This window comes from Populus nigra, chromosome 6, assembly GCF_951802175.1.
Source record: "Populus nigra chromosome 6, ddPopNigr1.1, whole genome shotgun sequence".
Classification (NCBI taxonomy): Eukaryota; Viridiplantae; Streptophyta; class Magnoliopsida; order Malpighiales; family Salicaceae; genus Populus; species Populus nigra.
Window position 1 is genome coordinate 16,212,006 of NC_084857.1, and position 51,707 is coordinate 16,263,712.

A 51,707-nucleotide genomic window follows, 5' to 3' on the forward strand; every position below is an offset into this window, starting at 1 on the left:
AAAATCGAGGGAATACCAAGTCAATTTAATGTTGAATGATGAAAAAAAATAATTTGATCTAATTAAAAAAATTTCTTTTAAAAAAGGTAGATCTAATAAAGACAAAAAAATCAAGGTAACTCATGTTACTTTAAAAAAGTATGAAACATCCCATCGGAAGCGGAAACAAATACCGGATGATGAAACCAAAAAAATGATATTAAAAAAAAGAAAATAAAAAACTAAGCAAACCCGAGCGAACCTCGAATTAATATCTCAAACTCACAACTCGTTAAGCTCTAAACCTAGGCTCAATCAAGAAAGTCAATACCCGACAAATTTAATGTTGAAAGATGAAATCACAAAATAAAATCAAACTAAAAAATTTAAAGGGTAAAAAAAATAACAATAAAAAATTTAAGGATCAAAATTGATAGGAAAAAAAAACCAAAATTTAAATGCTTGTCTAAATAATGTGGTGGGGGACATTGAGAAAATCTAAGAGTAAAAATAGATAATAGGAGTTGACAAACAATAAGTTATATACATTAATTTTTTTGAAAATAAAAGGGGATGAATGACATGTCATTCGCCTTTCATTGCAGAAAAAATATAAGTTGAGGTGCACGGATTTGGGTTTACAGGCTCAAATATGCTTGGGCCATGTGTGCGGGACTGACATTCCATGCTTAGTAGCACTGGGCCTTTCTCATTTTTCTTAATTATTTTTTGCAAATATTTTTAATTAATCTTCTCTCTCTTTTGTATGTAATTTTTTAGTTTATATTATTATTTTTATTTCAATATAAATAATACCCTTTTTATTTTTAAATTGTTTTGTCCACATTTTTTAAATAGAGTTATGTTTTTAATTATTGTATTTTTAAAATACTTTAAAGAGATTGTTGTAATTTATATGTGTGTTTTTCTTTTATATTTGATATAAATAAACTATATTTGTATGTTGTATTTTAAAAAAGTTGTGTTGTTCTTGGTGAAAAAAATAACTTTTAAGATAAAAAAATAAAAATAAAAACACATAAATTCAAAAGAAAAGTGTGCCAAATATTTGAATACTCGTCTAAATAGTGTGATACGAGACACTGAGGAAAACTAAGGGTAAAAATAGAAAATAGAAGTTGTCATCTAGTTTTGTGATAACTAATAACCTTAACTAGTCTTTAGAGTTCTAGGTAAAGGGGTTAGTTATGCTAAATAAGAAAAAATCATCTTAAAGTATCATACCTAAAGTAAATTGCATTGTGGTTGCTTCTAATAATAAAAATATTTATTATGCTCCTGCTAAAATTGGTCTAAACTGGTATGTGTATTCTCATGAAGATGATCACTAAGTCTAAGATAATGATTTGAGATCTAATCCTAACAATAAGGTTAAGTCCTAGTTTTTAAAACACGAATGTTGAACTTAATTGATAAAATATTAATTTATTGTACAAAAGAAAAGTAAATAAAAAATAAACCTTTGAACTCACGAATCAAACTTATATTTTTTATTTATTTTAAATGATAAGTTGGTATAACTTTGAAAACAAGTTATTTTTTTCAACTTTTAAAAAACAATGCCCGTTTATTAATCTTGCTATCTTGGGTTAAGCCTAAATCACATAAATATATATATATATATATATATATATATATATATTATTTTATTACCACAAAATAAAAAGTTCTATATCTAATTTACAAGATTAAACTCTTTGAGTGACTATAATGCTAATGGATTGATCATTTGATAAAAACCATTGACAAAAGCTAAACTCGTTGAGCGACTATAGTGTCAATGGACTGATCATTTGATAAAAACCATTGACAAAAGCTTTTACATATTTAGGTACATATTTGAAAAACATTCTCACAACCTTTAAAAACCTCATTAATTAGCATATTAACATCCACATAATTGAAAAATCAATGAAGCATCAGAAATCATTCCAATTAGTATGTCAGGCTCAAAATCAAACTTTATGAGTTTGGCTAGAATATACTAGAATCTAACTTAGCAATAGCAGTGCGTGATTTCAACGCGCTGGAATAATTGATAGTGCTAAGCTGGGTTGCACTTGCTCTTCACGTGTAGAGCTAAACTTGTAAAAAACAAACAAAAGAAGAATCTTTAGGCTATGATTTGTATAGAATTTTATGGTTATTTAAGGTGAGTTTGAGTTTGATTTTTTTGGGTGGATAGACACTATGATGAGATAAAGATCATGGTTGTTACCGGGTTGAAATCGAGTTTGTTAGATCTGGGTTGAAGGACTGGGTTCTCTAAGTTGAAGGGATGGATTTTTTGGGTGGCTTGGTCTGCAAGTTTTCTAGATCAAAGGGAAATGATATTTGTCATTGTTATGGTTGTTGGATCGGTGGAAGATGACTGGTGATGGGGGGTTGATTCGTGTGGAAAAGATGGATTATGGATTGTGTCACTATAGCAAGAGTAAGGGTTATAGCTTTGAGGGTTGACAAAGATTTGGTTGCAGCTTAGTTTTTTGGCTTTGAGGGCTGACAAAGATTTTGTAAATCCAGTTTTATTTTATTTTATCTTGAATTTTTTCTTTTTAAATATAGGTTTTAAAAATCGATTATGATAGATATCATCTCTTTATAATATTTACAGCACAAAATTATTGAAAAATTATTTTTTTACTTTGTATAATGAATTTGTAGAGACAAGAAAATATTTGAAAAGAGACATATTGTTTTGAGAATACTTAAAAAGATAAACTTAAGAGGTGACTAATCTCGACTGGAAAATTAACAATGAGTTAACTTAAAAGATAATCAACCTCAACAAAAAAATCTAAAAGAGATAGACACAAAAGGCGACTAACCTCAACAAGAAAACTAAAATGGTCAATTTAAGAGACGACCAACCTCAAAAAAAAAAAAAGTCAACTTGAAAGGTGACCAACCTCAGCAAAAAATGTAAAATAGGTCATCTCGAGAGGCGACCAGCTTTAATTGAAAAATCTAAAATGATTAACTTGAGAGGCGACCAACCTTAAATGAAAAATCTAAAATGGTCAACTTGATAAGCGATTGACCTCAATATAAGATCTAAAATTGGTCATCTCGAGAGATAACCAACCTCAAGTAAAGAATCTAAAATGGTCAACTTAAAAGGACACCAACCTCAACAAAGAAAATCTAAAGTGTGTCAACTTGAAAGGCATCCAAACTCAATTGGAAAACATAAAATTTGACCAACCTTAACAAGAAATCTAAAATAGATCAATTCGAAAGGTGATCAACCTCAATTGAAAAATCTAAAACGAACAACCTAAAAGACGACTAACTTTAATAGAAAAACTAAAATAGTTGACTTGAGAGACAATCAACCTTGACTACTTAAGAGTTCTTTGCTACGGGATTCAACCAAAGGTGTCTTGATTATAGACTCAACATGAAGTTTTTATCTATATTTTCCATCATGAATTGACCCTTGAACTAGAATTTATATATGAAACGAATACATTTAAGATACAATAATACCATGATAGCTATACAAATCAAATAAATCAAGCAAAATATCAAGAAACCATTGCTTACATTATTAACATATGTGAGATGTTGTTAAGCAACTGCAACAAGGAAAGATTATGGTGTGTGTGTGGAGTGAGATGGTGATATAACAAGATATGAGGTTATATGGGCTAGTAGATAGAAACATAGTACTAAATAATTAATTAAAAAGAAAACCATTCAAAGTCCCAAAAACCAAAAAAAACATGTTAATTAAAACCTCAAAACATTACGATTAAAACCCGATAAAAAAAATCCAACCTTGAACATAAAAAGAACACAATTTAGCACAACAAATGAGGAAACATAACAATAAGAGATTTAAGAGTAGAGACCAAAGACTAAAAAGTCGCTAGTGAGAGAGATCGAGAGAGTATATGAGTAGGGGTAGGAGTGAGGGGGGGTGAGGAGGCATGCAACTGCGTTAGTGAGGTACTAGTTTAGAGTTTGAGAAATTTTTTCATTTTATACTTATTTTTAGCTTTTATACTGTATTTGGTTTTGATTGAATAAGTTTGATTTTGTTCGATTCAGTTTGGTTTGTTTTATATTTTTGAAACCAAATTGACTCGAATTTCTTTGGATTTTTAATCGTTTTTTTTGTTTTGTTTCTTTGGCTTAGTTTTTTCAATTATTTTCTCGATTGGTTGATTTTTTTAACACCCCTATTCCAAATACATATTTGTGTTCTTATGAACATAGTTATGAACCTTGGCCTAACTCAGAGAGTTTTGCTGATTCAGAACTTGGCTCAAACCGAATTTCATTTTGAACCAGATTATTTTTACCAAACCGACATCATTTCATTAAAAACATATGAAACAATGTTGTTATAGTTAAAAAAAAAATTGACTAATAAAAAAATGAGTTGACTAGTCGACCACTAGTTAACTCGACCAATCCATAACTTGGGTTTTGGGCCGCTTTATAACTATATTTATGAGAATCATGTAACGAGGAAAGGGTGGCCCTTCAATTCTTATTATTGGTTTGGGCATCATTGAAAGGAGACTTTAAAAAAATCATCACTTAATTCTTACATAAAAAAAGAAAAAAAATTCTTTGAAGAAAAATCCATTCTTTCATAGGCTGTTTGAAACGAATTCTTTACCGTAATTGAATTTAATCATAGTGTTCAATTTTAATTCAATTTATAAATAAGTAGGATTCATATACTTGGAAAAGATAGATTCAATTTATTTATTTTCTATATTACCCTCATCATGTTTATTTTATTCATTTAAAGGTCTCTAAAAAAAAGGTATTTTAGAAAAGATATTTTCTTTTTAGAGATTGTATTTTCTTTGAAAATCAAAGAAGTTGGCTTTTGATTTACTTTTATATAATTTTTAGAGATTGAATTCCTTTTAAAATTCAATTATTAACATTAAAAATAATTTCAGATATAAAATATTAAAACCACTTAATTTTACTCCATTTAGAAAATTTCAATCATGAATAAACTTTATTTTGTAAAAATAAGGAAACTAATCTCTCACACTAAGATAAATATTTAACATGAAGATATATTTTTATATAACGTTAAGGCATAAAAGTTTTACATGATTCATTTATTAAAAACATTAATTATTAGATTCATGTGATTTATTAACGATATCCACTAATTTAATGCATGAGATACTTTTATATATATATATATATTATAAGTGAATTATATAAGAGATTAACTTTATTCATTTTTTTATTAATGAAATAAAATATATAGAAATAAAAAGAAAACAAAAATAATTTTCCAAAAAAGAGAATCTTCCCCTCCATTTATATATTCAAACTTGCACATCTGGACCGAAGTGCGTCTTACGCAACCTACAACTGGCGCGTGTTCAAAAACATGCGGAACTTTCACTCACAAGCCATAAAGGGTGAATCGCTCAACAAGATTGCAGTTTATTGAAAAGAGTATCCAATTCTTGAAAATTGTTATTCTGTCCTTGTAGTTGTGTAAAAATAGTTAATTAATCCATTGAATTTAGAAAATCCAATATCATATCCTTGTTTGTCTGTATCTTAGTTTAGTTTTTTTTTTTTTTTTATAATTGAGATAGACTCAAGATTAATTTAATAAAGACCAAATTTAATAAGCTTGAGCTATCTACTAATTGGTTTGGAATATTAATGAGCATATTTTCAAATATTTCTTAAGAAAATATCATTAAAATAACTAAATAATCCTTATATTTAAATTGAGGCTAATACATATTTATGAGAATTATTTCTCTTAACTATTATTATGTTAAAAATATTTATGTTTTTTCATGTTCATAATGCTCATTAGAAAAATCAACAAACCAAGCATGAATATTATTCTAAAGCTTGTTATAATACTCAATTTCAGCAATTAAAGCCCTGTCTGTTTTTGTATTTTAAAAATGCTTTTAAAAAATTTTAATTTTAATTTTTAATTTTTTCTTTACTTTAAATTAATATTTTTTTGGTATTTTTAGATCATTTTAACTAGCTGATATAAAAAATAATATTTAAAAAATTAAAAAATATTAATTTAATCTACATGAATCAACTGGATAATTTAATTATTCTTTATTTATAAAAAAACCATTCGACATAGACAAATAAAGAGACTATAACTTACAGAATTTCAAAACTACGAGGACTAACTTATAAACGTAAAAACAAATCCGGAAAGATTACTTCTGAGTCACTAACCCTTTATCCCTAGATTTTCCCCTCCAAATTTTCTTGGTGGTTTGTCTCTATCGCGGTCGCTCTCTCTCTCTCTCTAAGCTCCAGCTCAGGGGAGGTCCCATCCCATGGAGTCCTTCTCTTTCTAGGGTTTCTTTACTTCCTCCACCAAACACAAAATTGAGAGAGAGAGAGAGAGAGGAATGTTGGAAAACATTTGGCTATCTCCTTCCTTGCTGCAGTGATTTATTTTAGGGTTTTGTTAGTTATTGTTGTATATAAATAGAATAGCGTAATGCCAGCTCATCGATCGAAGCAGGATGAAGCAGCAAGGCAGGTGCGGCGAGACCCATACGAAGTCCTTGGCGTCTCCAGGAACTCCTCTGACCAGGAAATTAAGTCCGCCTACCGTAAAATGGCTCTCAAGTATGTTTTTTTTAATTATTATTTTAAATTGGTTGAAGATTTATTTTTAATTTTACAGTCTTTTTTGTTAATTTGGACAGCTTTTGTGATTGAATCTTCATTTAATTCTAAGAGTGCATCAACGAAATAATTTAATAGGGTTTTACAGGATGAGTAATTATTGTTTAAGCAAAAAATAGAGGTAAATAAAGGTTTTTTGTGACATTATTGGGGTTACTGTAATTATTTCCTAGTGCAAGTGCAATGTATGACTTGTTTGGAAAGCAAGATTTGATTTATTAAAGATATGATGGAAAACAGAATAAAGAGCCGAACTTGGAGTAGTTAAGTAGCACAATTGGGTGGCAATGGAACTTTGAATCACTACTAGTTCTTATAAGATACCCACATACATTGAGGTTGAAAACGCCCTCCATTTTTCTTTTCCCTTGTTTCATCCATTGCTAATCAAGGTTGGAAAATTCTCTTTCGCCTACTATTTCAGGTACCATCCTGACAAAAATGCAAATGATCCTGAAGCAGCTGATATATTTAAAGAGGTTACATTTTCCTATAATATATTGGCTGATCCAGACAAGAGACGCCAATATGACTCTGCTGGTTTTGAGGTGAGGAATTTTGGCAGTGGATGAATAATGTTTTGAATTCAAATGTTAACATAGATTATTTTCCTCTCTTTGAAATAATGTGGTTCATTCTGCAGTTTTTGGGGCTATCCAGATACCAGCCATTTCAATTTCTTGTAGAATTGTAATAATTTAGTTTTATACGTGTTTTATATGATTATGTAATGCGAAGCATGATCTTGCTGTCATATGATCAGGCTGTCGAATCAGAAAGTCAAGAACTTGAACTGGATCTTTCAAGTTTGGGAGCTGTGAATACTATGTTTGCGGCACTCTTTAGGCAAGTTTATAATGAATTTATGCGATGTTAATCATCAAAATAATTTTTTTAAAAAAATTATTTTGGAATAATTCTCATGAGTTATGATGATTGTGATGGTTTGTATTGATTTTTATTTGTACTGTTTCTTTCATGATAGTAAACTTGGAGTACCAATTAAGACCACTATATCAGCAACTGTTTTGGAGGAGGCGCTTAATGGTGCGGTTGATATTCGTCCACTTTCACTTGGGGAACCTATTTCTAGGAAGGTGAGGTATTTGTTCTGGTTTGTGTGTCAGTTTTTGTTATTGTGCTAGGTCTCATTGGAAAAACCTAAATTTTTAAACAGGTTGAAAAGCAGTGTGCTCACTTCTATTCTGTCACGATAACAGAAGAGGAGGCAAGGGCTGGATTTGTTTGTCGAGTGCAATCGTCTGACAAAAGCAAGTTCAAGGTTAGAATAATCATAAACCTTTGGCACAAATCCTTAATGATTTAAGTCCGATGGTGTATTTTTCTCCTACTTTTTATTTTGTATGCCCAACTGTATTCTTGCTGAGCAAAGGATTTTAGCATCTTTGACTGAGGTAATGAGGTTAATGTTTGAGTGAGAAAGGAACATATCGCTTATTGGAGTAAACTTGGCAGTCATTGAATGTATTTTATGTCACCCTTTCCTTTTAAGTTTGTGTGAGATTTGAATGGAATCAAGGAGTAATAATCACTTTCTGTTTGCAAGACACACAGAGGACAACTTCTGATGAAGGGCTTGTCTAGTGTTACTTTCAGTCACTGAGCAAAGGATATTGTTGGAAAAATCATTCCTCTCTTTATTTTCTTTAGAAAATAGTCTTTTTTTCCCCTTTTGAGATTAAATGATGTTTTCTTCAAAAAGCTGACTCATGGTGGAACGCTTTGTAGAGGCCCAAAAGCTGCCATGCAGCCACTGTATATCAATACTAAACCAATTGTAAGAATGAGCCTTTTCAAAGAAATGGCTTTAGAGATTTCTTGTTCAATTCATTTAGTGTGCAAATTACAGATTATGATATTGCAAAGCTGCCTGATAGGGTCAAAAGAGCATACTGAATGTTTGTTTTTAATTGGAGTTCTGAAAATGCCATTTGTGATTGAATGTTCCTTAGTATGGACGCTCATGTTTTTTACTCAAAAGCAACAGAAGTTGGTTCAAGGATTGTGTGCTCTTAGTTTGGGATTGTGGTGCATTTAAGCTTGTATGATAGCTAGTCAATTGTGAATTGCACCATATAATGGCAAGTTTCTAGGGAAAAGTTGCAAAAAGCTATCATGTGGTTGGCGCATTTGCAGTTATTGAACAAGTTTCAAATTTTTAAACTTCAGATGCCCATGTTTTCATATTTTGCATTTGCCATTTCCCATTAGTTAAGTTTGCTAAAATAAGTCCAACTTTTTTCTTCTTCTAATTGCTATAATTTCTATCAATTGATAAAATTTTTGTTATCAACCTCAATCTTGATTATTTATCAATACTCGTGGTTTCATTTGTTGCATTTGCCCTTTTCCATTAGTTATGTACAGAGCACTGTATTCCTTGGATGGTTTTCTTGGTATTATAAAAAGTAGTGTATTTCTTTCTTTTTTCTATGAATGTATTTCATGTTTTTTTGTTGTCCAAGGTAGTTGGATCATAAAATATAAATAGTGACACATTTCATGTACAGGAAGTGTCTGTTACAGTGTTGAATTAAATGTTCAATTGTATGAAATTAAAAATGTAAAAAGTTTGAGGATTTATATCTAGCAACTTAAATGAAAAAAAAGGCAGATGCTATCAGAGAAAATCACAAGTCACTGAAGTGCCAAATTCTCAGTCTCCGAAGTGCACATGTGCCAATCCACAGGGTACTATTTGCATTTTCCCAAATTTTCTTCGGAACAAATGACACACATTGCAATATGTGACAGTGTGTAGAGAGGTATATTTTTGGTAGATTGGTATTCTGTAGTTTTTAATGAATAATAGAGAGCTTTTTTTACTCAAGGTTGCCTTTCATTGCTTCCTCAATGTTAGTGGTACTTTTCATTGGTTGGAAGCCCATGTAAAAATCTGTGGCCAATTCAACAAAATCAGCATAGTTGACTGGGCGTGATAGGGGTTAAAGCTTTGAATTTAATTGATTGTGAATTTATTGATAAGCGGGAGCTGTCTGATTTAATATTTCCTATAGGAAAATATTGGGTTCTTGACTGCTTGGTCTGTTCGGGCATTATGACTCTCTTCAAGAGAGGAGTTTACTGGTCTCCTATGTTGGTGCTGAATAAGTGCTGCAATGGAGATGACAACCCCAATTGTAGAGAGTCTCCTTTTTTCATAGTTAATAAGGAATGAAAGAAGATATTTGGCTTCCTAAGTTGATGCTGAAAGAGTTTCCTGTAAACAGTCTTTTGACTCATATGGCCTTGCATTTTCCTTAATCATCATAATTGATTTTCTTTAGCTCTGTTGGAAACATTTATTTTTTGCATTTGTTTTTCTCTTCACCTTTCTGTAGTGATGGAGAATCTGATGGACCTTCTCTTTTGGAAGCAATGAATTTAGATTATTTTTGGTTATGTTCTGGGACATGGAAATCTGTTCCTTGATACTACTTGATAAAAAGAATCAGGGAGTAGAGAAGTATCAGAAATGGGTATGGGAGAAACCAAGAAAATTAATTGTTTTTTTTCTTTGCGGGGGCGGGTTGAATGGGATGGAGAGTGATCAATCTCAAAATTGAACTTTCATTCATCAATGACTATCTCTGAACTATAATTCTTGCTCTTATGTGAGTAATGAAAACCCTAAACCCAGAATGATAGGATAATGATTGGAAGTAAAAAACCAAAAGACAATTACTAGTAGTACAAAATAAGTAGTCAACACTAACTGGAAGATATAACTCTCTAAAATAACTAGATACGTAAGAAAATCTTCAATCATTCTCCATCAGTTCTTTCCTTCCAGGAAAAAGAAGACTTCCTGGCCTTTATGGGATACAGATTATAAGCCAAATAGTCCATCTTTGCCTTTCAATGACTTTGTGCTGTGGGAGCAGATTTATGAGCTTATGTAACTTGAAACTGTTTCTTATGGGCATTTTGTTGGAAAACTTGGCAAAAAGAAAAAGAAAAAAACCGATTAAAATGTCTATATGAAAAATGTCTCTTCCTGGATTGTTTTAGTTTTCTGACAACCAGTCCAAAAGTTTCTCACACCATAATTATTAGACCAGAGTTGAGGGTCGACCCAGCCTAAGGCCTAGGTCAACCCAAGATTGTTTTATAAAAACCCTTAAAAGACATCATTTTGGTAAAAAAAGACTGGGTTTTTCCACTAACCTGACCAGACCTGACAGGCTGGGTCTTATAACCATGTCTTGCACCCCCCTCATTGCTGTCAAACAAATTTCAGATTCCCACAATTGTTATTTCATTTTTAGCAGTTTCGTGTAGTGAGTTCTCAAGTGATATCGAGTACGTAATTTTCTCCATCTATAACTTATGCGTGAAAAATGATCATTAGGCATACTGATTGAGTGTCTTTTGTACAGTTATTGTATTTTGATCAGGAAGAAAGTGGTGGAGGATTAAGCCTTGCTCTACAGGTATGATGCACTTTCCCCCGTCTTTTTCCTTTTCTTGTTGGTTGATCATCTTAAATCAAAGCCAACAGTTCCATATTCTTACTTTGATTCTAGTCTTGGATGGATCTTAAAGAACATTATGACTTCATTTATCATATTACGACTAGCAGATTGGAGATCTTCCCACAAAAGAGATTTTAGATCTCTCTCTAGTGAAGTATAACTGACTAGATCCCTAATTATGATGGACACTACTTGGTCAAAAGGGGAGCTACCGTTGACGAAGTTCTTTCTGGAATTGATCTGCCTTTGCATGTTTGCCATGTTTTTAGCTCAATAGACTCTAGTTTAATATTCTTGACTAAACACATTCAATATCATTACATTTCACCCATTTTTACTGGTTTGCTTTTTGGTGTAGGAAGACAGTGCTAAAACAGGAAAGGTTACATCTGCTGGAATGTACTTTCTATGTTTTCCTGTATACCGGCTGGATCACACTGTCAACTCTGTAAGCTGATGATTTAAGAGACCAGTGTCAAGTGTCATCTTTGATATTTGTCTTTTATTTGATTCATTCATCCTCATTTTGGCTGTGGAATTGTTGTGGTTTCAGATTGCAGCTGCAAAAGATGCTGATGCTGCTTTCTTCAAAAAATTGGATGGGTTTCAGCCATGTGAAATATCTGAACTGAAGGCTGGAACCCATGTTTTTGGTGTCTATGGTCAGTTCTAAGATTTTTCTTGTTGTTTAGGGTAGTATACTTTGATAATATATGTGCGGATTGGCTGACAGCATCCTTCTGGTCCTGGCTCTTTCTTTCAGGTGACAATTTTTTTAAAAGTGCAAGTTACTCAATAGAAGCTCTTTGTGCCGCACCTTTTATGGAAGAAAAAGCTAATCTCAGAGCTGTTGAAGCTGAGATTCTTGGAAAGAGGGTAGAAATATCCAAGTTTGAAACTGAATATCGAGAGGTTTGCACTTGACTTCAGCAGTCTATATTTGTCTGCTCTTGCCTCTCTTTGTTAGTAATTTTTGTGGCCTTTCGACAGGTATTGGCACAATTTACCGAGATGACCAGTAGATATGCACAAGAGATGCAAGCAGTGAGTTTAACTTGTCAAAATTTGTTGCTGATATCTACATGAAGATGAGGTATGAATAGATTGATGTTTTCTGAATTTTCACTGTTGATATTGGTTTTGCAGATTGATGAGCTTCTTAGACAAAGGAATGAAATTCATGCCTCCTACACCATTGCTCTGCCAATGAAGCGGAGTTCAAGTAAAAGCAGGAATAAGGGTCCCTTCAGGGAGACCAAAGAAGATGCACAAGTGAGAGATAAGAAACCTACAAGGGATAGATCTAAGAAGAAGAAATGGTTCAACATCCACTTAAAAGTTGACAAAAGAAAGCCTTGCTAAATATGGTAAGATCTGCGACATTTGCTTTTTCTTATTGCATGTTGTGTCTTTGCCTTGGACAGTAGTTTAATTGTACTCCTGCTGTGAATGCAAAATCTTAGCTGGATACGGGAAGTTGAATCTGATGCACTAGGGTTAATGGATTAACTGTCTGCACACATTAATTTGCTTGTGTTCTGGCGCTAGTGCTAGTAAAGTATGAGGTTAAGCAATTTCTCGACCATGAGTGGTCATTCTATTGTTCTGCCATGTGAAGTGCAGATGGTGGTTTTGTCTTGAGGTCATGTTCTGCCAGGTTGTAAGAATGACAGCATCTCGTTGATATTGTAAAATTCCTTCCTTTGTGCGCTCCTTTTGGTCATTCTATTGTTCTTTCCCCCAGATTGTAGGAACACGTACTTGTAAATTGCATTAATTATTCATAACCGCATCATGCACATGTTCTGTACTGCCCAAGTGGGACAATAATTGGTTGGTAGTTAGGTCACTTCGATTTCAACTTTTCCGTCGTGAAATTCCGTTGTTACTGATAGCGCAACCATAGGCAGTGGCATCTTTCTTTCATTGTTCTGGTTCTGTTACTCAACTATCCAAGTAAATTTAATGTAATTAAGAAAAAACCGACTTCTAGAGGTTCTCTCCCTCTCCCAGCCAGTGTGTTCAATGATTTGTCAATGGTTTTTTTCATCGAGAAACGAAACCTAGCAGTCAGTGTTTTCCATGGGCATCCTGTGGAACTCTCGTGCAAGTTGAAGGAAGGTGGTGATATAGAAATCGCGTCTATAAACTAATGGCATGCGTCGTAATCATGATCACATTAAATTCTTAACTCCATTAGATGATTCTTAATCACACTATCTTACATTACATTGTTTTGTACCAAATATATGGACAGTGAGAACTTTTTCCCCTCCTTGCTTTGATGATGCTTTGAAGGTTACTAGTACGTACATCTTGGATATGTCAGCTTCTGCATTCGTAATATACGGATCACAAACAGTGCTGCTTTGGAAGTGTATTATCCATAGTTTTGAAACCGGACTGGCCCGGCGGGTCGATTTGGGACCCGGCCGACCCGGGCCCAGCCCCGGGTCGGGTTGAAGAAAAAATAGGAAAAGTCATGATCCGGCAAAACCCGGTTGCAACCTGTTGGTTTTTTTTTTTTATTAAAATGATGTTTTGATTTTTTTAAAAAATAAGGATTGACTTCGGCAGCCTGTTCAAAACCTGGTGACTCGGTCAAAACCTGGAACCTGAATCTTGGACTGGATCGGGTTTAAAAACTATAGGATTATAATTCAACAAGTGTGCGTGCTTGATGTATATTATGTTGAAGGATGCATCTGTTTCGCCCAAGAGAAATAATACAAACAACAGTAAGACTTCCCTATTCACAATCATGGACCCTTCTCTTCCAACTAAAGCTGCAAATGATTACCATTTCTAATTAATCTTGGCAGCGTTGAACTGATCGCACCTATGCCTAACCTCTCCCTTCGTCCCTGTCTTGATCTTATAAATGCTAACTTTCTCCATTCCATGTGCAAAAGCTTCAAAGAATGCAGTCTCATTAGCAGCATACAAGTCTACGAAGGGCTTGGTCCTCCTATCCACGGAAAGGGCTTGATCTGTTGACAGCAACCCTAACCCCCTCTGCAGATTTTTATAGTACATATTGTCAAATTTCCCTGGTGTCATCACGTCATTATAAGCACTCATAGTTGGGTCCTTCGTGTAATTTGCGCACAATTTCCTTAGCCCTTCTGCATATTTGGGGTTGTATGCAGGGTCAGTCTCTGAAGTCTTGCTGAAGTTAAAAAGCCTGTGACTAAATTCTTTGCAATGGGAAAACCCTATCGTATGAGCGCCGACCAAAGCCACCATTTCTTGCACTGAAAACCCTTTGGAATAAAAAAGGGAGATGATATCTGACAATGGCATTGTTGGTTGAGCAATATTGCCTTGGACAAGAGAGGCGTTGGATACCAGGCCATCTTTGCGTCCTAGACGCACATGGTAGTAAGGACCTCCCACCATTGTGACAAGGTTGCGTGCAGCGGTGGCTAGAATGTCAGCACAAGAGACAATGCCGGGGCACTGGAGCTCAAGGGCAGTCTTCGCACGAGTGACAAGGTCATATGCATCTCCAGGGATGGACTGGTCGATGTCAGCATCACGTTCAGCTTTGTTGAAGGATGTGGAGGTGATGAGCAAGGAGCCATCACAGCCTTCCACCATGCAGTCGTGGAAGAAGAGGCGAAGAACGCCGGCAGCAGTGGTGGGGCTAGCAATTTGCTTGTCCGAGACGATCTGTTCCATGATAGAAGCGAATTGTGGGCATGTTTGGTTGTAATAGTCGACGGAGAGTCTGGACTCTGAACATGGAAAGGAGATGAAGAAAAGAAGTAATATGAGGAGATTATGGCCAGGAGATGCCATGGTGCAAGGTTTCTGAAAGATATGATGGAGTTAACGATGGGAAATTGTTAAATCATGTGAAGGATGATGGATTATGGGAAATTAACAAGGTAGAGGATCAGTGAAGGATGTACGTTTTGGTTAATTGTGGAAGAGAGGCTTTGGAGGAAAAAGAATGGACAAGTTTGGACGACAGAGTTTTGACGACTTCAAGGGATTATTATATTAATTAATTACCGCAGGAATTTTCATAATATACATGAGAAGTTATTATAGCTTTTGTCTAGGTGGCACCACCGTGGCACGCCCTTTTTCGCGGGCTGACCAACTTTTTAGCAATGTAAAAAAACAAATTTCAGCGAAAGAAAATTTTCTTATGACTCAAGTGATAGATTATAAATCATTCTGAATCTAATAAGATAGTAATGAAAGTAAATGAATCGACTAAGAAAAAATTACTCTTGTTAAAAGAAAAATAAAATTATAAAGTTTTTTTTTAATCAATCCAAGCTAACATGACAAACTCCTAATTCAGATTGTGAAGACAAACCAATATAAAAAGCAAATTGAAAAAAATAAAGATAATCAATTCTTAACTATCTAAATATAAAATGATAAAACTAAAAGAAAAAAATAGTCAATAAAAATGAGTCTAAAAAAATAAAACACATGCAAACCTATGTAAGGCCACCAAACTTAACAAGTTAGATTATGCAAACGAGATAACCTAATAGAAGAAAAAACTAAAAGAATAACGAAGCTTAATTTTAAAAATAACATAATTTTGAAGGACGATACAAAAAAAATATAAAAAAAACCGACCTTAAAAAAATACTTAAGTTAACTAGTCAAACCTGCTATCTAAGTCATGAGATTAAGATAATCTGATTAAAAGCATAGTTATCAAACTCGGCCCGGGGGTTGACCCTGCCAAGGGGTCAGGTCCTGGGTTTTATGAGTCAACCCAAATCAACCCGGAAAAATTTTAAAAAAATATTCAAAGTTTTAATATTTCATATAAAAAAATTAAGAAAAAATCCATGTGAATATAGACTATACATGTTGTAAATAATGAAGTTTAAAAGAATATTTTAAAAAGTTTTTTAATCATATATTAAAAAGATACTATGTTATCCTTTTAAGTTGAAGTATTTAAATAAAAAATATTTTTTTATCCCACATTGAAAAAATATAACTTTTTTCTTGTGAACATAGTATATATACTAAAGGGCTTCAAATCTTACATTGAAAAAATAACTTTTTTTTTGTGAACATAAAGTATATATATATTAAAGAGTTTCAAATCTCACATTGAAAAAACGTAACTTTTTTCTTGTGAACATAGAGTATATACACGAAAGGACTTCAAATTCCACATTGAAAAAATAACTTTTTTCTTGGGAACATAGAGTATATATACTAAAGGGTTTCAAATTCCACATTGAAAAAACATAACTTTTTTCTCGTGAACATAGAGTATATTTAAATCCCACATTGAAAAAACATAATTATTTTTTGGAAAAATAGAGTATATATACTAAAGGGTTTCAAATCCTACATTGAAAAAACATAATTTTTTTTTGGAAAAATAGAGTATATATACTAAAGGGTTTCAAATCCCACATTGAAAAAATAAAATATTTTTCTAATATTTATATAATGAACTTTAAAAAGTATTAATAACCAACTAAAAAAGATGAAAAAAGAGGGGTACAGGAGAAAAACCACATTTGAAAAGAGAGAAAAAAAACATCGGGTCTCGTCCAGGTTCGCCCGGGTCATGGGTCGACCCATCAGGTTGACCGGGTTTTCCCGGGCTGTTGCACTGCCTGATGTTTTAACAAACCCGAACCAGTCAAGCCACCAGGTCCTGGGTTGACCCGCCGGTCTGAGTTTAATAACAATGATTAAAAGGAAATTAATTGAAGAAAATCACGAAACCTATTTTTCAAAAAAATAAACGTCAAAGGATGAAATTGAAAAAAAATAAATGAAAAAAAAAGATGTTAACTTTTCAAATCTGTGACTTAAGTTACTAAACCGGAAGCACCTCATCTAGAAAAATCACAAAATCCAATTCATAACAATTCAAATGTCGAAGGATAAAATTGAAAAAAAAAAATCAATTATACAAAAGGATCTAAAACAAAAAATAACAATTAAAAGAATGATGATCAAATTCAAAATAAAAAAAAAATAAATAAGAGGACAACCTAAAATTTTGAATTAAAGGGAAAAATTAAAAAGAAAAATTAAATTCACAACAAGATCCTAAAAAAAAAATAATCAAAACCAAAAGAATGAGAGTCATAAAGGAAAAAATACAATATGTATTTCTTTAGCAACTTATAAAAACAATTGCTTCATTTCATAAAGGAAAAAATACAATATGTATCAATCTCAATAATTCTAATTAATATTCAGTCTTAATAAAGTATCGACTAGGAACATATAAGAATAATACTTTGATACAATAAGAATCTTATAATTATAATCATTTTATAATTTCATTTGAAAAATAATTTTGTTCTAATAACTTTATCTTTACTCTAGATTTATTAATCAAATATAAATGAATATCAAAGATAAATTTTTTTTACTAATAATAAATATGTTTTTACATGAACAAAGTTAGTGTTAATTATAACCAAGTGTTTGGGTATGAGACAAATATAATGATAATATTGATTTTATAATGCTTTTATAAGATTCCTATAAGTGAATTTGTATTTCTACAATATTCTCATTATATTTCTAATTGAAACACAATACAATTAAAAATTATTTTAATCAAAGTTTATCTAAAATATTAAAATTCTTAAACTTGAAAAATGTTTGGATAAAACAGTAAATTGTTTATTTGTAAATAATTTAAAATTATTTTTTATACATAAAATGTATTAAATAATTTATTAATACACATGTGGAACATAAGTCACAAAGTCTATTTTATATAAAATATTTGTTAGAATTTGAAAAATAAGATTGTATCACTAATTACTATCAATTATTATTTTTACTATTAGGCCTAATATTTTTTATCCTACCTTTCATGCATTAAACTAAGAACGATCTTCATGAGATATAGTAAAAAATCAGAATTAAAAACCCTAAGGGATGTAGTTTAACTGATCAGGCTCTATGTTTGCTTTCTAGAAGCCACTGCTTCGAGTCTCACCAAAACCACTTGAGGCTTATATGATCGTTAACTTTAGGGTTTGTGGGATTAGTCAAGGTGTGCGCAAGTTGACCCGAACACCTACATTAATAATAATAATAAAAATCAAAATTGAGAGATTTATTAATTTTTTTATATTTGATTTAATATTTAAGGTAAATTATAAAAAATCCGTTTAAAGTGTCATAAAATTATAGTGACCATCCAAAGATTTTAAAATATTATAAGAACCCCTTAAAATTTAAGTAAATATTACAAAAACCTCATTTTTATCTAGAATACTCCTCATGTTTTTGCATTATCCCCTTAGTATTAAAGATGTTTTGGATATAAAAGAGAGATTTTATAATATGTCAAACTTTTAAATGATTATTGTAATTTTACTCATTATAATTTACCTTAAGATTTAAATCCTAAAATTAAAGAAATAGGACTTTCTCAAAGTCTTCCAATGACCCTGCAAATGGTGGTAGGTGCACCAAAGTTTTCTCAGCTATCAATTCCCACGTGACGCGCGAGGCATAATTGCTTTAGGGCATTGATATTTTCTCAAACTCTATTCTTCCTCTTGTTTGCTAGAACAATGTAATAGGTTTTCGACCCCACTCAAAAATCTTAAATCAGACTTTTAAGAGTATTGAGATATTTTCTTTGTTGTTCGCATTTTAATTTTAATTTTTTTTATTTTTTATTTTTTATTTTAGTTTTTTTTTTTTATAAAAGTTTGATTTATTTTTAATTTTATTCTTCAATTTAAATTGATAGTATTATATTTTGTGATTCGGTTTTTTTATTTTGATTTTTAATTTTCTTCTTTGTCTTTTTGTAAAGGTTATTATTCTTTTTAATTTCATCATTTAATTATAATATTTGTTTTTGTTAATTTTGATCCTCATTATTCTCTAATTTTTTTTCTTTTACTAATTTTTTTTTCAATTTCACCCTTTAATTAAATATAAGATTTATTTTGGATTTTAATTTTGATTTTCATTCTTTTAATTGCTATTTTTTTTAAAATCTTTTTGTATAATTAAAACTCATTCTCAATTTCATCCTCTAACATGTGATTGATTGAGAATTGAACTTTATAGTTTTTTTCCAGATTAGGTGTTTCAGGTCTAATTTTTTTTTTTAAAAAAGACTTTATAATTCTTTTTATTTTTTATGGGTTTATTTGAGTCTTATTATTTGGGCTATTGATTTGACGGGATATCCCAAATTACCTTGACATTAATTACCTAGATTATAATATTTTTGGTCATTTGATTACTTTATTTTGATACCTAAACATCATTTTTGATAAAACAATAATTCAGCCCCAAGGCTAGTATGTTTGTATGTATTACAACAACTATACTACCATTTATTCTATTTTCTCACCAAATCTAAATTATTTGAATTCAAAATTATATAAGACATTGTTGTTAAACCTGATTTGAGGTTAATCTGGTATAAGATTCAAGTCACAATGAAATGATTTAATCTAAATTATTTATTTTTTTTAAATATTAAAATAATATTATTTTAATTTTTTTAATAAATCAAACCATATTTTTATCATATCAACCGAATCATGAATTGATCCATCCAGTTGATCAAGTTAAATTAACTTTTTTTTGAGTCATCTAACCCAAATTAAAAAATAAGGTGGTTAGATCTTGAATTGACCCACCAGAGCAGCCGGGTTAAAACAGCAATGTAACATCACCATCCAATAACAGGAAAATCAAGGGTAGAATCCAAACCTTATCCTGCCAGAATGCACCGATGAAATGGACACGCATAAGTAATGTCATAAAAAGAAATGAAGGAAATGATCACGTGATAAAACTGCACCACCGCACAAATTGAAATAGTCAAATAGCAGATTACATACATGTAAATAATTTTTAAAAGAGAACCAAACGAAAACCATGAGCAACGCACTGACAGTGGCAGGCAAAGGCAAATTGGCCATGGACAAATGGGTGGTGCAGAGTAGCATTTTCCTTCTCTTCATTGCCATGTCCTTAGCCTTTCGATTCTCTCTAAACCCAAATGGGAAACACTTTGATTCTCTTCTAACATGCCAAAATAATAATAATAATAATATCTCTTCTTCTTCATATTTGAAAGAGCGGATAGTTGAGTTGGCTAATGATCCACACACGGTTGACTGGATGAAGAAGATTAGGAGACAAATACATGAGAACCCTGAACTTGCTTTTGAAGAGTTTGAGACAAGCAAGTTGATTAGGCAACAACTTGATCAAATGGGTATTGCTTATCGGTGGCCTGTGGCAAGAACTGGTGTAGTGGCCACACTCGGGTCTGGTTCTTCACCCTTTGTTGCTTTGAGAGCTGATATGGATGCTTTGCCTATTCAGGTATTATGTTTTCTTCCTGTCAGAAACAAATACACACACACACACGCACATACATATTGGTTGATTTAATGGTATTTCTTTAGCAGAATTCTATAAACCATGCTTTTTATTCAGACATGGTAGGATTTGATTCTGTCCTAAATATAGATTTAGACATCGCTTGATTTTTCCATGATATGTACATGTTTTTCTGTGCTGTCCAAGCATAACTTAGGCATTTTAACAGAATTTGCTCACTTGGGACTAGGAAAAGAAATTTATATCTTGGACTATATATATATGCTGTCTCTCAATAGGAAATGGTCGAGTGGGAGCACAAGAGTAAAGTAGATGGCAAAATGCATGCCTGCGGCCACGATGCGCATGCTGCAATGCTCCTCGGTGCTGCAAGGATCTTGAAACAATTGCAAGATACGTTGCAGGTAAAGTGTGATTTTGTGGAAAACTTGTTGATTTATATTGATGTTACTGTCAACCGCGGAATTAAGAACTACAAATGCAGGGAACTGTCGTGCTTATATTTCAACCAGCTGAAGAACAAGGGCAAGGTGGTAAAGACATGATTGCAGAAGGGGTTCTTGACAATGTAGATGCCATTTTTGGGTTGCACACTGTGCATAGGTATCCTACTGGAGTGGTTGCTTCTCGGCCTGGAGAATTCCTTGCAGGATGTGGGAGTTTCAAAGCAAAGATAATTGGAAAAGGTGGTCATGCTGCAATTCCCCAAGACTCTATTGATCCAATTTTGGCAGCATCAACAGCAGTGATTAGTTTGCAGAATATAGTTTCTAGAGAGATTGACCCTTTAGATTCCCAGGTACTATAACCATGCCTGGGAGCAAGCTACATTTCTTCAGTTTAGTTTTATGATTCTAAGGTGCAGAAGATTCTAATTCCTTGTCGAAACTTGGATATTACAGGTGGTTTCTGTAGCTATGATCCATGGAGGTACTGCATTTAATGTCATACCAGACTCTGCTACAATAGAAGGAACGTTCAGGGCTTTCAGCAAGAAGAGCTTCAATGCACTCAGGGAAAGAATAAAAGAGGTAACTTTAACTGCTGACCTTAGAAATGAAACCTCTTCACGATTTTTAGATAAAGGCCACATACGAGTTGTGTGATATCTAGAACAACAAGTATTGTAAGGTTTTCGTAATGATACCCAAGAAAACAAACAAGGGTCTGAGTTCTGGCCACAGCAAGCCTCTTGATAAATCAACAGATCTGTTGTAGTCATACTGAAAGTGTTAAAACTGGACAAGGAAAAGGAGCAAGCATTTCATAGAATCCTCTTATTGAAGAAACTTGCACTTCATCTCTCTTTTTTTAACCGCGTTAATGTCTTGTGCCAGGTTATTGAAGGGCAGGCAGCTGTACATAGGTGCACTTGTGAGGTAAATTTCACAGGCACAGAACATCCCATAATCCCTCCAACAGTAAATGATGCCAGAATTTACGAACTTGTTCGGCGTGTTTCCATTGATATCGTAGGAGAAGGAAACGTTGAGCTAGCTCCTATCTTCATGGGGAGTGAAGATTTTGCTTTCTACCTTGATGAAGTACCTGGATCCTTTTTATTTCTAGGCATGAGAAATGAGAAGATTGGGAGTATATATCATCCACATAGCCCATACTATACCATTGATGAGGATGTGTTCCCTATTGGAGCATCAATATATGCGGTCTTTGCACATTCATACCTTTCAAATGCAACAAGAAACTTGAATTCTTATGACTAAAATTATTTTCTTTTTCTCTTGTAATCGTCTGTCTATGATTTTTTAAGGAGTGAAAATAGAGTTTACCCAATATAGTGACTTTAAAAGGGGAGACGCTAGAATAAACCTCATGTTCAGTGCAAAACTCGAGCATCCAAATCTTTGTATGCTGTAAACTTGATTATTAAATATAGTAAATAATGTATTCTTGTTTTTCGAAACTAAAACTTGATGAATAAAAACTTAAAATCATTCAGCTAGCTAGAAACTTGCAGTTTGTGAATTTGCCGAAGTACAGAAACAAGTATCTTTTCAGAATTGGTGATGGGAAAAAAATTGTTTGAAAATTATTAGACCAATTAGATTAGTGAGTGTGTCTTGTTCATTATAAGTGCATGCTATTCAAATTAGTTGTCCACACACGAAAAGAATAGTGTTTATACATGATAAAACTATAAACATGCAATATTAAATATTAAATGTCAAGGTAAACTTGCAATTAAAATTAAAAATTATTGAGTATTCTAAGCACGTATCTAAATTTATAATTAATATTAAAACAAAGTCTTGGTATGTATTTTAAAAATATAAAATATTAAAAATTTAATTGAAACAAAGTAAAGTGACTGTTAAAACTTTTAGAATCTGATTAAGTTGAATATAGTTTTTGTCCTCGATTGATCTTTTATTTTTAAAGCTTTATTGTTTCTCACTTAATGCAAACAAAATATTTGCAAAAAGTCATTCAAGATTCCAACAACACTATCTTGTTTAGATATACTTCTAAACAAGATCCACAAACACAAAAAAATTAACTCGAGTATTTATTTATAAAAACCGTATTTAAGTTGTCGATTGAAAAGAAAAACATAGCTTAAAAAAATAAGTTGAAAATGAAGGTGAAGAAGAATCTAAAAAATCTAAAAAAACAGTGCAGAAAACTCTTCATTTAGTTTATTTTTGTAATGAATTTTGGAATTAAAATTGATAAAGAGATTATTATGATAATTATCAGAATTAATTCCTTTCATTGTAAGCTTTGATTACCCCTAAAAAAAATCAAAATTAAACTTGAGAGCTGTGGCCCTAAAATATAATATTTTTTAGTTGAAAAAATTGTCAAGAAATTCTTCATGTTAGTGAAGAAAATGATCGAACTTTGTTCATGGATTCTGATAATTATCAAAAATCAGTTTCCTCGGAGAATAAAGTTACACTTTTTAGGTGAAAAAACTGTTTAGAAATTTTTTAGGTTACACTTTACACTCGGAGAATAAATTTGGAGGAGGTTTTAAACTGTGTATAGAACTTCGTCTCTCAATCTCTCCCAAGTGCATAACATGTGGAATCTGGATTGTTTATTGTATATGAGCTGATAATGGTTTGTGCTGAAAGCTGAAAGCTCATGTGGTATAATTTTCAAGAGCCCGTGACAGAGTGAGGCAGCTGCTATTTGAATCCATTCCCGCTGCTGTCGTCAACGTCTGTTTTTGTTTTCCTTCTCCCTAGCCATAGCTTCCCCAAAATGTGCTTGAGTATTTTCTACATTAGGATATGCATATGTTCTTTGAATTTAGCTGAGCATATTCCTAAATTTATCCAAGATCTTAAGCAAAAGGGCGTCATAGAGAGACTACTAGTGGCATCTTAGATGTATATATAGGTTATGTTTGGAGTGTGTACGATAAAAAAAATAAAAAATAAAATAGAAAAACATAAACGTATTTGATATAAAATAAATATATTTCTATAATACTTTCCCAATATCTATCTCTTTCGTTCTTTCCATAAGAAACCCTGAGCTGTAGTAGAGTTATTGGAATGCAACACTGAGAGCTCCTAAATTCTCTTTCCATACAAGTTACAGCAATGAATGGATAGAAATTTTTCCATAAAAAAAACGACTTTTCAATCCTTAAAATCCATATCCTAACAGGAGCTGCATAAAAAATGATCGGCCATATCCCAATGTAGATGATACAGTCTACAAAAACGAGGAAAATCATCTAGGTTATTTCCTCAACTTTTCATTTTAGCTTGATGAAGTTTGAGTCTCGTACACCAACACTCCATTTGCTTAGTTCATAGAGTACATTGGGAACAATAAAACTTGGTTCCGAGATGGCTTAAGACGCAATACAACAGTCTTGGCAACAAGAACAAAGAAGAAGAAGAGGAAGAAGGCCGATTGACATTCGTATCTTGCTAAGGAACCTCTTTAAAAAATATTCAACATCATCCAGTACAAAAGCAGTTCGAAGCATCAATAGTGTTTGAATTGATTTGGATTAAAGGCAACAACTTTGCAGTAAGTTCACTGACCTGACCTTTGATTATGAATTCCTAATACAGATTTTGGCACTTAAACGTAAATCATATACAATAAGTTAACATGATACCCCGTAAAATGTTGTACGTTTTAGCTGTCATTTAACCCTTTGAAATTGAAGATGCATCATTTCTTGAAACGAAGGTACGTACGTAGCATGCATCTATAGAAAATTGAAGTTACTTTCGTGATATAGGTCACAATGGAATATATGAATTTGGATGGACACAAGCTATTAAGCATCTTGATAGCTTTCAGTACGTGAATGGTTGCTTCTACGTAAACGATAATATATATATATATTCTCTTGAATTAAGCTTTTGATCACTGCCTGATTGGTTGTTAGAATGTGATTGACATGGGCTGGTAGAATTCAATGGGTTAGTATTAGGAATAAGCGTGTTTTTATCAAAGTTAAGTAGAGCTAGCTCACTTCGAAATAATCCAATGAGCTCATTATTATAGTTTCTCAAGCAACATCTAGCCCCTAATTAACGAACATCAAACAAAGCTCTCTGAACAAGAAACTTTATAATACTTCGAGAGTGATTCTAATACTTAATCAACAAGATATATATATATATATATATATATATATATATATATATATATATATATATATATGAGAGAGAGGATTGAAATATATGTATTGGTGTCTAAATAGAGATTTTGGTGCGGAATATAATATTTTCTTTATCTTTGTAAATGTGAATTTATTGAATAAGTATACTCATCGAATGTTTTAAGATTTATCCTCTCTGAACTCAACCATGATTTACTAAAATAAGTCTTCTTTTCCAAATTTTTTAGGTGCACTTCTCAATTGTATACCCTGAATATTGAATCTTATCTAATTAATTAAATCACATTTAAAAATATGTCTTTACAGTCATAAGAAAGGAGGAACTATTTGTCTTGGAACATCCTTTTTTGCCAAGCGAAGAAACTTTAAGAATTGCAAACTTTAATCATAAATCTTATTGATGGAATTATACAAGTATATATGACCTAGAATCGGCACCTACATAGCAACTAATGATTTGATATTGTCCTTGAATCAAGGAGGAATATATAGTACTTACAAGATCATCTAAACTAGATAATAAATAGCATATCTTAGATAATATAATAACTATATATAAAGATCTTGAATATATTGGCCCTTGATTTGCAACATTAATCTGCAGGATCTGCAATCTCTCTACAATTTTCAAGACTCCCCCTCGAGCTGGATTAAGTGGATTAATTGATCCAAGCTTGCTTAACAACTAATGAAACTAACCAGAAGGTCGAATTTTGGTAAACAAATCAACTAGTTGATCATAAGTGCGCACATATGAAGTTTGAATAAGTTTAGCTTGAACTAGCTGACGAATATAACGACAAATCCACTTCAAGGTGTTTTGTGCGTTCATGAAACACTTGATTAGTTGTAATAAGCATGACAACTTGATTGTCACAAAACAAAGTCATTGATGTATGATTGTGGAATCGAGATTTGTAAGTAAATTCTTGAGCCAAATTAATTCACATGAAGCAGATGCCATTACATGGTATTCAGCTTCAGCACTTGAGCGTGCGACTACATGTTTTTTTTTCTATTCCAAGACACTAAATTACCTCTAACAAGCATGCAGCATCCAGTGGTAGATCGTCTACCTAATGCATTCTCTACCCATTAAAAATCTGTGTGACCTATAATGTCCGTGTGCCATTTGCATGACATAACAATGTCGCGATCAATAGTCCCTTCTAAATATTGTAAAATGCATTTCATCATGCCAAGATGTTGGACTGTGAGAGTATGCATGTATTGGCTTAATAAACTGATAACAAAGGTAATGTTTGGTCTAGTGATTGTTAAGTAAATTAACTTGTCAACAATCCTTTGATAAGTGGTGAATGATGTGAGAGGTTTGCTTGAGGAGTCAAGTTTGAGCTTACTGTCCAGAGGGTAATGACAGGGTTGGGATGTAGCAGCTCAACATCTTGTAATAAGTCTAGAATATACTTCTGTTGATTTAGAAAGAACCATTTGCTGGAAATTGCAATTTCAATCCCCAAAAAGTACTTTAGTTTCCCAAGATATTTAATTGAGAATTGTTGTTGTAGATCATTCTTTAATTTATAACAGACTTTCCATTATTCCTAGTGATGATTAAATCATCCATATATACAAGTACAACAAGCTTGTTTGCAGACTTCTGTTGGACAAATAGAGAATAATCAACATTGCTTCTTGTAAAACCAAGAGCCTTTAATGCAATACTTAACTTGGCATGCCATATTCGTGGACTCGGCTTCAATCCATAAATAGATTTATGAAGTTTGCAAACCAGATTAGGAGAATTACTCTATGGATATCCTAAAGGTAGTTTCATGAACACTTCCTCTTCAAGGTCTCCATGTAAGAATGTATTTTTTACATCCATTTGATAAATGACCAGTCATGATTGATTGCAATAGATAATAAGACTTGGATAGTAGTCATTTTTTTCACAGGGGCAAATATTTCCTTATAATCCACTCTAAATTTCTAAGAGAAACCTTGAGCTACAAGCCGAGCTTTGTCTCATTTAATTATTCCATTTGAGATGAATTTAGTCTTGAAAATCCAATGACAACCTACTGCTTGTTTACCTGTAGGAAGAGGTATGATGTTCCATGTATGATTGTTAGCAAGTGCAGTCAAGTCTTCCTTCATAGCCTGCTACCACACAGCTTGAGATTGAGCTTCTTGAAATGTCTTAGGCTTATGATCCTCTGATATGGAAATGAGGAATGCTATGTGATATAGAGATAATTGATCATATGACATAAATTTAAAAATGAGATGCTTGACATTATAAGTTACATACTCTTGTAATCTTGAATGAGGTTGATGTTTTTTGTAGGATGTTCTTCTTGAGGTTGAGTGATCATTGTGAATACTGAGAGTTTTTTGTGCACTTAATTCTAACACTTGGTCAAAGTTGAACACTATGCTAGGGGTTTTATTAGACGGATTTTCATTAGATGCTAGGCAAACACCCTAAATATCAGTAGTAAAACTAGACTTTGATGGAGGATGATTAGAACTGAAATTGAACCCGACACCAGGGAACCGTCGTGGTAGAGAGCATGAACTCTGATAATGAAAACTTGGACTATGCAGTGTAAATAATTCAAATCGATCCTCCCCCTGACCAGTTGCAGAGAAATAAAGAACGTCTTCAATGAATCTAACATCTCTTGATACATACATCTTCATTAGTAAGGGATCATAACACTTGTACCCCTTTTGTATTTGAGAGTATCCTATGAAAATGCATTTAGTGGCTTTAAAATCAAGCTTATCACATTGTGATGATGGTAAATGCACAAAACATGAGCATCCAAACACCTTGAGGTGTGCCACATCAGGACTTGTAACTTGCAAAACTTTAAGAGGAGATTTAAAATCCAGTATATGGCTAGGTAAGCGATTTACAAGATAGGTAGCCATGAGAACGCCATATGACCAAAAACTTTTTGGAACATTCATTTGTAACATTATAGCACGAGTTTTTTCAAGTAGATCGTAATTTTTTTTGTTCAGAGACCCCATTTTGTTGGTGTATCCCAACACAACTAATTTGATGCAATATGTCATTAGAGCATAAATAATATGCCATGTCTTTGGACATATATTCATTGCCATTATCTGATAAAAAAGTTTTAAGATGAGTTGAGAATAGATTAGTAATCAACATATAAAAGTTTTTAAAACATGCAAATACTTCACTCTTAGCTTTCAGCAAATACATCCACGTGACTCTATAAAAATCATCAATAAAGGTCACAAAGTATTTAAAACCATCGAGTGAAGTATAAAATGGTCCTCATACATTTGAATGTATAAGTTCAAATATATAAGTTACATTTGATGTGAAAGAATTAAAAGGAAGTTTAAAAGAATTGAAAAAATGACAAATCTCACATTCAAGGGGTTTCTTGGTACGTACTGAATTTACTTTGCTAATATATAATTTAACGAATGTCTTAGACGAGGATGCCATAAGAGTGTTATATACGATGTTAGGAAACTAGCTTGAAATCCTCTAGAAACTTGATTATCATGAGAGAAATAGTAGAGACCATATAGATAAAAAAACCTTCACCAATTGTATTCTTAGTTAATTGATCCTGAAATATAACCTTATGATGAGTGAAAATTACATCACAATTGAATGTAGAGATCAACTTACTAACTAAGAGTAATTGAAAAGGAAAGAGGGAACATATAGAACATCAGATATGATTGTTTCATAAACTAATTTGATTTTCCCTTACCCTTCATAAAAGAGCCCTTCCCATTAGCTACCGAAACAAAGGTAGGAGAAGCAAATTATTCAAAAGTAAAAATATTTCTTAACTTGTTAGACATATGATCTATGACACCAGAATCAACAATCCAAAGATCATGCAAATTATCAAGTTCTAATGTAGTCATAAAGGCAGTCAAAATACTTTAGCTGACATTTGTGTCTACTTTAGCTAGAAAGTCAGTGAGGTGACTACAAAATGTTGTTGGTTGGTTTTGCTCTTGTCTAGTAGGTCCATTTTGCATCTTCCTATGGCTATGTTTATCTTCCAAAGAATTAACAAAGTCTTGTATCAAGGCAATAGGATTTACAATGAAGTTTTCAGTGGAATGATTTGCTAGATTTGATTTATAGTTTGATGGTCACCTCTGGTATCCTCGTTGTTTCTTAGCAAATCTGGGTTTAATTTCTGGCTGAAGTTGCCAACAACGATTTGTCAGGTATCTAGTGTTATGACAATATCTACACTTCAAATCTGAACGTTTCTCTTTGAATGTTCTTTCATCAATTGCTTATCGTGGTGGAGAGAGATAATTAGACATACCAAAATTCAAGTTCTCACTGCGAGGCATTGCTTTGATATGGTAAACACGTGTTGTAGTTTCTCCAGAATTAGTATCACGACTCATCACCTTCTTGCGAATATCTTCATGTTGGATCGTTGCACATATAATTTCAAACATGGTAGTTCTGAATTCATTAAGATATGGCTCCACGGGTCTTTAAAATTAGGATGAAGGCTTGCTAGAAGTTGAAAAATTCGGTCTTCTTCTATTCTTTTTCATAGGATAGCAACATCTATAGTGTGAGGATGATACATCTCTAGTTCATTCCATAAGATTTTCAAATTTCCCAATAGTTGAACAAATGATCTGTTATCCTGATGAAGATTTGTAATTACACGACGAATCTGAAATATCTTAGCAATGATGTTTTGGTTACCATAAATGTCATAAATAGCATTCCAAAGATCATATAAAGATTCTGAATAGCTGAAAATTTCAGCAAGGTTGTCCATGGAATTGAGGATCCAAGACATTATTAATTGATCTTTGGATATCCATGCCTCATATTCTAGGACATCCACATCTGGGGAAGGTATTGAACCATTGATAAATCCCAGCTTTGATCTTCCACCAAGCGCAATAGTAACAACTCTTAATCAAGAAAGATAATTGAATTCATTTTGCAATACTAAATTCAACCTTTAAGAAGGATTGATATCATTGGTATTGTTGTTCAGAAAAGGAGTTACCTTGGAGCTTTATTCCAAAATTGTTTTGGAAAGATCTTCCATAACAAGGGAGAGAAATCAATGTAGATTCAGACAATTATTTGCTCTGATACCATGAAGAAACTTTGAGAATTACAATCTCTAATCATAAATCTTATTGATGAAATTGCACAAGTATATATAGACTAGAATCGACACCTAACATAACAACTAATGATTTAATTCTGCCCTTGAATCTAGGAGGAATATATAGTAATTACAAGATCATCTAAACTAAGTAATAGATATCATATCTTAGGTAATATAATAACTACAAAGATCTTGAATATATTGGCTCTTAATCTGCAATATCTGCAGTATTAATCTGCAGGATCTGTAATCTCTTTGTAATCTTCAAGACCAAGGAAGGGTTATTTTGGATAATGTATGATATAAGAGAAGGGGGGGTTTCCTTTTAGGAATGTTAATTTATATTGAAACCCAATAGATAGTTGAAGGACAAATATGTCTATCATAGTCTAACATATACATATTTTGATATTATTGTCTTACAAGTGGTATCCATCATATCCTCAAAAAAGTACATATAACAATATTAAATCAAATTCATTGATTTTATTAAGGACAAACCACTTTAAACTAAAAAATTCATAAAAATATATTTATTTTAGAGGAGGGACTTATTTACATGTGTAAAACTAAGAGGGGAAAATGTGAATAAGTTCACTTTTGAAAAGTAAATTACCATTACTTAAATATATCTAAAAGAGCTGGGGTTACAACTTATCTCAATTGTTTTTCTCAATTCGACCATTCAATATTTTCTTAACTTTAAATTTGTCTTCATAAATTATTTTGGTTTGTTTTTTATAAGGTTATCATAGTCTTAAACAAACATTCTGATATTTAGTTTGTTCTTGATTTTAAAAGTGTCTATTTTTTTATTGTATAATTAAGTAAAAAACAATTTTTTTAAAAAAAAAACAGCGTTTTTAAATCCAATAAAGTCCATAACATGGATTACAGATTTGACGGATTAAGCTGTGAATCCCAGGTGTTCAATATATCATTGTCTCAATATTAAAAAAGGTCATCTTAAATCTTTTTTTTTTAAAGCAAATCATGTTTTTATCAGTCATCTAAGTTGTTTTGAGATCCGTCAAGTCGACTAGGTCACATTGAGACAACTCTCATACGATTTAATTTTAAATCCGAGCTACATATGGATTCTGGTTAGAAGGTTTTAAGACTGATACACTAAATCAGGTTTAATAATAATACTAAATAGTTCCTTACAACTTGTATATTTTTTTTTATTTGAGCCGCATTGTTTCACACCTGGTAACTAGTTAAAATCTATACTTTTAAGATTCACTTTTATAAATTATCTTTTAAGAATAATTTTTTTAATTTTTATTTTCCTTTTTTCTGTTTGCTTAAAAAATATAAGTTTTTTTAAATATTGTTTTTCACTTGTAAGATAGTTTATTATTGCAATATTGTTTTATATTACTATTATTCTAAACTTTTTTAAAATATTCGAAGGTGATTACGATTATGAAAGTGAAAAAATATTAATTTTCACTTTTGTAAATCTTAATTTCATAAAGAAAAAAAGAGTTATGATAATCTTATTTTAAAAAACAAAAATATAAAATTTTTTATATATTGTGTAGGTATTATAGGGAATATAACAAAATGTGAACTTATTTGAAAGAAAACTTAAATTTTATATTACTTTTTAAAAGTAAACTTATTGATACTTTGGTGAAAGACTAAAGACTTTACACATCTTCTCTACCATTGATAGCTTTGAATCCAAAAGTTAATATTTATAGATACTTTCTATTTAATAACACTCTCTTTTCTAATTATTTTTCCATAATACTCTTTTATTTAAGAAAAACTAAAAAGGATGAGATATTTCTTGTGCATTGTGAGTGAAAATATTGTAGATTTGCATAACATTTATTTTTTTTCAATCATTTTATTTTTTATGACTTAATTTTCTTTTTAATTTGATCATTTTACATTATATTAATTTGGAATTGGACTTTGTTATTTGTTTTGTTTGACTATTTACAGTGTTGAGAAACAAAACCAACTCTCGATTGTTGTTTGATTTGGAAAACTTAGATTAAATTAAAACAACTAAAGTCACAAGGACCAAATTTGAACACTAGACAAGAACTAAGACCCTTTTTCTTGCAAATATTAGGGACACAAGCAAGGGAGAGATTCAACCATTTTTTGTCCCTCAATTTTTTTTTTCAATTTCATCCTTTCACATCAAGAATTTTTTTTTTGGATTGGACTTGATAGTTTTTGGTTTTCTAAATATGGAAATTCTATGATGTCAAGGAAGAATTTTGACATGCATTTGATGGTCGATTTTGTAAAATAAAATCTAATTCTATTGATCTAAAACAATTAAGGCTTAAGGGATCAAATTTAAAACTAAAAAACTTTCAGGGACTGAAAATGATAAGCATGACAATTTGGATGATGTGTGTAACACACACACCAACATGTAGGGTGAAGCCATTGCACTCTGGAACAGTATGTGGATTCCTCTAGTGATGGAACACATCCATCCATGATTGCGTTAGAAGTGATACGATGACCTCTTGCCAATGGTGCAGAGAGTGTCAATGGTGGAGCGGCGATGAGGCTTTGATGGTCTTTTCTTTCTTCTTCTCCCTCTTTTCTCTTCTTAAGATTCATGCTAGCTAGCCAAAATTGAAAGGTGTGTTATTTTGTTTTTGTGTCAAATTTATCCACATTCTTTTAATTGTTATTTTTGGTTTTGGATTCTTTTTAAAATTGATTTTTTTTTCAATTTCATTCTTATTGAGTTGGTTAGGAATTAAAATAAATGATTTTTTTAGATCGAATGATCTCGTTCTTATAATCCAGGTCATGAGTTTGAAAAGTTAACTCAGGTTGATATCCACTACTAGAAAATTAGACAATGTTGTTAGAATATTCCGTTGTTATTTATAGTAAATTTCATAGGTATTATAAATTGTCGACGAAATACCATCATTGAAAAGTTGCTTATTAAGGTTTTTATTCCATCAATCATTTATAATATTGATAGAATCATTAATGAAATATTTTTTCAGCATTCAAAAGAATATTGTGTTGGCATTTCTATTAGTGTTTTCATTATTTTTTTGTTTTATTTGTTGTGATCCCTAAACCAATAATTTCTCACAATAAACCCATAACCACAAAAAAAAAGTATATCAAAAAATTAAAAAACCAACAAAGATTCTTTGAACATCTAATGTCACCGTTACTAATATTCTTTGGACATCTAATATAATTCTGTTATTATTGTTACAATAATTTTTCAATCAAACTTCATATCCTGCTCAACTGAAAATGTATTGTCAAAACAAAGTTTAATATATAGAATATGATTATAGTGGTTAACAAAAGTAACTTTCCATCCTGAAATAAAAATGAAACACTTATGAGAAGACTTTTGTTAACCACTATAATCATATTGGGAGGCTAACGATAACTATATGAAATAAAAATAAAATAACATATAGAATATGATTATAGTGGCTAACGATAACTAACAGACCAAACAAGCTTATGAGAAGACTTTCCATCCTGAAATAAAAATGAAACACTTTTACTATATAAGCCAAAGCTTATTTCTGTCTCAACCGAGGTTTTGGTTGCTTTATCTTTCAACAGTCTCTCTGTACTGGCCATGGCCAAGTTGGTTATTAAGAATTAAACCAGAAATATTAAAATGACTACCACTTTTCCATTGTTTATAGCATACATGATTTCTTCTGAGGCTTCAATCTCATAACCATTCTCATCCTCTTTCTGCGATGGTATAAGCTGATATACTTCATCCACAAAAAGAATTTCTCCCTCTACTTCTGCAATCTACAACAGGTTTTGTAAATTTGTTTGGTAAAAGAAAGCATTACATTCTTTGCCAAGGAAAGATGACATTCAATTTCAGAAACCTTTCTTCTAGCCTGGGGTCTTATTGACCACCAAATTCGCCAATCAAATCTATATTATATTGGTAAACCTGAAAATTAATTTAAAAAAATTATTTTTATATAATTATAAAATTTAAAATAGCTTAATAAAAATAAACAACACCATGAGACAAAATTATTACATAGAAATATCGCCTTTTTATTATGCTATTAATTTTTCTGAAATTGAAACATATTATCAAATAATGAACAAATTCCAAAATTGAAATATACTATCAAACACAAATTCAATTATTTATTAAAAATAAATCACAATTAACCTACACAAACTAACTAATAACTTAATAACCCATCATTTCTTTAATTCCAAAGTAATATTATTCCTTCAATTTAGAAAAATATAATTCATAATCCAATAATCATCAAACACTTCATAAGTTGAAACATACTTAACCTCTTTATTATTATCAATTCCACACAATTTTAATTTTCCCCAAATTTTCAACTAAACCATAAAATTAACAAAAAATAATTGATACTCAACTAATTACCTATTATTTACTCATTTTTAGGATAAATAACATCAGTTAATACCCTAATTAATATAAATTACACATTAATTTATTTTTTCCTAAATCTTCAACAAAATCTATAATTGACTAAAATTAATTAGGACCCAACTAATCATCCATCATTTCTTCAATTCAAACTTATTCAATCTAAATTAATACATTTAATTATTATCAATTCCACACAAAATCAATTTTCTTTAAATTTGCAACTTAACCATATTAACACAAAATAACTGGTACCTATAACATCTTTTATAATTATATGTAATCACTACTTAGTTTCTCAAGAACATTATAATGTTTAGAGTGATTCTTTTTTTTTTTTTTAATGTTAGATTTGAAAATCTACTAAAATTTTAACAAAATCTCTTCTTTACCGGGAGGTTTTAAGTTATTAATTAAAGCATGTTACACTTTAATATTCAACGAAATCACATTTCATATATTATTCAATCATTATAAACTCATCACATCACATCACAACTCAACACATCACATCCATCACATTTCATTATGGTTCACTACATACATATACTTATCAATATAAAATTCTTACTTGGAAATTTTCCAATTTAATCATCCATACAAATAATTGAAACATGACAACATATAAATAAAATTAAGAATCATTTAACTACTACATTAGGAATTTAATACATATATTATCAAATTAAAATCTACATTAGATAATTATGGATTTAATTAATATTTAAGTCCAAAATATCATAAAATCCTAGCATAATTGTTACAATAAAATATTTACTTTCATATTATCATTCCAAAAAATTACACATAGCATGTAACATCATTAATATTCTTGTAAAATATAGAAGGCAAGAATTCTATCATCTGTTAATTTCAATGAAGTAACGAGGATTCTTAAATTATTTTATACCATAAAATAATTAATTAATATGACATAAGGTTTTCCAATACAATTTAATGGATTTATTGAGTAAACTAAGGTGTACACATCTATTAGGAATTTAATTAATAATTAACCTAATCCCTCCATCTTTTCTTTATATCTTTTATAACAATCCCTTGAACATCCAAAAGATTTGTCCTTTAACCCGGACTTAGTAATTGACCCTCATTCAGAGTAACATTCTCATTGTCTATAAACAGGGCAATAATCCTAATTAGGATATCTAATTTCACAACCTAGAAAGGCACTGGTCCTAAACCAGGGAACAAGCCATCTAGCCTAAAACAAGTCACTAACTTTTAAACAAAAGAACTAGTCATCTAGCCCAGAACAGGGCAACAATATCATATAAGATAATGATTCAATTGAAAAGTAAAGAATCTAACTACAATGTTTTAACAATTCTAAATAGAATGGAATTAATGGACATTTTTTTTTTCCATAAACTCTTCTTCTTTTATCCTCTTAATTCCTTTTTTTTCTTTTTCTTATTTAATTGCATTACACCTTAATTTTTATTATACTATTATTTTTAATTTATTTCGGGGTTTACAATACTTATTAAATTATCCATCATTTCTTTAATTCTTATACATCTTAAGTTACAAAATCACACATAATTTCATCAAATGACAAATTAAATAGAACCAAGGGAGGAAAGATTAGGCTTTTAGATATTACGTCGATGGTGACGGGTTATGATAGATGGATTTGTGAGGGCCTGTTGTGATTTTTAAAGGAGAGAGAAGGTTGATGTAATTTGAATCACTACAAGATTTCACAGTTTTACCGACGAAAATATTCCATCGGTGTGTGATTAGAGGTTCGTCGGTGATTCCCCATTACGTCGTTATATTGGTCGGAAAAACAAAAAAACCATTTGCCGATGGTTTTATAGATGGAATTTGTACGCCAAAACAAAGATTCCCGCTTGAAATACACCGATAGATTTTTATTCCGTCAGTGATATCGTGATTTACCGATGGCTACTTACCATCGGTAAAGTTGTCGGTGAGTGTATGAAATACCGACCGAATATATCCGTCTATAAATTCGTCGATAAGTGTGGCAGTTACTGTCAAATGTCGACGGATTAAGTCCGTTGGTAAGGCTGTTGGTGAGTGTTTAAAATACCGACCGAATATATCTGTTTGTAAATGCGTCGGTGAATGCTACTGTTAGATGCCGACGGATTTATTCCGTTGGTAAAACCTTTGGTAAAAGTTTTTTCTAAATTTGTTTTAAAAAAATTATTTAGAATATATAATATAAAAATATATAAATTAATGGAAATAAAAACCAATTATGAAAATAAAATTTATATCAAACATAAAAAAAATCAAAGTTAAATAATATTCATTACAAACTGAATATGTTTTTTTAAAAAATATTAAATGAAGTTTTAAAGGTAAATAATGTTTATTACAAATTAATATAAAGGTGGAGCTGGAGGAGGAGGAGGAGATCCTGGAGGAGGAGGCTGGTGGTTATACGGCCAAAAAGGATTAGACGCACATGTTCCACTATGTGTTGCCATGTTTATGACCATTTTGCGAAGCTGTTCATAAGCCGCTTTTTGTTGTTCATAAGCCACTTCTTGTTGTTTATACTCCACCTTTTGTTGTGCTTGAGACGATTTGATTTGTTCAGACTCCACTCTTTGTTGTGCATGAGACGCTTTGAGTTGTGCGTACTCTGCTGATAGGTGGTCGTATTTGTCGGTGAGCTAAGCCATGTGTTGCTGCAAGGCCATGAACTCCTTAGATTGGAAGCTCGATATTGATTGGGAGCTCCCAACGGTTGAAACACTACGGGTCGACCGCAAGTTATCGACCGTAGTGTTGGAGAGCCCATAAACCCGATTTTTATCGGGTCCACCTGACTATCCAACCTCCATCCATAAATCCAGATCGAATTCTGGATGGGTCAAAATATCATCCCCGTATCTCTCCCTCAACTGATTATTATAGGTCTCCTGAAAAAAAAAAGTAATCATTATATTCAATTCAATAAACATAATAACTTACAAAATAAAATGGTTGAACAAACATACCATGAAAATGTTGAGCACGGTTATCAACGAACTGTTGTGCCCCCTTTTGACGGTCTTGACTCTGCACGTACGTCTCCACAAACAGCTCCATTGGGCTCGGCTCACGTCCAAGAGACGCAACCTATAATGAAAAAAGATACATTAATAACAACTTAATTTAACGATATATTTCATTTAAATTAATCTTACCATCCGTTTCGTATGTGCAGCAAACAAAACAGAGCCGCCAGTGTGCGTTGTCACCAAGCCATGAATTAGCCATTTCCGGTTGCCATCACCGGACTGTGAGCGTTGTGTGAACTGCTCAGACGTCACGTGCTCAAGATAGTGCGGCCATATATCTTCCGGGATGTATATCGGTTTGAAATCCCTCTAAACCGCAACATCATTCCAACCTTGAAAACCCCTATCCCTCGCGGTTTTTTTCCCTTTTATACCAAAAATCACGCAACCTACTTTATGCAACAAAAAATTACATTTCGAAACATAAATTTTTGTCTAAAAAAATCTTATATTGTTTTCAATCTTACCTAGTTGCCGATAATTTTCCCACACCCTCCTTACAACAGTGTTATGCTCATTGTCTCAGCAGAATTTGTGTTGTGTATAAATAAACAAGTTTAAATAAAAATAATAATTTATTTACAATTATATTAATAATTTATTAGAAATAAGCTAAAAATTATAAATTAACACTAACCTGAAATCTATCAAACCATGCATTAATTTGAGGCATCCATTCAGGATGATTGGATATATGACTCCATTGAAATAATTGAATCTCCATCGACGATTTAAACGCCAATGATTTTACTTGGGCGGCCTTAAGGTTTGTGAACCTGAAAATATATGAAATAAATTAAATAGTGATTACTTCATAAATTATATTGTAATTTTTTTTTAAAAAAATTAAAACCTTAACAAACTTACATTGAAAGGTCGTCCTTCCACTGCGCCTCGTACTTGCGGGTAAATTGATTCCGCTGTGAAGGCATCCCGCCTCTGCGCTGTGAAGTAGTGCTGGAAGAGGCAGCATCGGTTGAAGGCGCAGGTGGTGTAGGTGCCTCTTCTTGAGAGGCATCTAAGGAAATATCATCATCGCTGCTAGACAAACTAGCTGCGACCGTACGTGAACGACTAGCTCTGGTTTTCATTCTATGCATCTACACAATTTTATACAAATAATTATATAATTAAATTCAAATGTTAAAAAAAAATTCGACAGCACCTCCCCTATACTGGATACTACCCAAATCCACAAACCTGCACATATTAACAAAAGCCACAACCAAGTGACCCAATCTATACTAATTATTCCAACATATTCAATTACTAATCCTAAGGTAAATTCAACATTAAGAATTACAATTTAACAAATTATTCAATAATTATGCCAATACAACAATAAAATATATTCAATAAATAAAAAAAACTGTAGACTAACAATTAAAATTAATGGAAAAAATTAAACATAAATTATGCAATAATAGAGTAAAATTAATAATTATTCCAAAATATTCAATTACTAATGGTAAATTCAACACTAACAATTACAATTCAAAAAATTATTCAATAATTATGCCAATACAACAAAACAATAAATTTTTAAAAAAACTCTAGAATAACAATCAAAATAAATGCAAAACATTAAACACAGATCATGCAATAATAGAGTAAAATTAATAATTATTCCAACATATTCAATTACTAATTCTAAGGTAAATTCAACACTAACAATAAATATTCAACAAATTAACTAATAATAATTATGCCAATACAACAATAAAAAATATTCAATAAATTAAAAAAAAAACTATAGACTTTAGGAATGAAATATGCTTACTTTAATAATGTGTTGAATTCAATACTTTATCTACATTACAAAAAATACACCAAAACAAAAAGCATAACAAAAAAAAATAGCAAAAAAAACCCTTAAAGTAAAATGAAATAGAAGAAACACATAACTTTTAAACTGATAAAGATTCACAAGAAAACTTGCTAGAGATTGCAGGTGAAAACTTTGAAGAACGGAGAGGAAAAGAATCGAAATTTAAGGTGAAAAACTGAGGAGAAGAAAAAATAAACTGAAGGGGCGGTCGCTGGAACTTATATGGCAGTTTTACCGATAGATTCACTGATGGATATAAAATTAATTATTATTTTAATTTATTCCGTTGGTGAAGTGTCAAAAATTCATCGGTAAGTTTTCAATTTCGCACCAAAATGTTTAATGACCCTCCATATTTTTCGTGGTGCGTCGGTAATTCCGTCAGCAAGATGACGCGGTCAGAGGTGCATTTAATGCACAACCCTTTGGAATTTGCGCAGTTCGTCGGTAATTTTATCGGTAAAATTGACCCGCCGACAACGTACCGACGGATGTATATCTGTTGGTATTGACGTCGGTGATTGTGGCATTTCAAGTAATTATTTTCAAACTCTCTGTGAAATGTCGACGGACTTAATCCGTCGGTATTAGGGTCGGTGATTGTGGCATTTCAAGTAATTATTTTTGAACTCTCTGTGAAATACCGATGGACTTAATCCGTCGGTATTAGGGTCAGTGATTGTGGCATTTCAAGTAATTATTTTCAAACTCTCTGTGAAATGCCGACGGACTTATATCCGTCGGTATGGACGTCGGTGATTATGGCATTTCAAGTAATTATTTTGTGTTACAAAATATATCATCCATGATCTATAATTATTTCAAGTAATTATTTTGTGATTGTGACATTTCAAGTAATAAATATTTCGTGTTACAAAATATATCATCCATAATCTAAATTACATGAAAAAAGGGTTTTACACAGGGCTTCATTTTGGTAGTTAGTCAGAATTTTCTTCTTCTTCGTCATCAATTGAATTGTCATAACCTTCATCGCAATCTTTAATATGGATATCATCTTTTTCATCGACATTTGCTTGTTCGCTAGAGCTCAAAAAAAATTCAACTCCTTTGCGTCAACATCAACAAGACTATCATTGAAAACATGAAAATTTGAATTTTCATCCATTTCAATTGAAAGAGCAACTCGATATGGTTCAACCAACTCACTAACTTGAAAGACTTCATCTTGCACACTTGTGTCTTCGTTCTCATCCTGGACAACCTCGACACGAACCCGGTGTTTCGTTTTTAAAACGGACAACCAATCCACTCTTGATCGATCCTTTCTAAATAAAGGGGTGTATATGTAATAAACTTGTTGACATTGCTTTGCAAAAACAAAGACATCGTTTATGTTGCGGAGTCTAGCTTTTGAGTTGATTTCGACCAGACCATAGTGCGGATCAACTCTGATTCCTCTATCAGTCGTGTCATACCAATAGCATTTGAATAAAAACACTTTATTCTGCTCGTTATGATATTGCAGTTCAACGACCTCTTCTAATCTACCATAGTAGTCAACTTCTAACTCACCACTAGTGGATCCCTTAACACAAACATCGTTGTTGTATGTCTTTCTTCCTTGCCCGTATTCTTCAGTATGGAAAACATATCCATTGACAAAATACCCGTTGTAGCACTTACATTTTCTTTTAGGCCCTAGGCTTCGTGAAGACCAAGGTTGTCAAAAACACATTTTTGACACGGCACGGAAAATGCAAACTAAACTCAGATCGTAAAAACAGATCGTAAAATTGTAAAATCATAAGGAATTTTTTATATATATATATTTCAAACTTCAAACACCTTAAAATACATGGTTCAAATAAAAATTCATACATAATTCAAGTATTTTAAAATACATGATTCAAATAAAAATTTATACATAATTCAAGCATAAAATAAAAAAATGAATTGCAATCATAACAGAAAAATAAGGAAGAAAACACACGTTTTATTTTGGGCCACTTTTTTTTTTCCTGGTTTAGATGCTTTGCGGTCAAATTCCGAATTTCAAATATGATCAGCAAGTTCTATATATGCCCTTAAAGATGTCAAGGAAGGAGTTCACTTTTTATGATAATTTGATCGAAGAGATAACCTAGAAACTACATAAAGAAACAACTAAAATGAAAAATAGCAATTGATAAGATCCATTTGTTATTTGTTTATTTATCAACCAGTTAAAAGAAATTAATAGGACGTGGAATTTTAAAAGAAAAAAAAATTAACATGAAATTCTTGGTTCCATTTTAATCACCTGTAGGTCAACCCTAATCAATATAGAGGGAGAGACTACTTTTTTCCACTATAATATCCCGAACGGACAGCATAGCAGTACGTAATCATTGACATGTTAGGATATACGAGTACAATTTTCAACATTGAACGACTATATTTTTTTGCAGATCTCGATATCAAAACGAAAGTGGCCCAAAATTTATTCTTGTGTTGAAATCATAAAATCGGTATTAAAATCATGATTTTATCCGATTTTACCCGATTTCAACTCGATTTCATCTCATTCTGATTTTTTCAAACGATTTAGCACGTAAAGCATGTTTTGACTCGTAAAATCGTACGATGACTTAGGCGCACTCCTTCCCATTTGATAAACCTTGTATGTAATGTACATCAATAAACAGTAAATGAACGAGAATCTCATAATGACATGCATATGTATAGTAATTTTGCAAGTTAGAATGAGTTTGTGATAGTGCTTACATGTGTTCTGAACCACGTGGCAAATTGTTCATCTTGTAATTGAAAGATCTGGGATTCAGTTAGCTGTGAGTTATTGGAGATCAAATATTATTGATGTTGCCTACAAGTGATAATGAGTGTATGATATTATAATATATAATTAACAGTAAATTACTCACAAAGTTTAATTAGTATTACACATATATAAACTTACTGAATAAAAGGTCTCAGCTCATCACAATTAAATAGAACATAGTTGTGTGCTTGTTTGAACTAAATAGAACATAGTTGTGTGCTTGTTTGAACTAAATAGAACATAGTTGTGTGCTTGTTTGCACTCTATTTCCGACAAATATCTTCCTCTTACAACATTTTTAGGTGTGAGTCGTCCAGTATTGAAGAATATTGACAAGTTCCCACTGGAAGGCACTTCACCGCCATCATCATGCTGAGGAACGCGATTGATTCTCGTTCTCAGATGAGGTTCGAAATAGTACGAGATAAATGTTGAGATCTCAACAATATAGGCCTTACATATCAAAGCCTCAACATGCGCCTTGTTCTTAACCTTTTTCTTGAGATTAAACAAGTAACTGGATTGAATTAATCAAGTATTTTCAATTAAGAAAAACATAGAAAATACTTTTATATATGAATTACATTGCAACTGTAATATCTAACCGTTCGAATGGGTACATCCATCTATATTGGACCGGTCCTCCAGCTTTTGCCTCGAACGGTAGATGTATAGGGAGATGCTCCATTGAGTAAAAAAATAATGGAGGGAATATCATCTCAAGTTTGCATAGTGTCTCGACGATATTCATTTGAAGCCTCTCAATGTGATCAACATTCAACTTGCTGGAGCATATATCTCTGAAGAAATGACTAATCTTCGTGAGTGCATCCCATATTCCCTTTGGCAACAAATCACAAAAAGCTAATGGGATGAGTGTTTGCATAAACACGTGGCAGTCATGACTTATGATATAACGTGAATGCCTTATTGTTTTCCATGTAGTATGTATATGCGAGTTTCCCATGCGTGCTCCAACCAGAAAGCATTCTATAAGCTGGAAAATCATTGATAGTCCACATCAAAGCCGCCCTCATAAGGAAACTTTGTTTCCTCGATATATCATAAGTCAGAGCTCCGGAGGACCACAACTGTGCCAACTCATCAATTAACGGTCGAAGACAAACATCTATATTTCACCCCGGGCTGCTTGGACCGGGTATGACAGTAGATAAAAACATGAACTCTGGCCTCATACACATTCCTGGTGGCAAGTTATAAACTATGAGTATGACCGGCCAACAAGAATAAGGAGCAGCAAATGACCCAAATGGGTTGAATCCGTCTGTACATAACCCAAGATGCACATTCCTTAATTCAGCTGAAAAGTAAGGATGCACACTGTTAAAGATTTTCCACGCTTCGCCGTTAAAAGGATGTACCATCACTCCATCAACCGCATCATGTGCTTGGTGCCATGTCATGTGTTCAGCAATCCTTGGTGACATGAATAACCTTTGTAGTCTAGGTATGATCAGGAAGTATCTAAGTTTTTTATATGCCACTAGAGTCTTTCCCCTGCCAGTTCTAGGTTAATAACGGGAATGCCCGCATGTCATGCACTCAGTCATCTCAGCATTTTCAAGGTAGTATAACATGCAGAAGTTAGGGCACATATCAATTTTCTGGTATCCTAAATTGAGGGGTTTCATCATGGACTTCGCAGTATATAAGTTCTCTTTCAACCTATTCCCTTCAGGTAAAATGCTTCTTGCCCATTCAATAATCTTGTCATACCCGGCCTCACTCAACCCATGATCTGATTTGATGGTGAACACCTGTGCTACGACCGATAATTTATTGTGGTTCGTGCAGCCATCCCATAATGGTTCGTCAGAATCTTTCAACAAATCAAAAAACCTAGTTGCATCTGCATTAGGTTCTTCTTCTACGATTGGACATTGACTAACATTACCTTGATTCATTCTCATTGCATCCATAACTATATTTCTGTAAGGATTAGTGTTGTTATTTGTCGCTTCATGCACGTTGCTAGCACTAGAATTAGATCCAACCACCGTTTCTTCCATTCTCCTCTTACTAACAAATACTTCTCTATGTGCATACCAACATTGGTAATTCCCTATAAACCCTTTGTGTAGAAGATGCATCATTACAACATTTGGATACAGATACCTTTTATTTTGACACTTCCTGCATGGACACCTAATATCGCCTCCAGTAAAATTTCTGGGAATAAATGTTGCAAAATTAATAAAACCCTGAACCCTGTTACAATAATCCATCCTCCGCAATCCTTGGGGTGAATCTCGATACATCCATGAACGATCATCCATGACTTATATCGAACCTCTATAAAATTATGATGACATTATGTATTAATTAACTAAGTTAGGTAAATAAACTTGCAAAAATATTACTTTACCTCAAGATTATCCAACAAACCAATCACAACTTCTCATAAATATTAAATATTCATTATCATTTATCAGCGTCCATATAAATTAAAATATATAAATTTACGGAAATTACCACTCCGCAATACCATTGATAAAACTTTAAACGGACCCATTAAGCAAGCTATTAATTATTTCAAAATAGCACATGTACTTTGGTAGTTCCATAAAGTTTTAACAATTTACAAACAAATACAATCTTACAAAATCTAAAACAAACCATAACAGGTATAGAATTATATATTCATATACTACAAGTTTGTTTGAGAAATAACAATAAAACATGTACATCTACTAACAAAATACATATACTAAAAAAACAATAAAATTAACATTTAATTAAATGTTAAAATTTAAAAAGATAGAATTACTTATAAAAATTGATAAAATCCATCGGTAAATTAGAACACGGATGCTATGACCACAAAACTTCAAGAAATATAACCTGCTGTGCTGATATGAGGGAGATTTTTGTTTGGGGGGGAGGGGGGGCTGGTTGTTTGCAGATGGGGAGAGTTGGGATTAGAAAGAAGAAGGAGAAATAGGGGAGGAGAGGGTCGGCATAGCTGACATATATTAACTTTTTCCGATGGTTTCACCGACGGAAACTCCGTCGGTGATTCTAACAGAAAAATCGATACGTCACCGTACGGATCTGCCATTTCAAATCCCTTGGTGATTATGTCGGTAATTTAAACGGCGAACCTGTCACGTCACTATACGGGCTGTCGTTTTGAATCCGTCGGGTGATTCCATCGAAAAAAATAACCCTCCAAATCCTCCATATCTGCGACCCGCCTTTTTTTTTTTAATTCAAAACCGTCGGTAGTTACCGACTGAATTACGGAAGGAAAAGTGTTTGTCGGTAATTTCGACCTCAAATTACCGACATACATATTCCGCCTGTAAATCCGTTACTATTTAACGAATTTCTGGTAGTGAATTCAAAGAAGATGAAATTAGGAGAGGAGAGAAATATCGAGTTTTAATTCCTTTTAAAATCATCGATGGAATTTCTATCTGCAATTTAACATGTCGCAATGCCAATGGAATTGTCGACTTATATTGTTTTACCCCGTCATCATTTTCATCTAAAATTATTGATGAAAATTGTTTGCTAGCATTTTCATCAGTAAACTAAGATGAAATTTTTTCTGTTGGCATTTTTATTGTTTTGTTTTTCAATTTTCTAGTAGTGATTGGTCTTTTTTTAAAGTCCTTTTTTTACACTGATTTTTTTTTCAATTTCATCTTTTCACAGTAGATTTATTAGAAGTTAAACTTCATGATTTTTTCTGATGGGGTGATTTCATTCTCATGACCTTTGTCATGGGTTTGAAAAGTTTACTCGGGTTGATATTGCCCTTTTTAGGTCATTTTTATACATTGATTTTCTTTTCAATTTTATTATTTCACAGTGGGTTTGTTGGAAGTTGGATTTCATGACTTTCTTCACTTTTTTTTCTTTAGGGTTATCTTTATCTCATGGTTTAGGTCATGGGTTTGGTGAGTTAGCGTAGGTTGACTCGAGTCTTTTTTTTAGATTGTTTTTCTTTAATTTTAATATTTTTCAGTTTCATCATCTATAATTGGGCTTCATAAGTTTTCTTATTTTGTCTTTTTTTAGGCTATCTCATTCACATGATCTAGATTGTAGAGTTTTGATTGAACTTACCCTGCTTTGTTGGTGTTTTTTTGTTTTTATAATTGATTTTTTTTTATTTTATCATTTCACATTGGATTTGTTGGAGATTGAGTATTGTAATTTTTTTTATGAGATTATCCTAGCCTTATGACTCGGGACGTGGGTTCGACATGCTAACTCATGTCATTTTTTGTGTTATTTTTTCAATTTTATCCTTTAGCATTTGACTAAGAATTAAGCTTCATAACTCGAATCACTTTTTTTTATAAAAATATTAAGTTCATTTACTATTGTTATCCTTTTTTATCATATAATTTAATGAAACCAACTTATTGGATCAGTCAGATCTATGACCCGAGTCATGAATTTATCTTATTTCTTTATAATATGCTACTAGCACCTATACATCTTTTTTTTTTTTATATTGAAAAAAAAATTCAATTTATCCTGAACGTAGCGTGGACTACCAATCTAGCAATCACCTAAAATCCTTCATTTTCATTACTTTTGGCATTAACTCTATTTAATGGAAGTTTCATGTCATTCTTGTATTTTTTTTTCTTAATTTTGATAAGCAACATTCTAGTAATACTAACTATATGAAAACAAAAACGAAAGATAAAATAAAAAAGTGTTACTAAACAAATACATCTACATTTTTGTAAGAATACAAAAGGATGAAATAACATGGTTTTAAACAATTAAATATTTTAAATGGTTGAATTTAATTAGGTTAGGAACATCAAAAGCCTGTTTCCACTGAAACTTTGTGGAAAAAAAAAGAGAGAGACTTAAATAGTAGTCAATTCATTAATCATGGACCAATTTCTTTCTCGTCTCCACTTCATAGGAGAATATTCTACGAAAAATAGAGGTGAACATTAAAGCCTATTCTCTTTTTTTTAAAGCAGGATTATGATCTCTATTATTTAAGTTAAGAAAAAATATATGTAATAACCATTCCAGGTTTTGATAGTTCTAAAGTTGGAGTTTTGTTTCTTCTTTTTCTTTGTGTTTATATTAAGTATATAATTTTAATGGCGAATAATATTTTTTAAATATAGTTTTAATGGAGAATGAATAAAAAAATAGAAATATGAGTTAAAAAAGAGAAAGAAATCTTTGATAACAATCAAAGAGAAATAAATTAATAAGGAACTGTTATAAAATCATATATTTTATATAAATGTTTAGGTGCCTTCCTACATCCCTTCATTATTATGTTTATTCATCATTATCAAGTTCATTTAAATCTTTCCAAGTTCATTTGAATCTATATCTTCTCATGACCTTTGAGCTTACAAGTATTTATATACATATGCCTATAAATAGAAGCATTGTTGAGAGAATAGTGGACACACATATATAATTACAAATTCATATGAAATAAAAGTGCTCCCTCTTCATTCCCTCTAATCTCGATCCCTTCTACAAAGATTAGCCACTCCTATCAATTATGTACATCCCATGTTCTTTAATGAACTTAACAATATTTTATCCCTAATCAGTCATCACTATGTTGACAGATTCTTGGTTGATTAGGTTGGCATCTTCAAATGAATTAATATGAAGTTACAAACCTTCAAATCAAGAAAGGCTGGATCAAAATGAAAGGTGTGTACCCTTCTACCAACTTCGGGTGGTCTTTAATGACGATGACGTCGGAGTTGCTCTGGTGAAGCCTTGAAAGTGGGTAGCTCAGTCATTGATGATTGTGATACCTATTTTGCAAAACCATTGATTTTTTTATATGTTCACTGTTCAAGCCTTCTCAGTAGATTCTTATCAAAGATTGACCATATTTCTTTAAAGATCAAAAGCCCAAAGCATCTCCTTGGTCTCCAAGTTTAGCAAAACTATCAAAATCTCCAAAACCAAGTTTGTTTCAAAACCAGCATTGTAGAACCAGCATGGGTACATAGCTCACAACTATACAAACATATCCAAAACTCTCCCATTTGGATCAGAGGGCAAATATTAATGAATGATGATCAATCTTTGATTAAATCCATCAAATTCCTAGCTTGAAATCCTATAAAAACCCCTTAAAAAATCAAGGCAGAAAGAGGGAAAGAGGGGAGGAAATTCTTGATTAAAAAGCTAAATGTAAAGGTCAACTCGGTAGGGTCAAATGGTTAAGGCCTTGTTTGGTTTACCACTATTTTGATAAAGAAATTTTGGTTTAAGGATGTGTTTGACAAATACCCCCTTAGACCTATTTTGATAATTTTATTACAAAGACAAATGAGTATTTGCCAAATAAAGCCTAAAAATAATAATAAAATAAAAAATATTTGAAAAATATTTTTTATTTTTCCTTTCATATGGCCAAAAATCCTGAAAATTATTTGATTATTATTTTAAAAATCTAAAATCTTTTGGCATGTCTTAAAAAAATATTGCATGGATTTTAGCCTATATTTAAAAAACATTAAAATTTTATTTTTGGAAAGAAAATATTATTCACTTTTAATATAAGGATAAAAACCCTAAAGAAGTTAATATTCAAAATATTATTAGGGGTTATAATTTATTATTCATCACTTTAATATAAGAATAAAAAATTTGTATGAGGTTAATATTTGAAATATCATTGGGAATAATATAACTCATTTACTCATAATATAAGAATAAAATAATATAAGGAATTTTATATGAAATATCATTTAGAATGACGCAATAGCAAATAATTCCAAGTTTATCCTGAAAAAAGCCTCAACGATAATTGAGAACATTTCACCATTCCAAACCAAGTCCTTGACCTAGGAAACCAGGGTTTGTTTATCGTAACAAACTTGCCATAATAAGTTGATAAAAATAACGACATCATCTGACCATAACAAACAAAGAAAAAATAGTACAACTTATCTCAGGTAAGGCATACTATGAGTGTTAATACCTTCTCTTTATGCAACCAGTCTCTTGCCTATAATCTCTAAAAGACCAGTTAGGTTCCTAATAACTATAATAATAGGGGGCGACTGCCTATCAACTAAGGACTCGAATACGCCCAGAAAGGGTCGCTATGATGTCGTGCTCTTGTGATGAGGGGATATGATAGGATGACGACTCCACTAGATATCATTGGCCTAAGTTTTGTTTTATTTGTTTACGCTCTATGAAATTTGATTTTTGTTTATTTTTTAGCTATGAATGATTTACTTTGTTTAAGAGCTTTAGCTTGCATTCTTTTTACATCCTATCATGCAAAGACATTCATGCATCACTGATATTATTTATGAGATCACACAATTAAGCTTTAAATTAGGTGGATGATTAGCAGCTTACCTTATCACTTTTAGACAAGGTTTAAGTTTGTGTTAACCATAACTCTTTGCTGAATGTTTAGATTAATAATGATTGGTACACATACAATATCATTACCTATTAAGCCCCCAAATTGTCTTCTCAATGGTAATCATAAGGACAACAAGAGACTCTTTTTAGAGACCAAGTAGTAAATCTACCATTTATGTCACATACAAGAACTAGAACCTGCCTTTAAGGTGTGTCATAACCCAATTTTTGACCATTTTATTTTATTATTATTATTACTATTATTTTATTTACTGAAAAATGATAATAAAAAAATAAAAAAATAATGATAAAAAACAAATAAAAATTGAAATAAATGAAGAATAAATTAAAATTTAGGTTAAGGGCAACATGATTGAAAGTTTAAAGATTTAATTAAACTCTTGACTAGTTTAATTAATCAAATCAAGGGTTTAATTGGAAAATTGATAAGTTTTGAGACTTAATTGAACTTGGAATTAATTTAATTAATCAAATCAGGGACTTAATTAAAAAAATACCAAAGTTTGAAGAGTCAATTAAGGATTGAATTGGTACATTCTGAAACCAAGGATTGTTTTGTAAAATGCGCTGAAATGCAGGGGTCCTATGAAAGTTTACCCAGGGGCTTGCTTACAAAAAGTTCAAAACTTCAAAGACTACATCAAAAATAGCAATTGGAATTGAAAACGGAGCCGTTTCTTGGACAAACTGTTCACTGCCCATTTCAGCTTCCGTTTCGACAGTTACAGACAATGTTTATGTTTCAGCGTAGAGGCATTAACGAGGGAGACGGGGGGACAAAAACTGGGGGAGAAAAAAGAGAGAAGGGGCAGAACCGAGGGAAGAAGAGACAAAGAAAAATAAACAGGGGGGGAAGAGTGGACCGAACAAGAAAAAGAGAGAAAACGAGGACAACGATCAAGAACAGAGCCGCCAGGCCCCTCCCCCAAGATCTCCCCTTTATGCACCTAAGACTGGTGCGAGGGGAGGTCTGGACTTTCTCATTCTCCCCGTTCCTTTCTCACGAGCTGGCCTTTTTTTTGTTAACTCGATTTTGCTGTTGAGTAAACTGATCCAATTGTTGGTGCTTGCTTCTGGAAGTTGCAGGAGTTTATGATCAAAGACGAAAAACCAGGGGAAGAGCAGTCCCAAAGAGTGATCAAGTTCTCGTTACTCCCAGGCTCCTCTGGCTCTCCGGATGGGCCTGAACAACATGTTGCAGTAATGAACGCAACGTTCTCTACACCATGCTCTTTGGTGCCTATAGATTCCTGTCAGGTTGGTGCTCACAATCCGGTCTTCTTGTATCAGGCTTCCTGCGTCACCGGAGGTGTATATGTTAAGTCCCAACCAACAGGTTTCCCTTGTCAACCATCGTCCTTTCATCTCCTTCGCATCAGAAGTAGCAGTGGAAAATCTGCTCCATCAGCTTAGCATCTCAGCAACAGCAGGGCAACAGACCAGAAGAGAGGGACACGAAAAAGCAGGAGACAGAACAAAAGGAGGAAAAACAGAGAGACAGGGAGGAGAAGTACAAAAATAGATTAACAGGGGGCTGGGGAAAAGAAAAAAAGAGACACAGAATCAGTTTCAACCATCTCTTCACCATCTTCAGCAACCCTTCAGCCTCCAGGAATCCAGACGGGAGAAGAACCCCCATCTCCTTTGTTCAGACCTCCATCACCATCGACCATCGTCTTCATCTTCCAATAATAGCACAAGCAACAGCACAGGAAGGGAGGACTAGAGATCGAAGACGCAGAACAACAGAAACAGAGGAGGAAGCAGCAGCAGTCGGGCAAGCCTCCGTCACCATCGACATCGTCTTCGCCTTCACCCCGCAGCTGCACCACCCCCAGCAGCTCTTCCACACCGTGAACATCCAGCAGTCCTCCATTGAAGCAGCTGTCTCCCCCAGCCTTGCCAGGTAAGTTCTTCAGCTTTCCTTCTTTTGGTAAATTAATTATCCTTCTACTGTTGCATGCATGCGTGAGTGGTTCACGCATGCATGCAACAGTGGCCAGCCGGGTCACTG

General features: G+C 32.2%; 3 protein-coding genes across 6 annotated transcripts; 2 read left to right on the forward strand and 1 right to left on the reverse strand.

Moving 5' to 3' along the window:
• The first annotated feature begins 6,228 nt into the window (after positions 1–6,228).
• On the forward strand, positions 6,229–15,327 carry LOC133697346 (chaperone protein dnaJ 16-like). 4 transcript variants are annotated; one of them, XM_062119816.1, is made up of 12 exons: positions 6,229–6,606; positions 7,091–7,214; positions 7,430–7,512; positions 7,652–7,763; positions 7,844–7,948; positions 11,067–11,120; positions 11,521–11,610; positions 11,716–11,824; positions 11,926–12,074; positions 12,153–12,206; positions 12,309–12,529; positions 14,312–15,327. In XM_062119816.1, the coding sequence occupies exons 1-11, from the start codon at positions 6,476–6,478 to the stop codon at positions 12,522–12,524; spliced, it is 1,227 nt and encodes a 408-aa protein (XP_061975800.1). In that variant the 5' UTR covers positions 6,229–6,475; the 3' UTR covers positions 12,525–12,529; positions 14,312–15,327. The 4 variants fall into 4 exon arrangements, with proteins under 4 accessions (XP_061975800.1, XP_061975798.1, XP_061975799.1 ...); XM_062119814.1 differs by lacking the exon at positions 14,312–15,327 and adding an exon at positions 12,626–13,023; XM_062119815.1 differs by lacking the exon at positions 14,312–15,327 and adding an exon at positions 12,786–13,023.
• Positions 13,887–14,963, reverse strand: LOC133697347 (peroxidase 6). Its single transcript, XM_062119817.1, has one exon. The coding sequence runs from the start codon at positions 14,961–14,963 to the stop codon at positions 13,968–13,970; it is 996 nt and encodes a 331-aa protein (XP_061975801.1). The 3' UTR covers positions 13,887–13,967.
• A 4,679-nt stretch (positions 15,328–20,006) lies between the features above and the next one.
• LOC133696742 (IAA-amino acid hydrolase ILR1-like 4) lies at positions 20,007–22,420 on the forward strand. The gene is made up of 5 exons (XM_062119016.1): positions 20,007–20,486; positions 20,783–20,908; positions 20,989–21,303; positions 21,407–21,535; positions 21,842–22,420. The coding sequence occupies exons 1-5, from the start codon at positions 20,034–20,036 to the stop codon at positions 22,226–22,228; spliced, it is 1,410 nt and encodes a 469-aa protein (XP_061975000.1). The 5' UTR covers positions 20,007–20,033; the 3' UTR covers positions 22,229–22,420.
• Positions 22,421–51,707: the final 29,287 nt, after the last annotated feature.

Bases quoted from the DNA above. Each gene is read 5' to 3' on its own strand.
- LOC133697346 (XM_062119816.1), top strand. From the start codon at position 6,476: ATGCCAGCTCATCGATCGAAGCAGGATGAAGCAGCAAGGCAGGTGCGG. The intron at 7,513-7,651 runs GCAAGTTTATAA...CTTTCATGATAG, and splicing joins ATGTTTGCGGCACTCTTTAG to TAAACTTGGAGTACCAATTA. The intron at 7,949-11,066 runs GTTAGAATAATC...TCTTTTGTACAG, and splicing joins CTGACAAAAGCAAGTTCAAG to TTATTGTATTTTGATCAGGA.
- LOC133697347 (XM_062119817.1), bottom strand. From the start codon at position 14,963: ATGGCATCTCCTGGCCATAATCTCCTCATATTACTTCTTTTCTTCATC.
- LOC133696742 (XM_062119016.1), top strand. From the start codon at position 20,034: ATGAGCAACGCACTGACAGTGGCAGGCAAAGGCAAATTGGCCATGGAC. The intron at 21,304-21,406 runs GTACTATAACCA...TGGATATTACAG, and splicing joins TTGACCCTTTAGATTCCCAG to GTGGTTTCTGTAGCTATGAT. The intron at 21,536-21,841 runs GTAACTTTAACT...GTCTTGTGCCAG, and splicing joins TCAGGGAAAGAATAAAAGAG to GTTATTGAAGGGCAGGCAGC.